We start from the raw sequence: 71,350 nt of genomic DNA on the forward strand, positions 1-71,350 counted from the left end.
TTTATAATAATTTATACAAATTACTTTATCAAGAAGTCTAGCTTAGTTGGTTGACTAAAATACATGAATTGTTATAAAACCTTCTTGTATCAAGTTCGATTCTTATAAATAAATAAATAAAAATTGTTTAACCAACTAAGTTAAACTCTTTTAATAATGAACACAAATATTTTTTATGATTTTCATAGGATTATTGTTTTTTTAATAGTATTGTTATCTTATTTAAACAAAATTGTTTTTTTAAAAAAATGTGATCTATAAAAAATATTATAAAAGTTTGACGTCAATTTCTTAACAAATCACGCATTTTAAACTAACTACACACCTCATTAAGGTACCAAATTAATTAATTAATTAAAATTGTTATCTATGTTATAACAATAATAGAAAAAGACAAAAAAAAAAAAAAAAACTCGCAATAACAGAATAAAAAGATTAAATATACTCTTTCATCAATAAATATTTTAGTATGTGAAATGAATATATATGTTTATTATATATAATATAACTAAAATTTATAATAAACTATGTGTAAAAAAATATTACATTTAAATATAAAAATTATATTTAAAATTAGTACACATAAATACTTTTAAAATATAAGTTATATTTTAAATTTATGATAAAAAAAATTTGTCCTTATAACAAAAAGAAATATATTTTACTTATTGATAATTTATTTTAAAATTATAATATATAGGTTTAAATATATTTTTAGTCCTTTAAAAGAATAAATTTATTTTTTATCTCTCAAATTTAAAACTATAATTTTTAAAAGTTTTGTTTTAATTCTTCAGGTTACTAATAATATATTTGAAAATGATAGATTGAGACAGTTATACAGTATCAACTAGGTTTAATGTATTGTTTTCATTAAAGGGACATCCATAGATAAATTTTATATAACAATATTTGATAGATTTTCTAAATTTTTAGTATTAAGGTTAAAACAAGATTTTTTAAAATTTCAGAGACTAAAAAGACTAGTTTTAAAATTAAGAGACTAAAAACATATTTAAGTCTAATATTTAATTAATAAATAATTATGATAAATAAAAATTAAATTAAATAAAAGTTTTAAAAAAATCTCCACAAACCTTCTCCTTGAAAAAAAAAATTCTTAAAAATACTCTCGTAGAAGATAAAGATTTATATTTAATATATAAAGGTTAATTTTCAATAATAATTTATTTTATAATGCGGAAATATAATAATGATTAGTAATTATTAAAATATTTTTATCCAAAATTTTCTTTTTATTTTGATATATTTGTTTTTATATTTTTAAATTATTTTGAGTAGTAAAAAATTAATTAATTAACAGTTATCAAGAATTCCACATAATGGCAATCAATTATAGTTTTACATCATGGAATGAGCTTGCAACTACTCAATCACATATAGCCTCCTTAAAATGAAAAAGAAAACAAAAGTGGTGGTAGACCTAGAAACAGCTTTATAGTATTAAAAGCTGGCATTTTCATAGAAAACCAAAAATTAAAGAAAGCTTCAAATCTTGCGTGCGAAACAAAACAACTGATGAGAATCAAACGTTGCATAGTCAAAAGCAGTAGTTGTGGATATGGGATCTGTCATCTGGTGGTGCTAAACGTTCCAGCTTCCGTTTCCTAAATCACCTACGATCCATGTGGGTAGTTATTGGAATTTCTTTAAATATCCCATGGACATGGTGGAGGAAGACCCAATGAAATCTAACCATTTTTTTAATATTTTATTTTTTGTCTATATTTTTTAGAATGTGAATTTAGAACAAATTTAATTTTACAAAATTAGTTTGTATGGTAATAATTATGTTTTATATATGCTTTTGGATTTTTTTTCAGTCCAATACTACTATTAGACTTGGTGTATGAATAAATAATGTATGGTCCTTTTAATAGATTTATGATAGATTTGTAGGACTTTATTTTTTCTTTAAATACACTTTCACATTTAATACTGCTGGACTAGTGTATGTATAAATAATGAATCATCATTTTTAATGAATTTAGGATAGATCTATAAGATTTAGGTTTTTTCTAATACATTTTTTTACTCCTAACACTATTGAACTTGATGTGTGTACAAATTGTAGATGACTATTTTGAATAAATTTAGAATTAATAACTCCCATATCATCTTAAAATATGAATTTAAATTTAACTTAACCTTACAAAACAAATTTGTAAAGTTAGAGTTATCTCCACTTATATTATCTATGGTTGCTTTTATCTTTAGTCAAATATAACATTATTAGATTTGATGCATAGATAAATGATAAGTAACTATTTTAAAATGATTTATGATAAACATGACTCTTTTTTTCTTTCTAATATACTCTTTCCCACACCTAGAATCATTGAATTTGAAGTACGTAGAAATGATGAATAACCTTTTTTTTAATAGATCTAATATCATCTTAGGATGTGAGTTTAAACTTAATTTAACCTTATGAAATCGAATTGTAAGGTGAGAGTTACTTTAAATTTATATAGTTTATATCGGTCTTATTTTTTATTAGTCAATAATATTGAGATTTAATTTTTTTAATGATATTATAAATATCCCATAATTATTCAAGTGAATAACGATAATTTTTTTTAAAAAAATAGTTAATAGAAATGTATAGTTAAATTAAAAATTATTAATTAAATTAAAACAATTTAGTTGATTAACAAAATATTTTTAAATGTGAAATATTTGAGCATTCATTGCATTGAAATGTTATTATCATTTATTTTGTTGTGTGTAATTTGCAATATGTACATGTAACAGGCGGTGGCAATCCTTATGTGGGTCCATTCATTGACCGAAAGTAAACACATTGAAGGGATGGATTTGGGTGTGGAAATCTGTTTCATTCTCATCATGATTTTTACCTAGAAAGTCTCAGTAGAAAGAATATTTCATTTGGCCCTTAATGCTCTTCTTTGATGGACACAAGTGTATGGTCCACAGCTTCAAAGAATCGAAAATGATACAGAGGAATGATTGTACACTTGGAAAAATGAGTGGAGAAATTTAACAAAGAGATTGGAAAGGGAGAGCATAATATGTACTATCCAACCATTTGAACCAGTTAGGTTTTGGTAAGTCTAATCTTCACAGTTTGCTTATCAATTTAATTGGGCTAGGGGACCACTCAAACTTCTTTAATTCTTCTGGCTCTTAAATTCTGACAGTAGAATTTCTACAAAACCTCACTTTCGTTTAGGAAAATTATGAAGGATATGCATAGCTAGCAATGCAAGCCTAAAATGCTAGCTAAATTGTGCATCACTTTCAGCTATATAGGCATAGGATAATGTGGCTATTAACTAATGTAGCTTGAGTTTTGAGTAAACTATCTACCAATTTTATGTTTGATTTTTCGTGTAAATGCGTGTTTGAGGAGGTAACGTTACTAATGTGATGTGATTTTCATTTCAACTAATGGATTAACCTATATCTAGAGATGAAAATGAGTTGGGTTATAGGCTAAAATTTAAAAGATTTAAATTTAACTTGTATTTTCTTTTAATTAGAAAAAATTGTTTAATGTATATAAAAGAATTTGATATTGTCATTTAGTTATAAAATTAGTATATATATATATATATAATAAATTTATTGACTTTTGAATTAAAAATTTAATAAATATGTATTTTCAATATAAAAATCTTACATTGTCAAACAATTAATGTAATTTTTAAGGATAATTATTCTAAAAATTACAATTATACTAATTTTTATTAATTAATAGGGTAAATTATTTTATACATAAAATTATAATATTTAAATTAACGTGAATTACCTACTCAAATTTTTTTTATATTATTTTTCAATCACAATACTTTGCACTACAAACTTGTGGTAACTTCTTTATGCACTCTTGCTAAAATTTAGTAGAAGTTATTTTCATGATGGTTAGTGATTTTTGCTTCTCTTTTAACATAATTTTCTTCTGGTTAATTTCTCCAAAGCCAAAATATAAACCAAAGCCACTCGAGGGGAAAATAGATTGAACTGGCAACTGATAGGAGCTTTCCCTTTGCAGCACTATGAAATCATCATCGCCACTTTTTTTTTTTTTTTTTCTCTTTCTCCATGAATTATAGTACGTTGCTTTAAGAAACTAATTAAGCTATACAACATATGTATTATGACCAATCATGTATTTATATATATGCAGTCCCTTTTTAACACAATTGTTAACTTTGGAGTAAAGCTACATATGCAAGTAAAAAAAGATTGCTTTTAGAAAGGAAAACAATTTATATATTATTAGAAAATTTTAAATTAATAAAGTAATTTGTATTTTTTTTTTAAGATATCACTAAAATTTTGTGGCCTTATTAAAATTAGTAAAGGGAAAGTAATTTTCTGTCACTGAATTTTGTTACTAATGCATTGATATTTAGTAGTGCAAATTAAATATTGTTAACTAATACATCGTTACTAATACTAAAATAAGTTGTTAACATGAATTAACTCTAATTTTTAATCTATTCATATTAGTAACATGTAACAAAATAATTGGTAAAAAAAATTATATAAACAAGTTAATAAGTTAGGTTGAAGATGATACAATTATTAGTCTTAAATTGATGATAACAAATATGACATAAAATTAGTTTTTATATAATAAACACAAATTTACGTTCCTATCTAACATGAGAATATTTTTAGGAACTCTCATTTTTAGAATTTTTTAAATTTTTTATTTTATTCAATTTTTATTTATTATGATTATTTATAAATTAAATTTTAATTTTTAAAATAAATTAATAATAAATAAAAATAATATTATAAATTATTTATCATAAATTTAAAATATAATTTATATGTTTAAAAATATCTATTTATATAAATTTTAAATATAATTTATATATTCAACCTTAATATTTATTTATATATAATTTGTTATAAATTTTAGATATATAATAAATATTTTACTTGTATATTACACAAACTAAAATACTAATTACTGCTTAATTAAGTATGTTTTAAGTTCTATAAATATCTACATTAACAAAAGAAACTATACAAAATTGTATATTTTTGTTAATGTAAGTAACACTAAAATATCATTATATTTATGGCTACCCTCCAACAAAAGTTAATTATATATAACTGTTAGGGCAAAATTGTCAAATTTTTAGAAGCAAGTCAAAGGACTCCTCAAAAGATGGTTCGATAGATCGAAGAAGAGCGATTATAAGCAATTTGGGGAAGTTACATACATTCGCGGGATTGGTGGGACGTTATGGATCATAAGGGATTGACGTATATTAACCCTTTTTCGAAATTAAAATTCAAGACCTCGGAGGAAATAGTCGAGAATTGAAAATGCAACATGAAGTTGTGGAAAGTTAAGAACGGTAGAGAGAGGTTACCCATGTCGCATAATGAGGAGCAGTTACATATACCACATCAAACCAAAGCAAAAGTAACTACTCATCCCTAACCTCTATAAATAAGCAAGGCCGATTCATTTCAGGAGGTCGGAAACATTGTACTTACGAAATCACACAACACTCTCTGCTCGCGCATATGGCTCCTGTGTACAAGACTGTTGAGTATGGTTTCTTGACCATTTTTCTTCTTTCTTTTTAGAATAAGTCCAGTTCAGTTTTAATATTTCATTCACTCATTATAATCTTTATTCATTGTAATTCTACCATTGTTAAAAATAAAGGATATGATTTCTGTAATCAATATATGTGTTGTTCATTCGATCCATCTTAATATCTATATGCACAAAACTTGTTTTGTGATAACTATTGATGACTCCTAGAAATTTTTGCATATTAATTCACATAAAATGGACTTCGACTAATATTGTATATGATTCCATGTGTCCTTTGTGTTTTACATGTATGAGACTCAATTCTAAAGATTTATTGTCGGTTAAGAGTATGAACTATTTGAATCTCATACTAGTATAGTTCTACTTAATTCTCTTGTCTAATTTTCATCATATTCATGACATGTACCTAAATTGAAAACTGCTAATTCGAATAAAAAGAATCTATAAACTAATTTTACTACAAACAATAACCAAATTCAATATCAATATATTAAAATTTTAAAATTCAAATATACTAGGAGAGAAAGGCACTTTAAACTCTAAGATGAATATGTCCCTACCTATAGATCCTTGCAATGTTAAAACAATACAAAGATTATAACGACGAAACAAAAATGAATATCTAAGCTTATATAATTTTTTTCATAAATATTTTCAAGAAAAATATGAAAAAAATTAAATAATATTTTAATAAATTAAAATTAACTTATGCATAAAGTAATTTATAAAAATTATTTTACATTAATATGTTCAAAAAGATTATTTCATATGAAAAAACTAGTTTTATTTTTCATTTTTAATTTCTTCTCTTATATAAACACTTCTAGAAAAGTTTATCTAAACAAAATTATAATTTCTCTTCTCATTTCAATTGGTGCTTTGTCCCTCGAAGACAACTATAAATAATATAATGATTGCTTAGAAAAAATTGCATTTTAAGAGAAAGATTTCACAAAATTCAATCTTAAAAGATTTACTTAAAAATATAAATTGTCTCATACTTGATAAACTATTTTGGCTATATAATTAGTCAATATGAGATCTCGAAATAATACCTCCTCCCATTAATTAATTGAGGATAAAACATTTTGAGCATGATCATATTTATTAGACTGAATATATACATTTAGTTCAATAACAACATAATAGTGTATAACTTGGTAAACTTAATAACAATAATTATATGATAAACTCAAATATTATCTTATAACATAGATTTGACATTAAATTAGCTTTACAAAATTAACTTTTAACATAAAGTTCATGAAAATTGCCCTCAATTATATATACACTATTTTGATTTTGTAGGATAGAATATCTGCATGTAACTCAATAACAACTTGATAACGAGTGATTTGATAGATTTAATAATAATTATAAAAATAAAACTCTAATATTATTTTATAAAATATAAATTTAAGTTTAATTTAATTTTATAAAATTTATTTGTAAAATGAGAGTTGTTCTTTTTATATATATATATATATATATAATATGTTGATTATATTATTATATGTGAAACAAAATTTAAAGCTTTTTTACTGTGTATTTTCGTCTCAAGTTATTTTAGATCATTGCTCTTACTTTAATATTATGTATTTTTTCCGTTTACGAAGTTTAACTTCTCATATTTTTTAAATGTAAAATAATTCATTCGTCTTATGCATATTGAATTTTAAATAAAAAAATTGTATATTAATATTAGAATTTAATGTAAATATACTGACCATATAATTGTTTTAACCATAATTTAATCATGAATTATTATTATTATTATATGTATATATAATAAAATTAAAGATTTTATAATAATTATTTTTAAAATTATAATTATAATTATAATAACTTTAGTAATTATTAATATAACAAATTGTACAAATAATATATATATATATAAAAATAAAATATTTGTATTATATGTATATTATATGAAATGATTATTTTTTCCACAAGGGGCTATTTATCGTTTATATCGGTTTGAATTATAGTTCATTTAATTTAATTTTTATTATTAAAGTGTAGAACAGGAATAGCATATTATTTTGAATAATTTATCTGTTTAACAGCATAATTTTGCATCTAAAAGTGGGAGCATAAGCATATCCATTAGGTCAAATAGCAACTCATTCAACCTTTTCTCTTCACATAGGTTGCCTTCTTTATTTTATCTTTCCAACCACAAATTGTTCTCATGTTGCAACTTTAAAACTCACCTACTGTTCAATTGATAAAGACGTTAATTACGATTTTATTAATTTAACTCTAATAATAAAATAAATATATTTTTATATACACTCCCAAAAAATAATATTTTATACGAATATATTGCTTCTGCATTATAAATTAAAATGCATAACTTAAAAGACGAAGCTCTCGCGTCTCTTAATTATTATTATTTTTATTAAAATATTCTCATTATTTTCTATCTATTAGATGTACATTTCAGATGTGATTCTTGTGACCGCCTTAAACATTTTTTTCAACTATTTTTGTTTTGTCTGCTTTTATTTATATACATATATATAATTTTATTAACAATAACATTATTATCTATAAGAGACTTCATTAAAAAGGTTAATTAAATTCTCTGGCAGAAATTAAACATGAATGAAAATAATGGATATATACTTGTATTGATAATAGGATTTAACTCCTCAAAAGTGAAGGGATAAATTTTAGAAGATAACATGTATTCACAATTGTTGATTTTAAGATTTGTAATAAAATCAAATTTTTATAAAATAAAATTAAAATTAATTATAATATTAATTATTGATTTTTTTAAATCAAAGTTATTATTACACTTTATTTTCTAAAGTGCAATTCTGTTATTTTAGAAGATTTATACCCCAATATAACCTGATTATTAAAAAAATATTATTAACAATTTATCACCTTCAATCTACTTTCTTTTATTTCTATTTCTAAATCAAATTTTAATATTTTTGAAAATTGTCTTTTATTAAAAATAACCTTTTATTACAATTTTATTTGTTCATTACAATTACAAAATATAATTTATATATTTAAAGATGTTTATTTATGATGAATTTTAATAATTAAGAAATTTACATATAAAAACTATTTTTTATTGTATATGTCATAAACATAAATATTTATCACATGAAATACACGTCTTAAAACACTACTTAAGTAAAAGTTAAGAAAATGTAATATTTTAAATTAGAATGATTTTTTTATATTATATATATGCCTTTGTAAAATAAATAAAATTAATATTAAACTAAATAATAATAATAATAATAATAATAATTTATATCTATATATAAAGGTCGCTCCTTCTTTTCGTGTATATGTAATTTTTGACATTTAACTCTTTAAAAAGTTGCACAATAATAATTAATAAAGGTCAGAAAAGTCTTTTAATATAATTTTTTTATTTAAATCTTTTGATAACCATTCACTACTTCCACTAATGTGTAAATAATAATAATAATAATAATAATAATAATAATTTATAAGTGAGTCTCAAATGTGAATTTTTATAACTTGACATTAGGTCTTTATTTGGTTAAATACTTTTAATAAAACAGAGATATTAAAATTTGCAAAAAGAAAAAGAAGAAAAATCTCTTTAAACTGGTTATTTATCTATAAGTTTATGATTTTGGATTGCTTAATCTTTTAAATTAAATTGACCAAATACTTAACTAGTTTACCTATTTTCTGTTGAATTGATGAGTCTTATGCATTCTTTCTTTCTTTTTTGAGTCTGTAACCTAAATTATCGGGCATTTGATAGCGTGATCAACTCAAGTACGATTCAAACATCGAGCCATAAGTGCCTCGACATGTACTTAGAACATTTATGCATCACATATAGCAATTAAATCAAACAATCTAATCTTTGATTTACTTTTTTAATTAATTAATCATAAAGGGCAGTTTTGTATTTGTAGGATGAAGATGTTCCTCCTCCCACTAGCTAGTAACTTATCACAAAACATGAGCAACTTATTTTGAGAAAAGGGAAAAAGTATTCTAAAGCTAAGGTAAAAGCGTAATATGTAGTTAGCATTATGGGGCAAGTGGGATCCACAAACTAAACAACTGGATGATAATTATATTCTCAACCTTCTAAAGTTAAAGATTTCTTTTCGTCTGGGCCACCTAATGACTTTATTATGAAAAAACTTCACTTCATATTTCATTCATGAAACAGTTTAAATTAGTGAAAACAAAATAAATATTCTGCAGCCAATCATGTAGTGCAATTATTTTAGAGACTGCCTTTTGTTCAATAGGCCAAAATTGTTGAGCGTTATAATAGAATTTGTGAGTAATTAAACTCCATCTATATAGAGTATTTTGATTGTGGAGTGGTAAAGTTACTGTATGCTTTATTTATTAATCACAATTGATGATGCAGAGACTAATGTTTGGGTCCAATTACTTGAATATATAGTTATGAAGGAGACAGTGGGAGGCATAGAGATTAGAGAAGATTAAAGAGAAGGACATAACTGTGCGGAAACACGTCCACTATGATCTACCTCTCATGGCTTCCTAAGCATATACGTAAAATTCCATCATTTCAACACCTTTGTTGGTCACTTTGTGTAGGTGGGACTAGTTTTGCCTGTGTGCTTGAGAACGCGTGTGAGACACAAGAGAAGCAAAAGGGAATGGACTTGTTAAGGGTCAACGAATTAGCATATTGCTTGTTAAGAAACAAGTAAAAGGGTTTGAAATTATTATATGAGAAGAAAGGACCCAATGATCAAGTTTTTTAGTGTATACCTTAGGTTAGCTAGGGTCTATGATGATATAACCTATTGCCCACTTCAGGATTCCCTCCCACTATTGTTATCTTTTTCACCCCCTAAAAAAGGGGGAGGCTTGATAATAATTTGGACTCTGGGGATGAACTAAGCATTTATGGTAATGCAAATTGGAAGGAATGGAATGCTACGGCTCCTAGGCTCTGTAAATGCGCCAACCCTTTTTCATTACGTGAATATACCTTTAGCTTCCTTTACCTCATATCATGCCACATGTCTTGGTGCATTCAGTTACCGCTTAGCTGGGTCAACTTGGATAGATCACACTCACTGCACTTCATTTTGACAACGATTCTTGGACATGTTGCCTTTTTTACGTGCCTCAAATTTTGACCTTAACTTGTCCCAGTCCCGGTCATAACTTGCAACTTTATATTTTAGAGTTTAGACCCATTAAAGATAGGACTTGTTTTCCACTTAAAATTTAACGGAGGAGCAACCAGCTGTTTCACTTTCAAGTGGGTATTAAGTGGGCTAGGATTGCACTGCTGCCACCACATAATGCACAGTTCAAGTATAGACCACATATAGAAAATGCACATATTCAAGTATATGTGCGGATATTAATGGATTTTGCTTGGGGTACATTGGTCAAGTGTCTTAGCCGACAGTACCACGGACCAATGAAAAAGACTTTAATTTTTCAGCCTAATTTTCATTTATTTTTTTCTTTTGGAGTGGAGCCCTACGACTGTTTTATATTCCAAAATTCAGAACTACTGTACCACAGAAGATAAAGGCAGCTTATCCGTCTCTTTGGTTTTGGTTTGGCAATGAGTACAAACATAACCATTTACTTGATGAATCTACGATTTCCTTTGCTCAGACAAGGCTTTCACATTTTATTTTTGAGCCAAATGTAGGCATAGGCCCACATTGTGGTGGATTGTTTAGTCTACTGACCGTGGCTTGGTGGCCTTTAAATATAAATGCGGCGGCGGCGGCGGGTTTAACAACTCACAGGTCACAGATACACCCGCATATAATTATGCTTTACGGCGAAAGTTCGATACTGAGCAGATGAAGCCAGAATTCAGGGGCTGGAAAGTGGTTCCAAGTGTCACAGCTGTCACTCAGATTTAAAAAAAAAAAAAGGATGAAAATGACAATGACTGTAACAGGAAAAGTGAGAAAAACCAAGATTTTAAGTGAATCTCTCATTTTTGTAATTATTAATAACAACAATTAAGAAATGAAATCATTTATTTTTCCTCAACTTCAATTTTCTACAAGCATGAAAAGGATTCATCTCGCCCAGGAACTAGAAATGTTACATCAGGGTGGTATTTACAACCAAAGACATGCTCCACAAACTCTAATTTGTGTCAAATCAATTTCCTCGAGCTTCTAACTAAGCTCCTGTTTCTATACATTCAGGAAAAAAAAAAAAAAAAAAGGGATACGCCAACTTGAAATCAGCTACACAGAATTTCCTGGTAATTTGGTGCCAAAAGAATCATTGAATGATTGAAACAACTTGTCTCGTCAGCATATCACATAGCACAAATCATTAATCCTTGCCCGAGAGATATTGGTAAAAGGAAAGACCCGGAAATTGCCATTCCCAATACAGGTCATTGTCAGCTGAGCATTGCTCACCATTGTCTGCAGTTATAGCACATAGCCAGCATTAGCATGAATGAAGCATTACTTTTCAGGGAATAACAGCTTCCAGTAAAATTAATAATAATATTGCATGCCCGGTGACTTTTTATCTTTAATTGGGGCACCGGTAAACAATAAATACAGTAGCTGGCTGGTTCATTGCCAAAAGTTCGAGTCAGCGCGTCTCTGTTTGTGAGTTGGCATTCCCTTTTGGTTTAATTCAATTTAACTTTTTTGCGGCGTGTGATTTGACTACCTAGCACTAGCGTCTAGCACTAATGCTAACAAACCAACAATTGACTTCTTTTCATTTAGTGAGAAATTGGCCAATAATGCAACATTTATCTTGGACTTCCATTTATCAGAATTCATATTGGTATTGGTACATTGTTCATAAGAAGTTGTAACAGAAAATTCATCCTAATTCATTATAGATATTTTGTTGGGAATTTTTAATTTGGGAAATGGAAGGAGTAAGCTGTATACCTCACAAGAGGTTTCTGTGTCTTTGCAGTGCCAGCTTGTAAAAGGGATACAGTCAACATATGGACACCATGTGCAATAACTGTTGATGTTGATTCCATGAAGAACCGCCACAAGACAACCAGCCAATCTGCGAATAGAAGTTTCTCATCTAAGATTTGACGTATGCCATCAAGCACGAGTTATAAAAGACAGCTAACCATGCAAATTAAATGAATAAAAACAAGAGGAAAAAACATTTTACAATAGGCCGAAGAGGACAAGAGAAACAATCCTGAGAACTGGTCTGTCCAGCTTTTGCTTCAACTTTAACTTGATGTAACTTTTGATACCATAATCAATGAGACCTCCTTTATTTGGAGCTACTGGTGGTCGGAGCGGAGGACTGAGTAAAAAAACAGATCCAAGAAGGAATCCTGATATAAAACCTCCAATGCTTGAAAAATTGTCTACGTAAGGCAGAAAACCAATGACGAAGTTGCACACAAAGACAAAGACTAATGTTGCTATTGCTGAAATCTGCACCCAACCAAGAAAATTATCAATAATCAAGCAAAACAGTGAGAAAAGATAAAGAAGAGGACGAAGATACACCTTATTGGAATGAAATTTCCAGTTCCAAACAATTTCGGAAAGCAATGTTCCTAGTAATCCAAATAAAGCCCCGGAAGCACCGACAGCAGGGATGTTTTGGAGAAAAAGAGAAGCCACCAATGCACCCACAAAAGCAGATAATGCATAGATTATACCAGTCCTCGCTGCAAACAGAAGGAAGCGTTCATAAATTTCAACATTATGAAAGCATTTCAAAATGTCATTTTTTAAATACAGTTTTAATTTCTATAATTGTTCTTAATTTTGGTTTTACAGGGTACAAATTTAAAACCTTTGATTTTAAGTCTCTGTAGTTTCAAAACTATTAATTAAAAATTGATTCCTTTATGGACTTAGACTAAAATCAAAATGTAACCATGATGATATTGACTGGGATGATCTATTCATAATTTAAAAAGTATAAGTACTTAAAATTAAACTTTTTAAAATATAAGAATTAAAACTAAAAACTAAGAAAATTATCAGAACTAGGAATTGCAATTGTGAGTTTAATTTTTTTTAGTTATATTTTTTATACCAACAACTAATCAAAAACTATCTTAAATATGAGTTTCAAAATAATTATTATAAAAGTGAATCATCTTTTCATAGGCATTTTATTCAAATTTCTAAAATATATTTAAGTTTTTTTTTGGCATTTCTTTGATCAAATCGATTTTTTTTATTTATCACGAACAACAAAAGAGTTTACGATACACTCACATACCTTGTTCAATCAATTGAACGAAACTCTCTTAATAATCAAATCAAAGTTTATAGAACTTGATTGCTAATAACCAATCAGGATTGACTACGGTGAAAGATACCTGTTCTATACCAAAAATTGTGATATAGTTTTCTTTTGATACGTGGAAAATTGCAAAAAATGCAGCTACAATCCCAGCAACTTAGCATTGGGAGTGATAAAACTTTGATCAAAATAGACATGTGAAATAGAAATGTGTAACCCTAATCAATAATAAAAAATAAAAATAAAAAACATTACCGGGACCAAACTCGTGCTCAAGGCGAACTCCGACGTAGATGACACTGCAGAGATTGAGGAGCAGGTGGAAGAGTCCAGCATGCAAAAATGGAAATGTGAAAAGACGCCACGTTTGGTGATGCTCCGTCAAAAGGCTCCGTCGAAGAGCTCCCATTTCATCCAACCTGCACTAGTGAAAAATCACCGCTATATTACAACACTCATCGCAAACCTATGAATAGGTGTTGAAACTTGAAAAACCTAAATTGAAGAGAGTAAGGTAGTGACTGACTTGGAGCGGGAAGGACCTAAGAGAGGATTCTCGGGGAGAGGCTGAAAGGAGAACCTTCCGAGGGATTGGAGAATGCAATCGCCGTGAGAATTGGTCCAGCAATCGTTGACGAGCATGGTGGCTATGAAAACTCCGATTTCGATTATTACGAACACCGACACCACCCAGGTGTCGCCTCGCCGCCGTCCTCTTCTTGATTTCATCAACGGAATCCTTTGATCTGGTGCCGGAGACAGCTTCACGTCGATGCTTTCCCAACTTTCTGCCATTGCCAAATTTCCAAGATTCTCTCTCCTCAGAGAGAAAACACTCCACTAGTTCGTTCAGTTTGGCGGGAAATACAATCTTTCTTGTCTCTGAGTAGTTATCTTTTACTTTCAATATATTTTTAATTGAACTATATACCAACCGGATCCGTGGCGCAATGGTAGCGCGTCTGACTCCAGATCAGAAGGTTGCGTGTTCGATTCACGTCGGGTTCAATCCCGATCCGGATTTCCTTTTTGTTTTTATTTTTCTTTCGAGTTATCTCCCATTCTCTTTTGGGCTTCTATAGTACCCGTTTCTTATTGGGCTTTATTACAATGACTTTTTTTTTTCTGTCTTACGGAGTACTATTTATTTCCCCTTCAAAATACAACAAAAATTCCGATATTTTATTAATAATTTTTTGGTAAATCGATGTTTTATTAATTTACCTATGCTATTATAAAAGTGTTTCCTATATAATCACAACTGTTTACAAAATTACAATTGCTTAATTAGATTTGAATAAAATATTAAAATAGTTTTTTTTAATTTGTAAAATAAGTATAAAGTTTTCCTAACGGGTAAGAGTTGTCTTTCCATGTTATATTTTTTTGAAAATAAAAATGTAGGGTATGACGAGCCTTCACAATAATTTATTAATATAAAATACGTGAATTTATATTTAAATATTTACATTTTAATAAAAAAATTTAAAAAGTTATTATTTTGGTAGATAAGTTTAAAATAGGCAAAAAATACTAATTTGGTCTTACTTTATTTTAAAATACTTCAATGTAAAACTTTTGTCCAAATTTCACTGGCGGTATTAACTCAATATCATGTGATTAGTAATTTCATGCCACGTGGATGCCTCGTCATTAAAAATCAATACACGTGGCTGTCAAGTGGATGCCTACATGGAATGACGACCCATACCTACATGGAATGACCCACGGTGAAAAGGTTATTCACCAACACCAAGTTACCGCACGGACAATCTTCTTCTTCAAGAACACCTTAGGGCTTCTCTTCTCCAAGGTCATTTTCTCCAAGGCTCCTCTTCTCCAAAGCTCCTCTTCTCCAAGTTCTTCTTGTCATGTGCTTCTCTTCTCGAAGTACGTCTTCTTCAACATGGGGTTTCTCATCGTTGCTATTTAGGAATATTTCTTCTCATTCCTTTGAGATTGAGTAGGTGATGGGTTTAGGCTATTTGTTTTGCATTTTAGGGTTTGTGGGTGTTTTGGTTTTAATGAAGCGAATGATCATCATTTTGTTAAATATGTTTGGTGGTGGTCTCCCTTTTTGCTTTGGTTGTGGTCCCAATATTTTTTTATATGTTTGGTTTTCTTTGGGTGTGGTGGTCCCCTTGTGTTGTATTTACTAAAGGTTTCCCCTCTTTGTAAAAAAAGGTTTTGATTTTTTATTCCTTTGCTTTAGTTATGGTCCCTTTTTCTGCAATTTTGTTTGTTGTGCATGTGCCCTTTCTGATTTTTATGTACATTTAATTATGTTAGTATGTAAAGTTTAATATATATTTGTTTATGTATTTTTTTAGGACTTGCTTAATATGGAAGATTATTTTGAGGTAGTTGTCCATCATGGAGGCCAATTTGTAAATAAAGGGGAGTTAGAGTATGTGGGTCATGATTCCACATGGAGTTGTGACCCATATGGATGGAGTTATTTTGAGATTGTTGATATTTTAAAGGACATGGGATATCTGATAGTGGATAAAATGTGGTATTTTGTGGCTGGGGAAGAGTTTGAAGATGGGTTGAAGTTGTTGCATGATGATAATGGTGCTATTGAAATGATAAACATAGCAAAGGAGTCTAGAAATGTTAGATTGTATGTTGAACATCCAACATCTCAAGCTAAAATTATAGAAAGCTTACATGTGGCTGATGACAATGGGCCTGTTGTGACAGATGAGAGTATGTTTGTGCCTATGCCTGTTGTGAATGATGAGAGTCAAACTGGGCCTGTTACATATATGAATTTGGATCTGAAGGACTACATACCAGATTACTACAAGAGGGCCACATATGAAGTTGTATATGCACCACTCATATATCCAATAAATCGACAACTATGGCCAGAAACATTGTGCACAGATATTCTTCCACCACCTTCGAAGAAGATGCTAGGACAGCCTAAGAAGAGAAGAAATTTGGAGCCTTGGGAATCAAAGAAGGATGATACTCAATTGAGGAGAAATGGATATCGAAGGAAGTGCAACTGGTGCCAAGGTTATGGACAAATCTACTTGCAAACAAAACCCACCACCAACTCAATCACAAATGCAACCATCCTAACCATTTGAACCATCACAACAAAGTCAACCAACTCCTTCAAACCAACCCCCAACAAAGTCAACCAACTCCTCCGAACCAACCTCCCCAACAAAGTCAACCAACTCCTCCAAACCAACCATCACAATAAAGGTAAGCATCCCAACAACCAATCAATACATCTCAATCCTCCCAACAAAGCCAACCAAAGAGGACTGAGGGAGAAATTGTTGCCTATGAAAGCATCACATTGGATACCATGATTAAATGTTGTGTGCTTTTAATGCACCGTAATGAATTTGTTATGTAAACTTAGTGTGTATATGGTGATATTACATTATGACAATGTTATGAAAATATTCTATGATAACAATATTCTGTTATGCCAATATTTTGTTTCAATGGTAACACTAATTTGTTAGAAATCTGATACTAATAAAAATCTGCTACCAATATTTTGTTATACTAATAAAAATTTGATACAACTAATTAATAATAACATATACAATTTTGATATAAACCAATCATATACAACCATTTGATGCTACCTGTTTTGACAATTTTGATACCAACCATGTCGTGAGAAGCACGCCCGTGATTTTCGCGGGCGTAAATTAGTTCAAATAACTACTAAGTAAAAGCGCGAGAATCACGCCCGTGAATCTCCCCAAACACAAAAAAGCCAATTAATGATACCTATTTTGACAATTTTGATACCAACCATGCCGCGAGAATCATGCTTGTTGATTTTCGACGGTGTGAATTAATTCAAATAACTACCAAGTAAAAGTGGGGGAATCACGCCTATGATTCTGAATTATGCTCATGAATCTCCCCAAACATAAAAAATCTGCTAAAATTGATACCAACCATGCTTGCGAGGATCACGCCCGTGATTTTTGAATCTCACCCGTGAATCTCCCCAGACACAAAAAAAAACCATAGGTTGCTCCTATAAATATAGAACCCGTGACTTTTAAACTTCATTCTCTCCCTCATAACATCTTCTCACATCCTTTTTTGTCAAACCCTAACCCATTAAACTCAAACCCTTACAATGGCCCCAAAGCGAACTCGTACATCTCATGGGTCCTCTTCTGCCAATCCCAAACCTGAGTTTGAAGACATGGAAGTACCCGTTGTTTCGCCTCTATAGTTTCGAGACAATGAGCAACGAAATAGGTATGAGACTTTGAGTACCTATTCAATAACTACAATAAGGTATCTTGATTTTCAATTTTTGTGTCAATTAGGAATACGTTCTGACATCAATTTTATGCTAACAAACATTGGGTGGAATATTGCGACCATCCATATGGATAAGGTTTATCAAAGGATTGTTCTTGATTTTCTTAGTTTTCTCCACACTAAAATATTGAGTTGGGCAAATTGTGGACCAGGATTGATTTCCATTAGACTTTTTAATATAGAGCATCATCTCACTTTGGAGCAATTCAATGGTATTTTTGGATTTCAAACCGGAGGGGAAATAAGAAACCCAAGATCATTTAATCCATACATGTTTTGGGGGGCTATAACAAGTCATGGACAATGGCTGGCTGGTAAATGCGATTCGTCTTCATTTCGCCACCCTGCCATTAGAATTGTGCACAAGTTTATTGCATCTACTGTTCTAGGTCATGGCGACTCAAAAGGTAAGGTATGCTTAATTGTTCTATTGTTTATATGGGCAATGATGAAAAGTAGGGATGACAAGATCAACTATGGTGCATATTTGGCTAAACAACTACAAAACATTTCAAACATTGGATTTGGTAATATTGTTGATAACTTCAATCACTAAACATTTAGACTATACCCCATTTTTGGACCAATTGTAGGATACATGAGCTCCTAGAAGCATTAATTTTAATACTTGTTATGCAACGCAGTGTATCACTAAGAACAATGATGACATATTTTATTTCATTGTTAGTCAAACTAGAGTGCATCACTTATTACCAAACTGACACTATACAGTCAAGGATGAAACCATATGGTGTTTCTCCTTGGAGTCACTGATTGATGAAACCTAACAACAACCTGTTCCTAAGGAGGTAAAACCTAAAGCAGAGGAAAGGGAGATATAGGACCAACATTTCACTACACAATTGCATGTATAGGTAGATAATGTTGATATCCTGTCAGTCATTCAATGTATGGATCATCGATTGCAAGAGATGGATGAACGCTAACAACACTATAATTATATGGTAGACAAGATGTATAATTGGCACCTTTAGCGTTATCTAGATGATTTTCCTCCTCAGTGATTTCTCTTAATCATATTGCTTCAACACAAGCAACTTCTGTTATCAGTCTTTGAACTTTCGTAGCATATGTATTTAACTCTTTCAACTTTCAGACCATATGTATTCAACTCTTTGAACATTTAGAGCTTAATATATATATATATATATATATATATATATATATATATATATATATATATATATATATATAATGATTATTGATTTGGTTCCACGTTGATATTTGGTGCGGTGATGGAGTTAACAGTGTAATGGACAAAAATATCCGCAAACTAGTTTTACTCTCAAAAACTAAAAATTAAATTTAAACACGAGTTAATGCTTCAATACAATCATTACTAATTGTTGATAAATTCAATTACAACTAAAGAAACATTACAAAAATATCCAAGCACAACATCCCCAAACTTGTCATTACATAGAGAACATCATATTTGCCTACTTCAAATAAAACACTCTTCCAAATTGAACAAGTTGTTACAAATTACATACATTAAGACCAAATTCAACAACAATAGAAAACCAACAAGAATTATCAACAACTTTATCTACCATCTTATTGACTTCAGAAAACTATGAAGATTGTTCATCTTTCTCCTTTGTCTAGCTATCAACAAATCCCTTTCATCCACATATTCCTTTAAAGACCACTTGAAAAAGTTGCATTCCTGTTGTTCAGCATCACCGAACTACAAAAATTTTTAACGAGTCACAAAATCCCCAAACCAGAAACTAGGGCAAAATAAAAATAATTAAAATAAATAACATACCTTATAATTTGGACAACTCCAAAATATTTTTCCAGCATTTGTAGACGTCATTGTTGTTCACAACACAACAACCTCCCCGTAATAGAAACCGGGAACAAAAGTCATACTACCATGACTTTTAGACCCACTTGAATTCATTGAGTTGATTGGCCATGAGTTGGATGACATCCGTGACATTTTCGTTGTAACACACTAAACCCTAAGTTCAAATCCTACAAATGGGAAGATGGGGATAAGAAAAAGAAAACTGTCAAGATGGGGACATGGGACAAACAACAAGAATAACGTGAAAATGAGATGAAGAGAAAGAAGAGGAAAAAAAAGAAAAGAAAAACAAGGGCATACAAGGGCATCCACGTAGACATCCAGTTGACATCCACATGGTCATAAGCTAACACTGTCAATGAAATTTGGACGAAAATACCACATTAAAGCATTATAAAATAAAATGAGACCAAATTGAACCCAAAAATAAAGTGGGACCAAATTGACCCCTAAAAATATTATAAGGGATATTTTTACCTTTAAAATATTAGTAACCAACTATTTTATGCTATTATACATCATTTATTATTATTATTATTATTATTATTATTATTATTATTATTATTATTATTATTATTACTTTTGACCTCAATAATTGTCTCGTTTCTTTAATTATACGAGTAAGGATAAATGTTATGAATTGAATTTTCTAAATATATATTAAAATAATGTTGCAACATTTAAATTATGAAATCAATTATGAAGGAAAGTTTGAAACAACTTGTATGAAACTTACTTGAGTATATATTTATTTATCTGTACTTATAAGCAGTGTTTTAAAACCCGGACCGACCCGGCCGTCGGAACGGTCGGACCGGGAACCGGTGGTCCAGCCGGTCCGAATCTGAAGTTGGATCGGTTATGCAGTCGACCCGTTTCAAACCGGATTGAACCGGTTAATTTTCCGGTTCAACCGGTGAACTGGTGGGTCAAACCGGTTCAACCACTTTTTTTTTTTTTATAAATTTTTTTAAGGGACCATAAATCACAAAAATAATAATGAAAATTGAATCTCTTAATGAAAAAGTAAGGAGTCTTATTAAATATAACAATGACTACTTGTTCTAATATATTTGTTTGCAATATATACAACTTAAATAACTTTTATAGTATATTATTAATTTTAAATTATATATTTAATAATTCAATATCTATGTAAATATTACATATATTATTTTGTGATATTAATTGCAAGCATATTATATATGTACATATTATTTATATTTTTAATTTGTATTAATATACCGTTTAACATGTAATTTTTTTATGTATTTTTTTACAAAATAAAAATAAAAATAATTTTAAATAAGATAGAAAAATTTGAATTTAAATAAGATATGAATTTATTAAAATTTATAAGTATAAATATATTTAATATGAATATTTTTTAATAAAAATAAATAAAAATCGAGTCATGCGGTTCAACCAGTGACCCACCGGTTCAACCTTTGACCCACTGACCCAATATCTTAACCGGTTCGATGACCAGTCCGGTTTTTAAAACTATGCTTATAAGTTAAAATTTAAAAAGTGTGTGCTACCTAGTGTGTATAGAGAGACAAGTAGTGTGTGCTAATTATGTTAAGAATTGTGTATATAGAGTATATAGATATGCATTAATAGATAATAAAGCAATTGAAAGTGACAAACTGGCATATATTTTAGTTGAAACATCCAAGTAGGAAGACATTCATTGTCATCAAGTTGGTTACATACATTTATTCACTAAGGTGGGTACATGTGATTATACATTTAAATTGGAGTAATAGAGGAAGTTAGATATATATAAATGAAAGTGTTGTTGAAAGGAATTAAAATCCACTCCTGTCGTCCGTTATCGTAATCATAATAACGTAGACTAACAGTGTAAGTAAACAAACTAGATAATTTTTTTTATCTATAAACTAGATGATTTATTAGCCCACAAACCACTCTATAATTTGATGATTTGATCACCTCAGCAAATAATTAAACCACGCATTTTCATCCAACTAATTTGATTCACCTATTGACTGTATTTGGTAATATATACTAATTTACAAGTTTGTTAAAAAGTTTGTAAACTAAGAGTTGACAGCTGAAAAACTAGCCATTTATAAATTAGTATCTTATTGAATCCAAAATATTTAGTAATATTAGCTGATAAATGTAAAATAAAGTAAAATATTTTTATAAAAAATAAAATAATGTCATGATAAATAAAATAATTTCTAAATTAAAATAAATACAAAATAACAATAATATATATATATATATAAATTATAAACTATTTTATTGAAATAAATTTCAAATTTATAAAATAATTCTGTAAAACTTTCATATGTTTATTTTTTTTATCTATAAATATGATCTATTATATTTTAAATTGATAATAAGAATTAATCTGCTTGGAGATGAAGCCTACTTTTATTTTGATTTCACTTGCAAACAGAGATAATTATAAGATTGGGTTTGATTCCTTTTGTGATTGTTAATAAATTAAATTGGCTTTTTATTGTTAGGCACCGAATATTATTAATGTTGGGAGGAATAACCATAGTCCATAAGTCCCACGGGCCACGGCAATGGCACAATTATAAGATGCACCACGTTCTGTGAACGTTTCACCTTCACTCTGTTTGGTGAGTTATTCCAACTCCGAACTTTTCTGGATGAAAATCACGCACCCCTTTTGGGAGCTAGGGTTTTGGGCTATATTTGTGTTTTGATGTGGATTGAGTTCATAATTTATTTTTCTGCTTCATCTTACTAGTATACCAAAATGATACATATCAATTTCCTTATTTGATTCCACTCATTTTAAGATTTTTGGATAATGGGAAATGTGTGATAAACGATGGGTTTGCATGCAATTTATGATATGATGCACGTGTTTCTGATAAGTGACTTGTGAATGTAGAAAAATTTGATTTTGATGGATGCGGCAAAGGGATTGGAGGCTCCGGGGGAGACCCTTGAAGCGCAAGTCAAAGCCTTTTTCGATTCAGCTCCTCCTCTGCAGAACAGTGATGAAATAACTCAAAAGTTGAATCAGTTCATTCAACGCAATTCTTCTCCATCATCAGGTAAGCTGCCTCCTGCAGCATGCTTTTTTGCATTTCTCGTTTTGTGTGGTTTCTCTAAATGGTGTGTGATGGATTTTGGTTAAGCGAGGAGAGTTGTTTGTGTGACTTCTGGTGGCACCACTGCCCCATTAGAACAACGGTGTGTTCGTTATGTTGACAATTTCAGTTCAGGTCACAGAGGAGCCACTTCCACTGAGTATGTTGCACTTGTTGTTAAGTAAAGATTCTGTAAATTTTTATTTTGATTCTCTTGTGAAGAGTAGATTGGTCGTTGTGTTGTAGGTATTTTCTGAAGGCTGGATATGCTGTTATCTTTCTGTACCGGAGGTGAGTTTCTGCTCCTGCAATGTAGCCTTGTCTTGTGTTTTATTTATGTGTTGATAAACAATAAATAATTTGTGCAGGAGAAGTTTCCAGCCATTTTGTAGATCCCTACCCGATGATCCTTTACTTGAATGCTTCAAGCCCACTAATGAGTCAAACATTCAAGGTTTTAAGTTTCCGTTTTCCTCTTTTCTCACACCATAAGATAGATAAAATTATGAGTCATTGAAGGCTTACTTAAATTTACCTATATAATTTCCTTATAAAACATGCGTTGATTGTTTTGTTTTTCCTAGTCCTCTGATGTAGGCTACTCGAAGATTTATATTTTCATTGGCTATTGTTAATTAACATGCCTACTTCATTTCTTTCTTGTATTGCTATTTATACAAAAAAAAAAAAAAAACTGCAGTTATCTTGATTTTGATGAATTCTGTTATACTTCAGTTTGCGAGGCTTATTCTGAAGCAGTGAAGAGGGCTATTGTGGATCATCATACTGTATGATATGTAGATTGGATTTTGTGCTTTACATCTATCTTCTATTTTTTTTCTGTGATTTCATAATGTCTCTTTTAATTAATTCTGCATTAGCTTTAGATTATTTGGATATAATTACGGCCTCACTGGGGCTTTATTTCTACTGCAGGCAGTGGCAGGGGGTCTCTTGTTGAAACTTCCTTTCAGCACCATATTTGAGTATCTCCAGGTTAGCCCTAGTCGATGCTTGTAAGTTGTAAGTATTCATTTGACGCAACAAATGCTGAAATCTCCCATATTGCATATGCTATCATTCTGTCTGTCTGCGTGTTTACCAGCAATTAACCATGGAGGTGGATAGAATTATCGTGTCTTCTGATTTTCAAGTGATTACAAGATAGAGAGCCACTTCCTTTTTTTGTAACTTCTTGTATGTGTTTAATCAGTAGATTTGTCAGTTCTGATTAGTCATTATTAAATTTCCTTTTGTTTCTGCAGATGTTGCAAATGATTGCTATGTCAATGAGATGTATTGGTCCACGTGCAATGTTCTATCTGGCTGCTGCAGTGTCTGACTATTATGTTCCTTGGAAGGACATGGTATAAATATGCTATGCCTATGTTAGTTCTTCATTCCATGAAAGTTTTAATGCCGTATTGACTATAATCTTGGTTTCAATGATTGTGTAATTGGCTAAGGTCAAGAATATATCACTTTGAAGAATTCTCCACTACTGCTTGCATCAATATATAATCTTAATCTTTGCCGGAGTGAGACATTAGTTAGAGAATTTGCCTGTAGCCTCATGTGTAAAGAATGTCACATACTCTGCTAGTCTTGCTTCTATGTCAGTAAGGCATGGAGTTTGTGATGGTCATGTTCTTCAGTAGTAGTACAACATTTAAAGCATTAACTTGCAATACCCTAGATCTGGAAGCATCTTCTAGATGCTATTGGATTCTTTTACATGTACCAAAAGTGTGTGGAACATTAAAACTCCTGTGGCTTTAGATTAATATCTTAGAGATGTTAAATGGGCTGACATACATTTTTGGAAAAATCAAAAGTTTAGTATGGTTGATTATTAACATAAAAGTTGCACTATAATGCTATGTCGAAGTGATAACATTTCAATGAAAAGATTTATTCAACCTGGCAATGTCATGATAAATATATTAATCCTGCAGGTAGAGCACAAAATTCAGTCAGGATCTCACCTCTTGGATGTGAAACTAGTTCAAGTACCAAAAATGTTGTCGGTGCTCAGGCAAGATTGGGCTCCTCTGGCTTTCTGCATATCTTTCAAGGTATTGAGGGTATTTGGAAGAAAAAAAAATAAGGGTCAAAAATCATTTTTTTTTCTTTTGAAAAACAGTTCTGCTAATTTTCAAGTACAAAGTATTGCATCTAATAATATATTTGGAACTTGAAAAGCTTTGCTTTTGACTTTAAACCTCCCATTCTTAATTCGATAGGCAGTGGTTAGCAAAACAGTAAAAAAAAAAAAAAAGCTATATGGACATATATACCATTTTGACATACTAAATTGCCGTAATTACTGCTGACATAGCAAAAACGTCTGGATTTGGTAAGTTGAGAGTTTTGCTCAAAAAACATGAGTGAAAATGAGTTTAGTGTATCCGCAAGTGTGCTTTCAGAAGTTATAGAAAATACGCTAACATAATTGGTGCCTATTTTCTAAGGATTTGTAGAAATGAAAATAAACAGTTGGGGATCTGAAATAGCATCCCTTATGAGAATATCAAAATACCTATTGATAGTGATCAGGTATTCAAGTTAGAGAGGTTATTTGGTTGTTTATTGACAATAGACATCCAAACATTGAAATGGCGTAATGACAAATAGTAACTGGGTTGACTAAGATTTACCTTTCCTCCTTGACTGACAGTTAGAGACAGATTCAAACATTCTTCTAAATAAGGCTGGTGGGGCTCTTGAAAAGTACAAGATGCATGCAGTTGTTGCAAATGAACTCAACACTCGCAAGGAGCAAGTGGTGGTTGTAACTAGTGCTGAGAAGGTTACCGTTCAGTGTGATAAGAGTCGGTCTGATAATGATGTAGAGAATCCCCTGATTAAACTTCTTTCGGAGAAACATGCCACTTACATTGAGGATTCCGGTAGATGAGTCTAGGGAATGACTTTGGCTTCTCCCGTTTCAGTTCCGGACACTACCACACATTGCATCAATAAGTCATGATCATGAATAAAAAGGAGAATTAGACAGTATGAATACAGGAGCTAAAGAAGAAAAGTAACGTGGCAGAAGACGACAGTTCTAACCATACCATTGACAGACTTCGGCTATATACGAACTTTGTATTTTACTTCGTGTGATTCTTCTCATTGTTAATTGGGCTACCCCTTTTGTCATATTAATTTATAATTTATACCATTATATAAAAAATGATATCTCTTTCACTAACAACTTTGATGTCCATTTTTATATGAACCATTTTACTCTCTTTTATTTTACTTATAAATCTAAATTACTTTTCTCTCAATGTCTTTTTCATCTTAATTTTTTATCCTCTTTAAACAAATATTTTTTAATTTATTTAAAAAATAGAGAAGCACATAATGCCTCCTTTTCTCTAGTTATGGATAAATCTATACCAACATATAAAACATATAAAAGGGATATCTCTCTTTATAATCGATTTTGGTTTTCACTCTTAATTGGATCATACACTCTTTAATTGTTTAGGAAAAGTTAGAAAGTCAAGAGGTTTTTAATGTTTTTTTCTCACACGATTAGTAATCTCACTCTCTTTCAATAACTACCCATTTATTATTTTTTGTTTTTATTTTATTTTATTTTCAAAATTTTAAATGATCAAAAACTTCCCTTCACTCTATTGATAACTAACCATTTCATCATTATTTTTTTATTATTTTGTTTTCAACTTTTTAAAAAAAGATTATGAAGCACGGATTGTCTCTTCTCCTATTAGTTATAGATAAAGGTCATAGGCCATTTTTGCATACACATTTTACTTCCATTTTTATCCTTAATCTACTATTTCATAAATTATAAATCACTTGCACCTTTCAAATAATTAACTCACTCTGATATTTCTTTTTAGTTTTATTTTTTTTTTTAAATGAAAGACACTTTCAAATAACTACCTTTTGTTTTTTTTAATAATTGAGACATGAAATACTTTTTTTCGCAATTAATAATGTCGAAGTTGTGATGTATTTCATGAAACTTTGGTACAATATTTTGGTTTTAATGGTGTAGTACTTATTACCATCCTATCATGTTTGGCCCAGCAACCATAGACATGATTATGATTAATTACATATATAGATATGGTTAATTTCATTTCGTAAATGATTAAAAATGAATAAATATAATTTTATATAATTATCGATGTGATTACTATTAAATACTTGTAAAGTACTACTATACATGATTGTAACCTTATATTATAATTAATCATATGTTAATAATTGTATATAATCATGTTTAATTATGATTAATCACTTAAAATAAAATTAATTTTTCAGATAATTAACCAAGTCAATAATATCATAATATTATTAATCACTTGATATTTGACATTTTAACTCTTCACTTTAGCATATTTTAAAAGTAAAGTTATATTTTTCAATTGTAACTTCATATTCAAATCAAATATCAAATCTTAGTTTTATAATTTTATGTTCAAGTCGAATATCAAATCTTAGTTCTTTGTTGAACTACTTGTGATAACATATTTCATTTACATGGATGTTGCTGGATATTTATCTCAGGCATCTCCAAATTTTTCATCTCTTTATTATAGAGAGCTATAACTGAAACACTAACTTCTCATTCGAGACAGGAAATAAATAACAAAATATATGTACATCTATTTTTTGTATAATAATGATTAAAAAATAATTAGATTCGCTGAGACACTATGGTATTTGACCAAATATTAGTATTAGGATGTGGAAACAGAGCCCCATGTTGACTACAGTGCGTCATCACTATCTGAATCATTATCAAGCTCGAGACCTTCTGCTGCCAATAGCTGGCTGATTACCTTCTTCTTTTCTTCCTCGGACTTTCTTCGCATCAAATCTCTTTTCTTAAGTACAAGTGTGTGCCTTTTAAGGGTATTGGAGTAATATTCAGCCGAAGCCTTCTTTTCTCTTGCCAGGATCCTCCTTGTTTCATCTGGATCAATCTGAGATTTTGTAAAGTAATTCCAATCAGATGCAAGAAAAAAAGTGAAACATGGCTAAAGGAAAAGATGAAATATGTGATGCTGATTCTTTCCAACATCCATTCTTGGGTGAAAAACAACTAAGTGTGATGTTTATCTATGAAGATAGGATAATGTATTTTTTGCAATTTAGTCAAACTTGGAAGTGACAATAACTACTCTAGAAAGAAAACCAGTTTGTCAGGATGATTGTGGTTGGAAGAAAATATGACAAAACTCTATGACATACTCTTCTTGGCACAACCATTCAAGCGTCTACAGTAAGATGGTAACATCTTCAAGCTATCTCAATACCTTCGAACGAGAAAGTTGACGCACACGAAGGTTTAACTCGCGCTGTTGCTGCTCAGCCCAAGCAGCAATTGCCATGTCACCCCGCTGATCGAAAGCTTTTCGCTTTTTAATAAGCCACTCCATCCATGCCTGAGATGCCTGAAGGAAACAAAGCATCACACTGATCAAGAGCAAGTAAACGTGTTCTACTTGCAGCAGAAGAAAGTATCCGTTATTATCCATGTTAAAAGTTTACACAGCAAGGCTTAGGGGCACTTCTGTTTTAGGATCTAACACTGACAATAAAGTGGAAAGCAAACCATGCAAAATGTATTCTCTGTACAAAAGATGATATAGTAATTATTTGCTTAAGTTCTTCAGTTTGCCATGCTTATAGAATGGATAGTAAATCCTAGTAGAGAACAAGTACGGGCAGTCAACCACTGATAATCAAACAGCATAAAAATATTACCTTCATAGGGTTGACCCGGTTATCCATATCATACTTTCTTCGGCTCTCCCCATCTATAAGCAATTCATAAGCAGCTTGAATCTTGATGAACCTAGCTTCTGCTGTTTCACCTTCCTCAAGGGTTCCTCTACCATCATAGACTTCAATAGTAATGTAAAAGTTATTATGTATCGACTATTGAGAGGTCATATTCATATTCATCTTTAGTCAACAATACCAAAACAGAAAAACTGTATCACAACTAAGTTGTATGGCACAATGTTGGAGAAACACTCACAAGTCAAAAGCCATAACCGCTTCACAAGTCACACGATCCAGCAGACTAGCATTTAAAACATGATGTAAAACCTCAAAATGCTAACTTAGAAGTAGTTCAATTGCATGGCTTTATCTCCCACAACCAGCGTAACTAAATAACTACATATCAAGTTGACAGATACAATTAAAGAAAACAAGTAGCTAAGATGAAGATACATACCATCCGGGTGATAAAATTTGGCTAAGCGTCTGTAAGCATTCTTTATCTGCTCCTCATCAGCATCTCCTTCCAATTCTGTTGTTCAGTGTAGACAATTGAAGTCAAAACAAGTATGCCTAGGAATTTTCCATCTCTATTCACTTCCTACAAAAAAGGACATTCATTTCTTCTCTTTCTAAGCAATATTCAGTTTCAGCGTTACCCATCATTTCATCACTTTCTAAGATTTCTTTTTTTATCTAAAGTCGGTTCTTTTTTTCCCCCCATTTTCTCATCAACGAGAGTTGTCAGGGAAAAGGAACAAACTTGAAAGTAAAAATTACCAAGAGTTTCATATGGGGATTTCTGTTCAGCCCAATTTGACGCCTTGGCCACAGTTCTCCTCTGATTTGCGCGAAACCAGGGACTGGAGCCCCAATAACCGATTGTAGAATACAGAGACGGCGATGGCAAACGCGACTTGCAATTAGGGTTCCGAAACGAAACCCTAGAACGAAATTGGTGTCTGCAACTAATGAAAGAGAATACCGTCTGAGGTCTACATAGGGTTCTCAGATTGCTCATAGTTTCCCTCTGTTTTTTGAAGCTCTTCTACACTCGATGCCAATTCGAGTTAACACGACCACGAAATCCTTTCTTTTTGGTCGTGGAAGACGTGAACGGAAAGAAGAGGTTCTGGGCCCCTCAACGATAACTAACACCCATGAATCTGACAGAATCTTTAATTTTTTTTTTTCTCCAAGAGGAAATTCTGATTTTCTTCTCTCAATTTTTGATGAATGAGAGCCGCGAATCTTTTGTGTTTAATTTTTTCCCGGGAAATTTGTGGACAGTTTGGCTTCTTTTCTTGTATCATGACAATTACTGATTGGTGTTATATAGAACTTCATATCGAGAATTTGTAATTTTTGCATTGATCAATTGGTTATAGAGTTTTGTGTGTCAAATCATCTTTCTCTCTTTTTGTGAGCAGAGACAATTTTTTTTTTGGCATAAGATAATTTTTTTAAAAACTTTTATATATATTTTTGTCATTATAATAATAGTTCATATTCCATAACTCACCAGAATTAATATGCATTTATGGAAAGTGAGTTATGTGATTATGAGATGAAATTTTAATTGATCAAATATTATTTTAATAATAAAAAAATTAATTCTGAAAACATCAACCGATAGTATCTAGACAGCTTAACTATGCCATTGAATTGAAATGATTTTTTTTCTTCTCTTTTGTGATCACAGAAAACCCAAGTAATCTATATATAAAAGAGAATTCAATTAAAATACATTAACAGTATCTAATCACAAATCGTTAAACCTGGTTAGTTTCTTGTCTTTTATTATAACTATTTTACAGGTCATTCAAGCCCAATTTCTTATTTATTGACAGTAAAATTTTTAGGACTATTCAATTCAATAGTTTATGAAAAATAAACCTTATAAATACATAGGGCTCTAGCTTAGTTGAGTTACTGTAAATCTTTCAGTAGTGAACTCAATTTTAATGGAAAAGAAAATGATAAACCTATAAAGTAAAGTAAAATAATAGACATTTTAGTCGAAAGATACTAAAGTTTTTCATAATAATAGTACTAAAGATGATACACTATTTATGTACAAGCACACTCGCAAAGAGCTGCAAATGACATATTTTGCTTCATGGTGGTGGTAGTAGTAGTACACGGCATTAACTCACATTCATACTCATATATTCATATCCGAAACTCGATTAACTGTTGTGTAAAGCACATAACAGATGATCCAGTTGAAGCTGAAGTAGCAAATCTTAGGTGATTTGTGGAGTCCTGAGGAGGCTAAGTTATGGAAGTTCAGATGGACGAGCAGCCCAAAGAGAACAAAGAGTGCGAAGACGGTGAAAGTATTCCCCAAGAGCCAGCAAGCCCCTAGCAGCTTGCTGTGCTGACAGGACACGTGACATGTGCAGCAGAGTTTGTTGCCTAAGATGATCTGCCTGTGGACAAGAGAATGCATTTCATTGTTAACAATGTATTGTCATTGTTGTTACAAACTACCAAATATTGCATTTTGCAAGTACACTAATCTAGAAGGGCATGATCTAGCTGAGGTGTTCAGGGGTTGAAATTTGAGAAAATGTAATAATGTGCCAAAATAAATAATGTAATACTGAATATCGATGATATAAAAGTAACTTACACAGAATGTATAGTGATCCTGATTATCAGGATTGGTCTAGTCAAACTTTAAAAGGATTTCAATCTTTCAGTGGATAGCTCTAGGCCACTCTTCTTTGAATTAACTATCAGATAAAATTTAGATACATTTTATTAGATGCTTTTGGTGTTGTTCTTTGATTAATATTAAAATTTTACTTCGCTAGCCTATGCTAATTTTTAATGCAAACGTTCATAATACATCATTGAAATAAAACTCAAATTTTGATCGAAAAATAACATTTAAAGAATTATGTCTAAGTTTTATCTTTAACTAAATTTCTCAAATGAGGACTAATTTATACTGTCTAAAATAAAATAAAATGGCATGCAATTAATTCTATTGTAATTTGCAAAAGAACTTTTCTTGACTGTATAGACTACACTGGATGGTCCAAGGTTCTCATATGGGAATAAGAACAAATCCTGAATCCCAAATATCTTGTGTTATGTTACCTGGTTTACAAAACCCTCTAGTGCCTCAAATTTCTCCATAGCAAGAGCCATCTGAAGTCCCAAGTTTCCTGCACCCAATGGATCAACTGCCATGTCATTGACCAAACTCTGCTGAAGTTTTTCCAGTCCTTGTGAAAGAGCATCTTCAGCTTGCTGAGATGATAGGCGGATGTTGTTAATTCTATTAATTTGTTCCTCAGTCAAAAACTCAAGTTGTGGGACGATGATCTGTGAGAAAAGTCTAAGTGATTGGTTTTATCGAGTTCAAATATATGTAAGAAAATTAAAATGTACCATGACATTGACATGAAAAGTACGAGTCTTGTCATGAAGAAATCCAAGCAACAAATCTGATGAAAAGATGCTATTTGTTGTGTTTAATAGATAGACTATATTTTTGTTCTAAACATCAAAGTGACAACATAACAACTGAACTCTTGTTATGAAATTTTAACTGAAATTCAAGTAGATAGTAGCTTGAGAAAAATGAAAATTGATATAGAACTCATTCTTCAAAATCAATGAAAAGGGTAAGCAGATTTAGAATCTATTCAAATTTAAGTTTAGAAGCATTTTTGAAAGTCTCTTTATTAGAAAATATTATTTATTTTCAGTAAAGAAACTCTCAAATGCGTTTCTAACTTATGTCTAAATAGATTCTAGTGTATGTTACATACATTTAGAAGCTGTGATGGACGGGACCCTCCAATCCAAAGGAAAATGCGCTCCACTGATGCTTTCCACACACCAGAGATTAAGTAGAGAACATCAGCCTTTGCAGCATCTGCTTTCATTCGGAAAAGACTTGAGTAATGGTTTAAGACACTCTGAACCAGTGCATGAAGCTGTGCATCAGGTGCTTGCGTTTGAAATGCATGTCTAAGTTCTTCATTCCGCCTTTGTTGCTCTTCAACCCATTGTCCATATTCAAATTCAAAAGCAACAATTGCTGTTTCATATAACCGAAGGACCACTTAGCAGAATGTAACAAGCAATAAGCACAATGCTTCATACACAAAGGGAAAATGTTACTAGAGTGGAAAAGGGTTAACACCCTCAACAACGATAATTATGATAACATGTGGTCATTAAAATTGTTCGAATCATGAAACGGAACACTTCTCCTTTTGAAGCATGGTAAGAACACTTGATAGAATCACAAAATGCATATAGCAATTTTAGATGCAGGGATTTCTATTTAGAAGTTAAAGAAATAAAGTTGTAAATAATTTGTTGGTAGAAATGTGAACATATACAAATCAACAAATTTTGTCACTTGGAAAAGGTAAAACATAATGAAACAAAAGAACTATAGAATCCATAAGGGGATGTCAAATGCAGGATCATCAATGGAAGGGGCATTATACTCATTCTTCACCTTTAGTCTGACATGTCAAGAAAAATAGCACCCCATATGCACATGAAATCTGAAGGACTTGCACCAAGACATGAAATTCATGAAAGATTATAATTGCATTAAAGCAATGACGAATCATGATCAGCTCAAGCCCTCCTTGATAAATTTTTCGGGATCTTCCTTTCAACTCTCTGATTTATAAAAGGGCTAGGAAGAAATGAAGCACCTTCCAATGGAGGGGTCTAAAACTATAGTTAAGCAAGCATGACATTATTAAAATGGAAAAGAAATTTTCATTGATTAATAATGATGTATTTCTATCAAATTCACTGAGACCTGCCTGCTGCAAAAGCAATTTGACACAGTTAAATGAAATGTAGATTCATTACAGGTTTAATCACTTAGATGCCTAGTATATTGCTTACTGCATAAGACAAGAAAAATATTAATTTACATATCATATAGAAACATAAAATAAAAAATAAAAAAATAAAAACTTAGTTCAAGTTCTTCGATTACAAGGAGAGAAGAACAAATGGGAAGAAGAAGAAGAGGAAGGCATTTTAAGAAAGATTATAACTACAAAAAGAATCACAAACCTGGGTTTATTGTTTCTGATGATGACCCTATATAGCCGGCATCTAACGTAGTGCCCATGTACAGACCCTGCAAGTGGATATTTTGGTATATACTTCAACATGACAGATAGAGGAATATAAACTCACAAATTCACAATAAAAAGCAAAATTGAATGTGATGATTTGAGTTTTGGTTTGGTTCACCTGCTTTCTTGCTTTCTCAATTTCCAGTTCCAATTGCAATAGTTTCAAGCGGCTTGATTCTAATTGCTTAACATAAACCTATGTATAACAAAAGTACAAATCAGAAGACAGATACTATTACTGACTACCTTCTTGTAATTTCATTCATCCTACCTTTTTTCGCAGCCTACTTTTCCTAGCGGCCTCTCGATTCTGAGCTAGGCGTCTTAACATCTACACATGAATAGCCATAACATAATGTCAGACACAAACAAGTAGCCAACAACAAAATCATTCATGTTTGAGAGAAACCTTTCAAAGAGCCTATTTAAATATAAACTAAAAGTGTTTTTGAGAGTTTCTCTATTGAAAAAGTTTTTTTTTTTTTTCATTCTAAATTTGTATTCAAATTGACTCAAGTTCATACTTCATACTTCTTAATACTAACAATAATTTACAATGAAACAAGAGATAAGAAACACAGTCCAATGGCTATATATGCATAGATGAGACATGTCCTGAAGAAATTTCATCACCTTATTAACATCTTTATTAGTAGTCTCTTGATCGGCTCCAGAAGGCTCTCTTGATTCTTGAGGAATATACTCAGACTGGAGATTGAAATTCAAAAATACTGTTAAAGACTTATAGTCTAGTTTAGTTTCCTCATTAAATTAAGTTGATCTACCAAAAAAAAAAAATTTCTTACCTTATTCTCCATACTAGTGTCAACCATTAAAATTGGGGAAGCAATTGAATTCAGGCCACCATTAACTTTAAAGCTGTCCCCCCACATGCTAACTTGCTGAAATGGCTCGTATATGTCCATTTTCATTTATCTCTTGCAACGGCCAAATGATAAAACAAGAGTTCTCTACATAATAATAATATTAAAAAATATTAATTTGATGCTACTTATCACCAAACAAGAGACTTGCTGCTATCTTAAATTAAATCACAATGATAAGGTCGAAGTCTGAAAAGCGATAACCAACAGGGGTAGTCCTAATTCTGATTCCAATTTCTCCCTAAAATAATAAAGAAAAGGAATATAGAGTAGTAGTATCAGCTGTTTGCACTTTGCAGCAACATATACAACACTAAAGTATTTGTTCCAGCAGCCGAAAATGGAAAAAGATCAACAGAGACAACCACATAAAAAGGTAATTAAAACAAAGTCCAACTCAAATAATGAATAATCAAAACCATCATACTCATTTTGTCAAAGGAAATTTAACGTCATGCATGACTTGAAATTTTTTCTAGAAACAAACAGAAATCATCCAAAGTACTAGTGTTTGACCCACTTGAGTCCAATTAAGCTTCTGCTCAAAACGACAATGAATCGATATTGGAAGCAAACGAAACGCTAATACTGCAACAGATGGAAGAGCACCAACCTATACTATAGCTAGCTTGGTAGAATCTGCAAGCTTGGAATTTGGTCAGTCCACGAAAGACCCTCAGTTGATGCTCAGAATTGAAAATATATATATATAGATAGATAGAGATACATCTGAAAACTCACTGGCTAAGTTGTCTGATTAATATCATTATTAATCTCCCATATGCAAACAAATTATAAAAGCAATGCTGGGCCTAAGATAACAAAATGAAATTTAAAAGCTACAGTAAATAAAACTAATCGCAACTTTTACTTTTTCTTCAAACTCTTTTGAACCGTCTACTTGCTAACTTCGTTGTAGGAACACACTGAGTGCGACAGCATTAAAAAATCCCGTACTGCATTTAAAATAAATTAATGTTATTTCTGGTCTATTCTTTCAATGTTGTTGTTTGTTTTTCCACATCAGTTATTTTATCTCATGTTTTTATTTTTTTTCTATTTTAAAAATTGTGAAAACATAATGTGAAAATAACGTTACTCTACAAAATATAAAAAGGTTACATAGAAGATAGTACTTTATTAGCTCACAAGTCCAGCTTTTCTTAACATGGTTGTGTTCATTCCTTGTTCATTGCCTACGACTTTACGTGTAGAGTTAGTGTTTGGAAAAAGATTTTGGACACCCAAGATGTATCTCCATTTTGGGTGTCCAAGAAACATCAACCTTAGAGCTTGCATGTATATATGTATAATTCTATGGAGGCAAAGCTAAGAAATTCAGGTGTCTAAAATTTCGTATGGCTGGCGAATTTTGATTATAGCAAGAGTCTAGAGAAATCTTAATATTCTACGTAGAAATTAGGAAAGTTGGATTTTAAAGGGCGTCTCTTAAATGCAATACACACAATGTTTATTTTTAATTAGTTAAGAATAAGGGTAGAATCTTGGATATATTTATGCATATTGGTTTTCTGGTTTTGATGGTGGGTATATTCTACAATATTCTTGTGATAAAGACGTGATTCGTGAATGCCCTTGCGAAACATGTAATTGGTGTGGTTGTTGGTTTGAGAATAATTATATGATTCCTTATACGAGAGAGAGAGAGAGAGAGAGTATTGGGAAAATATAGTATACTGCTTTTATATATTAAAAAATAAGCATATGTTGCACTCAGTTGCTGTACTAATTAAACGTAAAAGTCATAACAATGGGGAGTTGGTAACTCATTATTAATGCGATCAACTTTCTGCTCAAAAGTACAAACATTGAGAAGTTGGATGCGATACGGTTTGAGATGACTGACTTTGACTTTGTATGCTGTGTATGATTGAATTGTTGTATGATTGAATTGTTGTAACACTTAAATACTTTGTTGAGAGAAGAATTGGTAAGTGTATATCTGACACTATTAATGAGATATAAGGGTGGCAATGTGGCATGAGATGCTCAGAGAATATTAGACCTGAACATATATAATTATTAAATTTAATCATTCATATATTATCGAATAAATTTTTTTATATTAATAATCTATCATATCTTTTAAATTATTTTATTTTATTAAATAAGTAAATAACATAATATTATTAAAAAGATACGATTGTGAGTGTAAAAAAAATTTATATATAAGTAATTAACTTATTATTATATGTGATTTTTTAACTTCAAGAAAAAAACCTATTTTATCAAATAAAATAAAAAAGGGAGCTTATAAAGAGTTGAAGTAATAAGTTAATTTTTTTTAATGGTATGCTTAATTAGGAGGAAACTAGTAGAAAAAAAGTGTAGAAAATATGAGAAAATTGAAAAATTGAACGTGTTTGATAAGAAAAAACTGAAGACAACTATGGTAATTTTTTGTGGACTCCACTTAAAAAAAAAACATTTTCCACAAAAATGAAGAAAAGTGTGTGGAATTTGATTCCAATTATGTTAGTCTTTTTTTATATAGTATTTTTGAGTTACCTTTCTCTTGATTTATATAAATATTATTTATATTAAATATTAATTTTATTCTATTTCTCACATAATTCTACTTTATTAACAGTTACAATTTTTTTATCTATTTTTTTATCAAATTAATTCTCACTTTTCTCTTTCATTCCCTTCTATTGTTTCATGTCTCCCAAACAAAAACAATATTCAAATATTCAAATAAGAGTCTTTATTGAGTGTCAAAAAATATTTTACATAAACTCTTCCTTTATACCAATATGCATATTCTCATATGTGACTTTCGATTTTGAGAGATCTGTATATACTTTTTGTGCCACTTTTTTTTCTTTCTCTTTTTATAATATTAGTATAATTTATTTTTTTTTTAGTTTTGTTTTAACCTTTTAGTCTTCATGATATGGTCTTTTTTTATTGAAATATGTGCTAATCAATTTGTCATTATCATTGTTGTAAAAACCAGAACAAACTAGTGAGTCAGAGCAATTCGACTGAAAATTGATCTTTAATCGATTTGGTTCGGCCAAAAAATTATTCTACATTGAATTAATAAATTTTTTTGGGTAGAATTGATCCAAAACTGATAATAAAAAAAATAAAAAAAAAAGATCAAATTGGTTTGAACCGACCTAGTTAAAAGTATTTTTATTTTTCAAATTTAATTTAAAATATTTTTAATAAAAATTATATTCAATAAAAAAAACTTATTTTTAATACTTGTCTCGTAAATAATATATATTAATTTACAATTTTTAATATATTTATTTTATATTTTATATTATATTAATTTAATATTTTTTATTTTAGATGTGAACTTATTATTATTAGTGAATATTGTTGTATTTTATTAAAACTAAACTTTAAATATTATATTATATATAATTTAAAATTTTATATATATATTAAATATTAAGAATTTATAAACAATATTTTATTTTAATATTTAGCATTATAAAATTATAATATTATATTAATTTAATATTATTTCTTTATTGATTATAATAATTACTATTATTTTATTAATATCAATTTATGATTCAACCAGGATTGAACTATTAACATTGAATTAGTGTCTAACTTGAATGATCGGTTCTATCGAATACTATTAAATTTTATATAATTGAACAAATTTTTATGATATTAATTAAATTATTTATAGAAATTATAATTTAACGATAAAAAATATATATTGAAATTAAAAATAAATAAATTGCTAATTTGAATAAAAAAAAATCAACTTAATGAAATTCACTAAAAACAAATATATAACCCAAACGGTAAATTCTTAGACTTGTGGATTTGTAAAGATGTTAAATTAAGAAAACTCCATATCCTTAACTTTTTGTATCAAAAGAAAAAACATATAGTAAAGTAGTAGACTAAAGCAAAATGCCGACATGAGTTAGCTCAATTGGCTCTTCTGACATGTGTATTATATATACAGATTATGTCTGAATCCATTATAAATTATCTGCCACCGGAGGGTTCCTTAATTAAGAGTGAAACATATTGATCAAATTTAGAATATATCTATCCACTGCATATAATGGTATGTATAAGCAATGAACCTTATCCTGTTTGTTTGGGAAAAGAAAAGTTATTGTTAGCTAAATAGGGTTGTTTAACAAAAAGCAAGTATGTATCACACACCTTACACCTCAACCTCGATAATAATGAAGTCGTATATAAATATAATAGCCTAGTGTTCAAATTGCCCCTTCCAACCTCATAGGGAAAGGTATGACACTACATAAACGACATCCTCACATGCTTTTATAAAGGAGAAGATAAACCACGATTTTCCAAAAGCAAGCAGTTTCCTTCTTCCTCCCTTTTCCCCCCCTTGCTTTTCCTCCTTTTTCATCACAAAAAAAAAAAAAGCGATTAGAGTGAGTTCAACTTTAACCATTAACCAATAATTTCCCTTGGCTTCGACTATGATATCAATTATCAACACCGTATTTCATCGCCATTTCATGTGGATTTTTATTTTTTTTTTTCTACTAACCTAGGCCACCTTTTCTTATTCTGCTACCAAAAGTCCTGCATGCTTAGACAACCATCAAAAGGTTTTAATTTGTGTGACCTTGCCTTTAATGCTGACACTCACAAATATATATACGTGTTATCACATTATTACAAAAGTTAAACAAGAATGTAAATCAACTAGTAAGGATATTTTATAATTTACATATATGCATGGACAATGTGAATTTGCTACGTACGTACAGTGCATTGATTCACCATGAACCATATTATACGTGGGTTCACGATAGCTAGCGCCTATTCACCGTTATAAGCACTTTTCAAAGTAGCTTAAGAACTCATAGTTGATGAGTGTACCGTCCGGGCCGAATTCCGACCCGCCTCCCTGGTCGGCGGAAGAACGAACAAACCCCATAAGGAGTAATTTTTCCCGGGCTCAATATAGGCCTAGTCGGTCGGTACCCGACTGGACCTGGGGAACTCGACCCCTCTATCGTTCACAAGGGCTGAGAGGGTCACCCGGTAGAGACCCGACCGGTCTTTGGACGTAGACCCAATCCATCAGAGCCCGACTGGGCCCTCGGCATGGACCCGATCGGTCGGGAACCGTGGGTAGTTGTTCCCTTTGTTCCCGCGCCCTCGAGATAATAACGGTTAGGAAAATCCCGCTATCATCGGGGCCCAAGAGGCCCACTAACGACATGCTATAAAAATCAAAACCCTAGAGTTAAGGCGGCAGATTACACTTTTGAATGCTCTGGCTTTGCGGTTTGACCTGGAAAAAACCCTAGTTCATCCCGTGGCTGGAACATTTTGGCGCCCACCGTGGGGCTACGGTAAAACTCTTCCTACGCCCCAAGTCCCAGAGAAGAATCGGCGATCTACCATGGCAAGAGGCGGCAACAACAACAATAGCGCACAACCTCCAACGATGGAGGAGATGATGGCCATGATCAATGGCTTAAGGGAAGAGAATGCGCGTTCTAGGGAGAGAGAGGAAGCCATTCAACGTGAGAATGAGGCGATCAGGAGGCGAGCGGATGAGATGGAGGCCAGGTTAGAAGCTAGCGCCAGGACGGTAGAGGAGGATGTCATGCTGGAAGTCCCCAGGGATTTTTGACCTTTTTCGGAAGCTATAGAGGTCGAGGCCATCCCTAGGGATCATCGCATACCTCAAGTGGAGCCCTTTGACGGAACTCAAGACCCTAATCAGCATTTGATGGACTTCCGTGCTCAAATGCTGATCTGTGGAGGAAGCATGGAGGCGCGATGCAAATTGTTCATGGGCACACTTAAGAAGGCAGCGCTTGACTGGTTCAGCGGACTCCCGAACCGATCAATCACAGACTTTGACGTCTTTAGCCGGCTCTTCATGGCACAATTCACCGCTAACAAGAAGAAACCGCCGATCACGTTAGACCTGTTCGACCTCAGGCAGCAACGCGAGGAGTCGCTGAAAGACTTCCTGCAAAGGTTCAACGAGGTTGCGCTGAAGATAGCGTCGTTGGACGAGAGGATGGCGGTCATTGCATTTCAGAAAGGTTTGAGATCGGGAGCTTTCGACATCGCACTCGAAAGAGCGAACTATCAAACGATGTCGGAGGTGAGGGCTTTCGCCTTGAGCCACATCAAAACGGAGGAGAATCAGATTATTAAAAGGGCAGTGGAGGACCGAGAAGCAGGGGGCAGCAATAAGGAGGGAAACAAGCATCTTCGACCGCGCTCAGACTGGAGCAAACGGCGTGACCGATACAACATGAAGGAGGGCAGTTACAGGCAGGCCGAACAAAGTGGTCGGGCAAGGGGCGAATGGACACGCAACAATGAGGAAGAGAGGTTCACCCCACTTACTGTTCCCATGCGACAGATACTCCGCGATGTCAACAGCGTATCGTTGTTCAAATTTTCGGCGGCGACGGAGCGTCAGTTGGGGCCCTCGAAAACCGACTGGTGTGAGTTTCATAGGGCTCATGGACATTCTACAGAAAATTGCTTCGTCCTAGGAAGACAGATCGAACCCTGATCAAGGAGGGATGACTGAGGGAGTTTGTGGCGAGAAAGCAAGAAGGAAGCTCGTCCGATAGGCGGTCTAGGCGCACACATGATGACGCCAAGAGGGATAGGCGTAGAGAGAAAACTCCTCCTAGAGACTCGCCAACAAAGGTCTCGGAAACTCATCAGCAGCCCATCCATGGAGATTTCAACACCATAGTAGGAGGTTTTGCCGGCGGGGGACCTACTTCTGCGGCCCGAAAGAGGTACACTCGGTCGGTGTTGACGGTCTCGGAATTCAGGCGACCGTCTCAGCCTGAGATTTCGTTCTCAGATTCGGATTACGAAGGAGTAGCGCCTCATGAGGATGATCCCATCGTCGTGTCGGTGATTGTCATGGGGTACAATGTGAAACTTGTGTTGATTGACCAAGGAAGTTCCGCAGACATTTTATTCTGGGAAACCTTTAAGGGGATGAAAATTCCTAACGACTGACTAATTCCGTATGCAGGGGCTCTAGTGGGTTTTGCAGGGGATCAAGTCATTGCAAGGGGATATGCCGATTTGGAGACGACCTTTGGCCAAGGAGCCTAGATGAAGACGGTGGCTGTTCGGTATTTGGTGGTCGATGCTCAGTCGTCGTATAGCATACTGATCGGAAGGCCGACTTTGAACAAGCTAGGAGCGATCGTTTCCACTCCCCATCTGAAGGTAAAGTACCCGTTGCCAAGTGGTGCTGTGGGGGTTCTCAGGGTAGACTAGGAGGTTGCTCGAAAGTGCTACGGGGATAGTTTAAAGACGCGAAGACGAATGTACACTACGCAGGTAGAGAAGGAGATTCATTCTGTCGAACTGGATCCTAGGATGGGACAGTTTGACCACCGACCCGCCCCAGCAGAAGACGTCAAGGAAGTGGAGGTAATGGAAGGAAGAAACGTAAAGATAGGTACTTCGTTGACTCCAGAAGACGAGGAGAAATTGGTGAGGGTTCTAAAGGATAATGTGTTAGCATTCGCGTGGCATTCCAGCGACATGCCTGGGATCGATCCCAATTTCCTGTGTCACAAGTTGTCCATTGACCCTGGCGCAAAGGCAGTAATTCAGAAGAGAAGGAAATTTGGCGAGGAAAAGCGAAGGGCTATCGCGGAAGAGACGCAGAAACTACTGATGGCAGGACATGTTCGAAAAATCCAATACCCGACCTGGTTGGCAAACGTGGTCATGGTGCGCAAGAGCAACGGGAAATGGAGAATGTGTACGGACTTCACTGACCTTAATAAGGCTTGCCCAAAAGACTCGTACCCGTTGCCGAATATAGACTGCCTGGTGGATGGGGCATCGGGATACGAGTTACTAAGCTTCATGGATGCCTATTCGGGGTACAACCAGATTCGAATGCATCCTACAGATGAAGACAAGACCGCCTTCATAGCCGATCAAGCCAATTTCTGCTACAGGGTTATGCCGTTCGGTTTGAAGAACGCAGGGGCGACCTACCAGCGACTGATGGACAAAATCCTTGTGAATCAGCTCGGTCGGAATGTGGAGGCTTATGTTGACGACATGGTGGTGAAATCGGAAAGCGTCAGTCGGCACTTTGGCGACTTGCAGGAATTGTTCGACACCATCGACAAATACCAGCTGAAACTGAATCCTGAGAAGTGCTCCTTCGGCGTCCAGGCGGGAAAGTTCCTCGATTTCCTGCTGACTCACCGCGGCATTGAAGCGAACCCGGACAAGTGCTCGGCGATCATCGACATGAGGAGCCCCTCTACAGTAAAGGAGGTACAACAATTAACGGGAAGGATGGCCTCACTCTCCCGATTTATATCAAGAGCGGCGGACAAAGCCCTGCCTCTTTTTCAATGTTTAAGGAAGAACGACCGGTTCGCTTGGACGACCGAGTGTGAAGAGGCTTTCTCCGAGCTCAAGAAGTCGTTGGCATCTCCGCCGATCCTGACAAGACCACGACTAGACATGCCCTTGTTGGTATACATCTCGGCATCCGATCGTGCTGTCAGTTCAGTTCTGGTGCAAGAGCGTGAAGCTTCCCAAGTTCCTATTTACTTTGTAAGTAGGGTCTTGCAGGGAGCAGAGACAAGGTATCAGAGAATCGAGAAACTGGCCCTCGCGATACTGATCACTGCGAGGAAATTGAGGCACTACTTCCAGAGTTACGAGGTGATAATTCGTACTGATCATCCGATTCGGCAAGTCTTGCAAAAACCCGATCTGGCTGGTAGAATGATGAAATGGTCGGTCGAACTCTCAGAATTCTCCATTAAGTATGAGCCGAGAGGAGCGATCAAAGCCCAGGTATTGGCCGACTTCCTGACGGAGTTAACCCCTCCGGTCGAGGAGGACACGGTCGGTGAAACCCAATGGATTTTATCGGTTGACGGTGCGTCAAACATAGGAGGAAGTGGAGCTGGAATCGTCTTGGAAGGCCCGGGCGGAATCCTGCTAGAACAGTCACTACGATTTGAATTCAGGGCAAGCAACAACCAAGCCGAGTACGAGGCGTTATTGGCAGGGATGAGTTTGGCCAAGGAGATGGGGGCGACGATTTTGTCAGCCAGAAGTGATTCCCAATTAGTCATCGGACAAGTGGCGGGAACTTTCCAAACCAAGGATCCTCAATTGGCCAAGTACTTGGAAAGGGTCAAACTGTTATCGGAAAATTTCCGAACATTCACACTTAGCCACGTGCCGAGGGAGCAAAATTTGAGAGCAGATCTCCTCTCCAAGTTAGCCAGCACGAAGAAGCCAGGAGCCACTCGGTCGGTCATCCAAGAAACTTTAGCTCAGCCGAGTATAAATGAGCCACTGGGGAGTGTTCTTTTCATCCAAGAGGAACTCAACTCGTGGATGGGACCTTATATCGCGTACCTGACTCGGGGGAAATTACCAGAGGATAAAAGGGAAGCATCGTTGATACAAAGAGAGTCTGCCAGGTTTGTGGTCATTGGCGAGAGACTTTACCGAAGGGGCTACAGCTCTCCTCTTCTAAGATGTCTGACCATGCCACAAGCAGAGAGAGTAATGGACGAGATTCACAGTGGAATGTGCGGAAGCCATATCGGAGGCCGAGCTCTAGTGTATAAAGTTGCCCGAGCAGGATATTTCTGGCCATCCCTAAAGAACGATTGCGTCAATTGGGTCCAGAAATGCGACGGATGCCAAAGACATGCCCCTTTGATCCATTCCCCGGCCGAACGACTGCATTCAATTCTGTCTCCATGGCCTTTCCACAAGTGGGGGATTGATATTCTCGGGCCGTTTCCGATTGCGGTAAGGCAACTGAAATTCTCGATAGTGGCGGTCGATTACATCAGTAAATGGATCGAGGCGGAACCAGTTGCGACCATCTCAGCAGAAAAAGTAAGAAATTTTCTTTGGAAGAATGTGGTGTGCAGGTACGGAGTCCCTCAAATGCTCGTTTCCGATAATGGGACCCAGTTTGCAAGTACAAGGGTTCATGATTTCTGCAAAGAGGTTGGTATCCGAATGGCGTTCACGTCCGTCGAGCACCCACAGTCTAATGGCCAGGCAGAGTCGGCCAACAAAGTAATCCTCTCAGGTCTCAAGAAACGTGTACAAGAGTCAGGCGCGTCATGGGTGGAGGAACTTCCCCGAGTACTATGGTCGTACCACACGACTGTCCACTCGACGACTCAAGATACTCCCTTCAATCTGGTATACGGAACCGACGCCATGATCCCGATAGAAATCGTGGAACCATCAGTCCGCACTACGGCTTTTTCGGCGGAGGAGTCTGACCAAGGCAGACAAGTCGATTTAGATTTAATCCAAGAGACCAGAGAAAAAGCAAGAATAAATCAAATAGCGGCCCAGAGAAGAGCAGCCTTCAAGTACAACACAAAGGTGAATCCGAGAGACTTCATTGTAGGCGACCTAGTTTTGAGGCGTGCTCAGCCAACGCAAATGAGGAACAAGCTATCAGCCAAGTGGGTGGGCCCCTACAAAGTGGACGATGTGGTCGGCAAAGATGCGTACCGATTGAGGACCTTGGACGGAGGAATGATACCGAGGACATGGAACGCTGCGAATTTGCGTTTTTATTATAGCTAATCTTTTTGTATTAGGTGCACTCTTTTCCTAACTCAGTATTTTGTCCCCGTAAAAATAAGAGGGGTTTTTGCTGAGAAGGTTTTTAACGAGGCACCATTTTTTCAATTCTAATAATAAATATTGTCTCATTCTTTCATACCATGGCTTGTTAACCTTTATTGTTTTGAAGAACCAAGAACTCGTCACTGATCGGTAAAAGACTGACTGGCACGAGTATAACTAACTCGAAGAACTCGTCACCGATCAGTAGAAAATCCGACTGGCGCGAGTATAACTAAATCAAAGAACTCGTCACTGATCGGTAAAAGACCGACTGGCGCGAGTATAACTAACTCGAAGAACTCGTCACTGATCGGTAAAAAATCCGACTGGCGCGAGTATAACTAAATCAAAGAACTCGTCACTGATCGGTAGAAAATCCGACTGGCGCGAGTATAACTAAATCAAAGAACTCGTCACTGATCGGTAGAATATCCGACTGGCGCGAGTATAACTAAATCGAAGAACTCGTGAATGTCGGCGAAAGTCCGGCCGGGCGAGTATAAATAACTCTTAAACTCGTAATTGTCGGCGAAAGTCCGGCTGGGCGAGTATATCACTCCCAAGGTGAAAAGTTGGAGTTAAAGATGCTTCATTCTATTCTAACCGAGATTCAGACGAACTGACGCTTCTAAACGTTAGATATTTTCTTAATGATTAAGCTAAAAATTTACTATCATCCCTATCGGCGATCAAATGACCAGTCGTACCAAGGTCAACTTTGTAACTTAGAAATCTTCTTGTTTAATGATGATTCGGAATAGAGCCGATCACGTGGTTCCTTATATTTTTAACTTAGAAATTTTATTGTTTAATCTTCAATCGGAATTGGGCCGATCACGTGGTTCCTTATATTTTTATTTTGAAATTTTCTTGTTTAATCTTCATTCGGAATAGAGCCGATCACGTGGTTCCTTATATTTTTACTTAAAAATTTTCTTGTTTAATCTTCATTCGGAATAGAGCCGATCACGTGGTTCCTTATATTTTTACTTAGAAATTTTATTGCTCAATCTTCATTCGGAATAGAGCCGATCACGTGGTTCCTTATGTTTTTACTTAGAAATTTTCTTGTTTAATCTTCATTCGGAATTGGGCCGATCACGTGGTTCCTTATATTTTTTACTTTTAAATTTTATTGCTCAATCTTCATTCGGAAATGAGCCGATCACGTGGTTCCTTATATTTTTACTTAGAAATTTTCTTGCTCATTCTTTTTTCGGAATAGAGCCGATCACGTGGTTCCTTATGTTTTTACTTAGAGATTTTCTTGTTTAATCTTCATTCGGAATTGGGCCGATCACGTGGTTCCTTATATTTTTTACTTTGAAATTTTATTGCTCAATCTTCATTCGGAAATGAGCCGATCACGTGGTTCCTTATATTTTTACTTAGAAATTTTCTTGCTCATTCTTTTTTCGGAATAGAGCCGATCACGTGGTTCCTTATGTTTTTACTTAGAAATTTTCTTGTTTAATCTTCATTCGGAATAGAGCCGATCACGTGGTTCCTTATATTTTTACTAAGAAATTTTATTGCTCAATCTTCATTCGGAATAGAGCCGATCACGTGGTTCCTTATGTTTTTACTTAGAAATTTTCTTGTTTAATCTTCATTCGGAAATGAGCCGATCACGTGGTTCCTTATATTCGGAATGAGCCGATCACGTGGTTCCTTATATTTTAACTTAGAAATTTTATTGCTCATTCGGAAATGAGCCGATCACGTGGTTCCTTATATTTTTATTTAGAAATTTTATTGCTCATTCTTCATTCGGAATGGGGCCGATCACGTGGTTCCTTATATTTTAACTTAGAAATTTTATTGTTTAATCTTCAATCGGAATTGGGCCGATCACGTGGTTCCTTATATTTTAACTTAGAAATTTTCTTGCTCATTCTTTATTCGGAATAGAGCCGATCACGTGGTTCTTATATTTTTTAACTTAGAAATTTTATTGCTCAATCTTCATTCGGAAATGAGCCGATCACGAGGTTCCTTATATTTTTACTTAAAAATTTTCTTGTTCAATGATCTTCGTGTTCAGTTTGCATTCGGAATTGGGACGATCATGTGATTCATTTATTTTTAACTTAGAAAATTTTATTGTGTAAACAAGGTTCACTTCCATGATAAACAGAAAAGAGGCGCATTCCATAAAGTACTATAAAGTCGAAAGAGCAAAATAATAAAGGGACAAGCTCGCAACTTGCAAGCAACATCAATCTTCCTCGGGAGGGTCCACAAGTTTCCCGTCGACGATCTCCTTAAAATAACCCACCCCCTCGATATTAAAATCGGGGTGGAGAAACTTGACTTGTGTAGTCGCAACATCAAAACCTTGAACGAACTTGCCAAGTGAGTCTATCCTGGCGGCTTCAAGATCTTTCTGGAGTTGCTCCACTTCATCCTTTGACAGGGACAGGTCGTTCTCGAAGACCTTAGCAGCATCGGAGTACTTGTCCCGGGCCAGACGAGTCTCGACCAGCTCTTCCTCCATCGCCTTCTTCTCTACCAACCAAGCCTCTCGTTCTGCCTCAAAGGTGCGGCGACCCTCTAATAACTTATCACGCTCAGTGGATACCCACCTAAGGTCCGACTTGCTTTTGCCGAGGCTCTCCTCGAGAGACAAAATCCGCTTCCCCTGTAACTTTGTCTCCTTCACAAGTTCACGGATTTTGTCTTCATTTATAAGTGAGAGCGCCGAGAGGCGATTAGTCAGCGACTCGACCCCCTTAGCGATGGAGAAAGCACTCATCTTCTCCAAGTCAACACGGTCCCCCTCAAGCAGATCGGTCCCACGAATATGGGCGCTATGGTTGAATTTCTCGTCCCAAAACGAAGCTACCTCGCCGCGCCCAGGGCTGTGAGCCACCGGATCCCAGTTATCTCCAAGGCATGCGCTGATAGTCCTCTCGACCGACTGGACCTCCGTATCGCCCTTATCTCCTTCGGAAGCCACAACTGTGTCCAAGTTCACCACCGAGATTGGCTTGTCGGATTCGCGGCGACGTTTGTGCAAGGACTCGCCCACGTTTCTCACCAACCCCACAGGGTTCTCGGCCACCACGACTCTCCCGGCTGCCGATTCATCAACACCAACAGTTTGGGACGCCTTTTGTTGCTTCCAAAGCTTCATCATTTCACGAGTCCCCATACTTGCCATTCTCTCTACAAAAAATGTAACCAACAATTAGCGGTCAAAATTAGCGCAAATACAAGAAAAACGGCGTAAACAGTTAAAAACAAACGCAATACCTATATATATTTTCAACTCTTGAGGCCTATTCTCTAGATCTAGAAGTTTCGCGGTATTGAAAAGTGTTTTCAAGTCTTCAAGTTTTTTTATGTCCTTTCGGTCATCCTCCGGGAGTGACTCGGGACTCAGCCCACCAAAGGAGGTCAGTCGCTTGTTCCAAAACAGAGGGTATCCCTCAAGTAAATTCTCGTGCCCTGGTAGACACCGAATGCGAAAAAAGGACTTCTTAAAGTCCTTATAAGACGACTGAAACAAGGATAACAACCCACGATCGGACACGCTACCCACTGACACCCAACTGCTCCGTTTACTGATACGGGCCTCAAAGAAATAAAAGAATTTATTTGGGGTCGGGGTGAAGCCGAGAGCAGAACATAAAATTTCAAACCCCCTAACAAAGGCCCAACTATTTGGATGGAATTGGGTTGGGGCTACATTCAAGGCCCTTAACACCCCCTTCTCGCAATCACTAAGGGGCCACCTAACTCTCAATTTGGCTATTAGGGTAACATAACAGAAGGTGAAGCGTTCAGAGGCTGAACTTACGCAAACAGGTTCTTTATCCACGCAAGGCTCACAAACTAAGATGTTTTCAGAAACCCCACTCACTACATGCTCACTGTTGAAACTCTCCATCGCCGCCCAAGAATTGATACAAGATTCACATTTTAATACATCTTCCTTAACCCAGTTATAAACCTCCTTATAATTTACGAGCTCCATAGTTCAAGGCTTATATGGTGAAGGAACTACAACGACAGACAAAGAAACTACTAAACACAATAAATATTGGGGCGTACCTACAAAGATCTCAAAATAAAACGCCTCAGAACCACCGCAAACCACCGTGAAGAAGCGGAGGAAAAGAGAAAGCGTTGGCCGGAGCAGGACAAAAAGAGAGAAAACGGAGGAGGAGCAAAAGGGTAAAAATGAATAACGGGGGAGGAATATTTATAGAGACGAAGGGTCGCGCGGGGGAAACGACGCACGCGAAACGATACGACCCCTGTCCCGTGGGACCCCCAACACTCACGCCCCTAGTGACACGTGGCGTCATAATAATGTCTTTTTTCGCGAAACGCGCCATAATAAATGCACCCCTCTGCAAAGGTAAGGTGAAGGGACAGTCCCTCAAAACGTACCGCACCTGACATCTTCAAGCGTCACCTGTGAAGGGTCCCAACCCTACTCAAAACTCTTTCGCCTAATCGGCTCCGCGCCGATAGGGAAACCTAACCCCACAACGAAACCCTAATTGGATCCGAAAGAGCGTTTCATTCAGCCTTTCCCCCTAATTGGGCTCAAGGCTGGAAGGCAAGTGTACCGTCCGGGTGAGAATCTGACTAGACTTCCTATTCGGAAAATATTCGACTTGATTATCCTACCACAAGCCTCTTCACCTTACAGGCTCAAGGCTGGAAGGCAAGTGTACCGTCCGGGCGAGAATCCGACTAGACTTCCTATTCAGAAAATATCCGATTTGAGTATCTGACCACAAGCCTCTTTGCCTTACAGGCTCAAGGCTGGGAGGCAAGTGTACCGTCCGGGCCGAATTCTGACCCGCCTCCCTGGTCGGCGGAAGAACGAACAAACCCCATAAGGAGTAATTCTTCCCGGGCTCAATATAGGCCTAGTCGGTCGGTACCCGACTGGACCTGGGGAACTCGACCCCTCTATCGTTCACAAGGGCTGAGAGGGTCACCCGGTAGAGACCCGACCGGTCTTTGGACGTAGACCCAATCCATCAGAGCCCGACTGGGCCCTCGGCATGGACCCGATCGGTCGGGAACCGTGGGTAGTTGTTCCCTTTGTTCCCGCGCCCTCGAGATAATAACGGTTAGGAAAATCCCGCTATCATCGGGGCCCAAGAGGCCCACTAACGACATGCTATAAAACTCAAAACCCTAGAGTTGAGGCGGCAGATTACACTTTTGAATGCTCTGGCTTTGCGGTTTGACCTGGAGAAAACCCTAGTTCATCCCGTGGCTGGAACAATGAGTAAAGTCACTTTCTTGGTGCAAATCATCTAATCATTCATTCTGGGATAGTGTTCAAACAAATTAGCTTAATCCTTCAAAATTAGCTTAAGAACTCATAGTTGATGAGCAAAATATCTTTCTTGGTGCAAATCATCTGACAATTCATTCTGGGATCGTGTTCAAACAAATTAGCTTAATCCTTCGACTAAAATATTCACACGACAATATAACGTACGAAGAACTCCAAATAATAACTAAGATACACCTTAAAAAAAATTATCGTATAATAACGTAACATTTGACACTAAAAAATATTTTTATTTATATTATAAATATAATATATGTTGATATATTATTAAAAAATATAAGTATATATATATATATATATATTATAATGATATATAATATATGTTATTGAATATTATTCAAAATTAATACTAAAATTATATATAAATATATATCAAATAAATTTATACTTATATATTTTATATTTATAATAATATTTTTTGAAAGTCTGTATATAACATTTCTGATAATGATATATAATATTATTGTCTTATTTTTTGTTGTATTTGACACAAACCAATTAAATAATTTATATATTTTAAAATAATTTTATTATGAATTTTAATTATAATATAATTATATATTTAAAAATTAATTTTTATTATAAATTTTAATTAATATAAAATAAATATTTTTTATGTTCACGTATTAAAATACTAATTATAAGGTTATAAAAAAAGTAATAGTTATAACTCTAATTTCTTTTAAAAATTAAAATGTAATAAAAAAAATGTGTATAGACACATATAAAGTTACCGTGTTAGTGTTTAGAACCTTTCTAGACAAATATTCCTAGTGTGGTGTATATAATATTGTATGATGGGTAAGTAGCTGACACAAGGAAAAGGAAGGATTGCATCAAACACTCTTTAAAGATAGAAAAAAGATTAAAAAGGAAAAGTAATAACTTCTTTTCAAGTGGTATTGCATGCATGATACATTTTCATGTGATAACCGGTCTTATGATGTAAAGTGCACAGTGGATTAATTTCGACAAAAATAAATATAATTATGCAATTTCTCATGAAAAATAAAGTGTAATTATAAGAAAAATTAGTATATGATACCTTTTTAATTTTTATAATAATTAATTTAAATATCATATACAATGATAATTTTTATTGATGGAAAATTTTAAAACTAAACTAATCGCATTTCGATAGTCAGTTTTCAAAAATTTTAAAGATAAGAAGTATATACGCTAAAGTATCAACCAATTAGAAATTGGCATGTATTAATGTATAAAATTTTGATTTTAATTTAAAAAATATAATTTATAATGAAAATGATAATTAATGCCCTTAAGTCATTAATTAAGAAATTAAAATTGAAAAAAAAAATCAACAAGAATGCAATACTGTAATTTCCATCATTTCCGACGCAACTTCCCAACAACATAATTTTCCATTTTGTATTTATTAATCGGTGGCATTGATTAGGACATTGGTTAATTAACAAGATTTATCTTTAATTAGATCTCTGTAGATATGATTAAGTAACTCTCTGTAGATATTTATTAAAATTGTTTTTATCATCAAAAGGTTACAAACTTGTAAGTTGATTAATTTCCTATAATTAATAATATTATACATATCCTTGCTAATTAACGCCAAATGGTTACTGGAGCACTTCAAAAAATTCTCCACTATGAGAAGGCAATCCTAGTGGGTCAGGTTTTTAAGGTTACTTGGCCAATTTATTTAGGAACAAAATAATTTCTTTGTGACGAAGCTAAACCTGATGACTGGAAAAATCGTTGCGCATGCTTATATATGTACATGACAAAAGCCACGCTGTACTCCAAACTATCTACTAACTTTACATGAAAACAAGTCAACGTCCCTTCACACTCTGCTTGTGTGTTCTTTTTTTATTTTTTCAAAATTCTTTTATATATGATCTTCCCTTTTAAAATATATTAATTCCCTTTTTAAGAATTGTTCAAAATATGAAGAAAAAATAGTTTTTTTATAAGTTCTTTTGTTCATAATATATACGAGTAATACCAAATGTTTTGTTTGAATTATATTATATGATTAGATTAATGGGTGGAGAACATAAAACTAGGTAGGTCGTTCTGCAGAACTTTTACTTTGCTATGCCTGTGACTGTCTGTGTGACACTTTATTTTATCCATTCTTCTCTTCTCTCGACGTGTGGCATCTCCTTTTCTTACTATCCCCACTTACTGAGGTGTCCGAGCATTACTTTAAGAGAATCTCAAAACTCGGATAACTTATAAAATAAGTAAATGTTAAACACAAAAGTTACTTGGGGCTTTTGACTCAATTGGTAATAAGATTGTGAATAATTTATTCAAAATGCTAATCAAAAACAAATTATTGGGTTGGAAATTGGATTGGTTTGAACACGTGTGTTGCTAGCCAACATATATATGTGTCACACTATATCATATCATAGAAACAAATTATGCAAAAATGAGTGATGCAAAAGAAAGGTGTAATGCATGTTCTATTGTCTATTGCCACATGGCGTGACAGTAAGGGAGGTTGTGATTCAGGTATCCTAGAATAAAACACAAGATCAATAAGATGCTACGGTCAAATTAATTATTTTTTATTAGAATAAATTGGTTTTCTAAAAGCTTTTAACAATGGTGAAAGTGACCGCTTAACTGCTGACTCAGATGTAGTTGCACTAGCAATTAGTAAATGTTAGTTAAATGGATTAAGTTATAGTTTTAAGATATATGAAGGTTAAGCCTTGAAGTTCCCGATTATCAAAAAAATTAAAATAAAAATCTTGAAGTTCCCAAGTAAAGTACTCCCTCCCGAGTTATATATATATATATATTTTTTTTTTATCAAAGAAAAGGACAAAATTAGAAGGGAAGAAGAAAAAAAAAATTTAACTACTAAAGTACAAAATTCTTATAACATTCATTAGGATAAAAATAGATCGTTGTTTAAATCTTTCGACATGACTATTTTGATTTTCTTCTTTCTTGTTTTTTCATCTTTCTTAAATAGTAGACATTCTGATTTATAGTGTTCTACCTTGTTAAATTCATAGCATTTTACTATATTTTTTAAGGTTTCACCAATTAGAGAATCTTTTTTGAATGAGATTTTTTTCATTCTTTTTCTCTTTCTAAGCAATCTTTAAACTATTCTAGTTAGAAATGCTAACTTATCATCTTCTGAGTCTTCCTCAGTTTTCAATGTTTAGGATTTTTGGTTGGCCTTGAGAGCTACGGTTTTCCCTTCAAGTGGGAGTTTTTCTTATAGTTTCTACTTCATGAACTTTGAGTGATTTAATCTGCTCATTCATTTAAAGCATCTTCAAGTCTTTGGCTTCTTGGATAGTTGTACTTTTTGGTCTCCATATTTTTGGTAGACTTTTCAAGATCTTATTTAGCTTCTAATTTGTGGTATGCTTTGCTCCTAAATCATTTAGCTCATTCATTATAACAGTGGGCCTGTTATTCACGTTATTTATGGATTTCTATTCCTATGTTTTAAACATTTTAAATTAATGAGTCTAAATATTTACTTTGGAATCATTTACCTGATTTGTCCCTTCATATGCTATTTTGAGTTTTCTTTCAAGATTTCCTTTGTTGTGGTGCATTCTCTCACCTTATCATACTCAAATTTGTTGAGTGCACCCGTGAGACACAATTTGGATTTAGCATTTAACAAGCATTTGAGTTTTTCTTCAACATTCTATTATTGTTTTGGCTTTGTTATAACAACTCTTGTTTCCAAAGTTTTCTTTGGTGCATATGGTCATTCTTCTACTATTTCAAGTAGATTTATATCCTATGAGTCTAGGAATAACTTCATTCTATCTCTTAAGTAGTAATAGTCTTTTCCATCAAAGCTTAAAGGTCTATTTGTTGAAGCACCTTCTGGAATGAACATTGTTGGGTGTTGAACAACCATTTACTTCTTTGGAATATTTCTCCTTCATTGTTAAGTGAGCTCAACTCTAGGAGTCAAGCTATAATACCAATTAAAGTAAATGTTAGCTAACAAAAAGGGGGTTGAATTGTTGTGTTTCTTAAAAATCAAGTCTTTTTAAAATTCTGATACTCAGAAGCAAGTGCTTCTAAATGTTTTTACCAACTTAGTTTTACCCAAGTGCATCTAAATCAAGTCTTTCTTTATAAATTCCTTTAATAGATTTTTATACAACGGTTGAATATGCAACACAAATATAATTAATAATAAACAGTTGAAGCAACTAAAGAAAATAGGGTAAGAAAGATTACAAGTAGAGATTTATACTTGTTCACCTAACTTTGGGCTGCATCCAGTTCTCAGACACACAGTGAGATATTTCACTATGATCAACAACATATGCTCTAATTACAAACATTGGCCACCTACTGGATTTTCCCTACACAAATCAGCCACCTGTTGTTTGTATAGAACCATTTGCTACATGCTAAATAACTCTTTCAACACCTGTTGAGAACCTCACTCTTATAGCCTCCTACTATGAGAAACCTTAACCAATTGGTTGAAAAAACTTTTCCACCTTACTGACCCTCTACACACTAGGTCTGGGTAGGACAGGCTAATACAATTTCAGGTTTTGAATTCTATCAATTGCTAAGATTTTAGTACATTCTCCTTGATTAGGAGCTTCCACTAAGGAATTATTCTCACTTTTTTCTATTACAAGTATGGTTACAAGCATGGAATATGAGATCATTGAAAATAGAGTATGAAGTAAGGATTACAACTATGAAGGCTTGTACTTTAATGATTCTCTTTTATCTTGCTTACTTCAAACGATTCCCTTAGTCTTCCTTTTATGAACTCCAAAATAGGTCCATTGGAGTTGGCTTGACTTTTAAGCAGTTCTAACGTCATCTTATATTTTTATTCTGGTGTTGTCAACATATCCTTTAGAAGCAGTTTGTTTCTTAAGCTTCCTTCTAGGTGTGCTTCTAAGTAACTTTCTGAATAAGGTCTTTAGTATTAGTCTTTTGAGAAGCTAAGTTTGAACTAAGACTTGCTACTTTTGAAGCTTCCTTGTAAGTGTGTTTTTGTGTAACCTTTTGAATAGGATCTTCAGTACCAGTCTTCTAGAAAGTTGAGTTTGAACTAAGACTTGTTGCTTGGGAGGCTCTGCTAAGGAGACTAATGTATAGGACACTTCAAGGTATCTTCGTTGAGAGAATATGTCCAACTTGAATCTCCTTGAAACATCAAACTTGTGCACACACAGATAGCTATGACCAAGGTGTTTTCCATCAGCTAAAAAACATGTTTATGATTTTAAGAGTTCTTCTAAGTTGGAACACTTATAATATTTCTGAGTACATAACAAACAAAAACTAAAACACTTGAGCAAAATTGTTAGTATTCTTTATGAACACTCTTTTATGATAAAAACACAAAACTAAGGATTTGTCATTATTAAAACATTCATTAATGAAAATATTAAACAATTCACTCTAAGCAACGGTAAACAAAGACTACCCTTGCAACACCATGTCAACTTGCTTTAAGCAAGTGAATTACCGCTCTAAGCCTTTGCATGTCACTCTAAGCGATCACAATTCACTCTGAGCGGACCAAGTCAGAGCGCATACCTAACTTGATCGCACTTATTTGCTTTCAGCAAATAAACCTAGAAGACATTCATAATTTTCCAAAATAAGAACAAGAAAAATCACTATGTCATTCAAATCCAACACTTTATATTCACACATGGAGTTTAGAAATCAATTGCATGCAACATCGAATTTCATATATATGCAACATTCTCAACTCATTTCCAATCAAAAACAACACACGCAACCATCAAAGTATCAAGATCATTCATTTTCACTCAACTCATGCAAGAGAGCATCAAAACCCCATTTCAACATGCAACCCACTCCAAAATTAATCCACACAACTACAAATCTCAAAGATTCTTACAACATGTAACTTATAATCCAACTAACAACTAAACAACTCCATTAAACAAGAATTTCAACTCCCCTTACATCGTAAAGGAGTGAAATTGGGGATGGACTCCAAGCTAGAAGAAGATGATGATGATGAAGAAGAAGAAGAAGAAGAAGAAGAAGAAGAAGAAGAAGAAGAAGAAGAAGAAGAAGAAGAAGAAGAAGAAGAAGAAGAAGAAGAAGAAGAAGAAGAAGAAGAAGAAGAAGAAGAAGAAGAAGAAGTTAAAACTTAAAGCTTCCCTCTCTAGGGTTCTCTCTCTAAGATTTATAAAGAATGGAACTTATCAAACTCCATTTTAAATAAAACCTCATATACTTGTTTATTCAAAGTCAAACTAAACCTTTGTTTAGAGAAACTCTTAACTAAACAAAACTTATGAGAAATTAGTTGACTCCAAATTTTCTCAATACTAAACAACTTAAAAACCATAACACATAATATAAAACAACTCTAAAAGACTAATAGTTTAACAAAACACATGTATAAAAAAAACCTTATAAAGAAACTTTAAAATCCTAAAATAAAGAAAATATAAAAAAAGACTAAAAATCCTAATTACTATCCTAATTTTCACATGATAAGATGATCAGAGAAAATAGACACAAGATACGATATCATATCATATCTACATATGTATCGTAGATGTTAGTAATAATCTCTCCCTATTAGAAATTCATAAAGTTTATTGGGCTCCAGGTAATATCGTATTATTGGAATGAGTCCATCAACGATCTTATTTCCAATTACTTATTTTTATATCACTAGTCGTACAATTTATCTATTTTTAAAAAATAATGATAAAATTAAATTTATATTTATTACAAAATTCAAAATATACTTATAGGCATCATCAGTAAAAGATTCAAATTTATAAATTTTATTTATTTCTTTTATCTATTATTATTAAAGTTTAGTATTGTCGGTGTCCTAAATTATTCATCATAAAAATTTTAAAATAATTTAAACCAATTTCGCAAGATGCTAGTAGAATAGTAGGAGTGGATATATATATATATATATATATATATATATATATATATATATATATATATATATATATATATATATATATATATATATATATATATATATATATATATATATATATATTACGTTAACGTAAAATCAATTGAATCGAATATCCCAATCAACTTATAATAAAATATAAAAATATTCAATGAACCTTTATCTTCAATTCCATTTTTATTTTTTCTATATTTAATTTTGTGATAAAGATGTATATTTTCTTTTAATTCTTAAGTTTTTAAACTCGATGACATGACTTCAAATGGATTAGGTCTGGTAGATACATACAAATGAGGTAAATCTAAAGGGATTCAAATAAACAATCATTTTTCATTGTTGATATTCAAAAAGTTCAAACTTAATCCTATCTAATCAGCGATCACCGTTGCCAGGTAGTAGAAGCAAACTTATTTTTAATTACAAATCTCATGCCAAAACTCGAATTACCACGTATTAGTTCGGCCACTAGCATGTGTTTGTTTGCACTTTCAGTAAGTGTGTCTAGTAAGATTTTTACATCAATAACAAGGGAAAACACGAGTAACAATATTTTGTTTTATTCTATCTGGATGCAGATCTAAATTTATTTTGTCACACGTAGAAGCATACACTTAAATTTTTTAAGCAAATCATGTTTATGCGGATCTACTTTTGTTGGTTGTTATTTGTTAATAATTTTTCTGCTAAACATGATTTGCCTCGTTGTTTGGCAGAATCTGAGTAGAATGCTGAAGTTGTGGATCGCTTGTGTTATGATGTCCTCATTATTTTCTGAGAATGAAAGAGAACAAAAAGTTGAAAGAAAATACATTACATGTTTGCATTTGTTTTTAATATAACTTTATATAAATGGACAATATTAAAAAACAAGTTAATCACTGAAAAAAATTACATATTTGCATCATTAAATAGCTATTCAAGTGGTAGTTGTTTTGTTTTTTAATTTTTAAGAGGGGTGGTTGGTTGATTCCAAATTTAGTCAACTAAGAAAATTATTCATTAAACATGTTTTTTTTGAAACGACCAAATTAATTACTGCGTGTTAGGGTTGCTTTTATATATATTTAAGGATTCAAGCAATGTTACCTAGTCTTAAAACTGTTTAATGCCAAATTAGACTTGGACTGTAACAAAATTCAAAACCTTTGATCAAACTTAGAGCAATTAGTTCAGTTTATATAATTCAAAAACTACAAATTATCTTTCTTTTGTCCCCCAAAATTTTTAATATTATTGGAGGAGACAAAAATGGTAATTTTTTTTAAATAAAAAAAAAAACCTTGTTGGAGAAAAATACTCTGAAAATGCTATCAAAACCAATAATTTATTTACTCGTGTTTGATTGACTCATAGATAGATTTTGGGTGTTACATTGCATTATTATTTAATGCAAAGTTTTCGGTGCAAGAAAATGAGGAGAAATTTGTTTTGATATGGTTTGGGTGGAATATATAAGGAAAAAATTGGGCGCAGCCGCCCCGTGAACTTCCCGCTTCTCCCTTTTGTGAACCTGACTTACGGTTTCAGCTTTGAACAGTAACAGTCTAACATTTATTGAATTCAATACAAGCACTGCAGTCAACCACTCTCTTCAAACGCATCCATAAACTTTGTTCTTCCATTCCCTTCCGATCTGCAACCGTAAGTTCTTCCTTCTCGTTTCCGCCATATGCTATGATAGATTCCTTCATATGCCTATGCTATGCTTTCGTCCTCCGTAAGTAATTACTCCTGGATACGATATGTATTGTTAGGGAATGGCTTTTCCGTTAGATTTCCCGATGCTCACAATATCGATCAGGAATACGGTAATTGTGTTTGCTGTGTTTGATCTGATAATGAATCGGAATTGTTTTACTTGTTGTGACTATCCAACACTTTCAACATCTGTTACGATCTAAAACTAGAGGAGTCCTAATGTATTCAATTGAATTCGTAACTTTGGATGTATTTTTCAATTTGTTATTCGTCTAGTGGATGAATATGATTTGATTACGGTATTTTTTATTTATTTATTTAACTAGTCATTAGATTACGCTAGACTGTAATTAATTTATGTATACGCTGTCTGATTTGTCTCGCAGGTCTATTTGATTAGAGTGTAGCATATCATATGAACTCTAGCTTGCTTTAACCATGGAAAATAAACAGTTAGCGAAAACGAATGGAGCAACTTCTCAAGCTGTTGAGAACGTGCGAGTAGATGATTTGGCAATTGATCAGGATAAACAATCAAAGGAGGTGAAACCTGAGAATATTGTTCATGATGGTCCTGAGTTTGACGATAAGCTAGATGATATATCAGATGAGATAAATGATGTGGAGGATGTAAGGTCTAAGAGAGAAGATGAGAGTAGAGATTTGCTATCTGGAACTCAACTAGAAAAGTTAGAAACCAAATCTGAAACTGAAGTTAGTACTGATAAGCAAGAGGATTCTGGTGATAAGATGGGTGCGGGTGCGGGTGCGGGTGGAGATTTAGAGCCTAAAAATAAAGAAACCAATCTAGATAATAAATCTGGACAAAGTGAGTTGGCTAAAGAGGTGGATGATAGGGAATCAACGCAGATGTTTGATAAATCAGATGAAATTCCAAGCGAGGACCACAATTTGGAGCCTGTATTTGATGGAACAGAGGTTCCAGGGATGGAAGCTAACCGGAGCACATCTGGCCGCAGGTCGGATGTAGATCCGGACTCTCCAGGTGTGGTTGAGAAGGCAGTGGCTCTCAAGAATTTTGTTAAGGAGAAGGGTGCAGTGGCAGTCTCCACCATGATGCGTCGCCTTTCTGGAAAAAGAGATGAAGTTGTTGATGATGAAGGTAAGGATGTTTCAGACATCACTGGAGTTGGTGAAACCAAAGTGGTGTCTGAGAAGGCAGTGGAGAAATTTGACTGGAATCCCTTAAATTACATCAAGAAGTCATCTGACGTTGGTGTGGGAAACAAAACTGATCAGAGGGACTCAATATCCATGAAAGGGAGGGTTATACTGTACACAAAACTAGGTTGCCAAGAATCTAAAGAGATTAGACTATTTTTGCGTATAAAAAGGCTTAGATATGTTGAAATCAATATTGATGTGTACCCCAGTAGAAAGACGGAGCTGGAGAAGATTTCTGGATCTACTTCTGTACCCAAGGTTTTTTTCAATGAAATACTTATTGGAGGCTTGAGTGAGTTGAAGACCCTAGATGAGTCTGGCAGGCTTGATGAGAAGGTTGACTTTCTTATTGCTGAAGCACCATTATTTGAAGCCCCATCTCCACCTCTCTCTGGAGAGGATGATGTGCCCAGTAGTGGACCAGTTGATGAAATGGCAATCATTGTCCGCAAAATGAAAGAATCTATTGCAGTGAAGGATCGATTGTACAAAATGCGCAGGTTCACTAACTGTTTTCTTGGCTCAGAAGCTATCGACTTCTTATCAGAAGATCAATATTTGGAAAGGCCAGAGGTAAGCTAGGTCTCAAGTCTCAAAAGTGGGTCTAATGCCCGTACAGAACCCATTTATGTTCAAATTTTATGTCATTGTTACCTTTCTAATTGTTGTCTGGTGTTTTAGGCTGTTGAGTTTGCACGAAAGCTTGCTGAAAAACTCTTCATTCGACATATTCTGGAGTGAGTCCTAGTACTCTTATTTGGTGTTTCCGCTTTCCATTGTTTGAATTATGTTTTGCTAGTTGTTACAGATTTGATAATCCTTCCCGGTTTTCAATGATTTTTGTTTTGCTTTAGTGAGAATCTATTTGAGGATGGAAATCACTTGTATCGGTTTTTGGATGATGATCCAATTGTGGTGTCACAATGTCACAACATTCCTAGAGGCATAATTACCTTGAAGCCTAAGCCTTTAGCTGAAATTGCATCAAGGCTGAGGTTTCTGTCCCGTGCGATGTTTGAAGCCTATGCTTATGAAGATGGACGTTCTGTTGATTATGCAAGTATACATGGAAGTGAGGAGTTCGCAAGGTTCTTTTAACTTTTTCTGTCTTTTGCCTTCCGTTAGAACATACACGTGTCATGCAATGTTTGATAATACATTCAGTTATTTCTAGATTTTCCACTGTTATTTATACAATACAATTATCGTTTTAGGTATTTGAGAATAGTCGAAGAGCTACAAAGAGTGGAAATATCGGACTCGTCTAGAGAGGAGAAGCTTGCATTCTTTATTAATCTCTATAATATGATGGCCATCCATGCAATCATAATATTGGGCCATCCAGATGGAGCACTGGAAAGAAGGAAATTGTTTGGAGAGTTCAAATACGTTATTGGTGGATCAACCTACTCGCTTTCAGCTATTCAAAATGGCATATTGAGGGGAAACCAGCGACCACCATATAACCTTAAGAAGCCATTTGGTGCAAAAGATAAACGCTCGGCAGTAAGCTATTAATACTTATTACATTAGTTAGTGTTAACAATTTAGTTCTTTTTATTTTGTTGTCAATATATTAAATTTGTTGATAAAATTTTCGATATATTTTTTAGTTTAATTAGTTTGCATTCCACTTTCTGTAAACTAATCATAGGAAGTTCATTTAATAGATTTCTTTTTTGTTCGGGAAAAGATAAACGCTCGGCGGTAAGCTATTAATACTTACATTAGTTAGTGTTAACAATTTAGTTCTTTTTATTTTGTTGTCAATATATTAAATTTGTTGATAATGCTTTCGATATATTTTTGAGTTTAACTAGTTTGCATTCCATTTTCTGTCGATGTTATTAAATAATGGTTATAACCTCGTTATAACATAATAGCGTAAAGGTCTCTAATCAAATTGCCATTTGTCATCCGTTATTTGGCGTTTTATGGTGGCGTCCGCCATATCCGCCATGGCCGCCGTGCCCTAAAGATTTATAAAGGTCATGCGGATATAGGACTTTTTTATTAAAAAAAAAACATTTTAGAGTTTCTGACTCGAGCTCGGTCCATTTTAAAGAAATTAATTTGCCTGTATTTGGAAAAACTTGTGCTGTTTGGTATATATGTTTTCATCATGATATTACTTGAATAGCATGCATGCTTACTTTGGTGCTCTAATTTGTCAGGTGGCGCTTCCTTATCCTGAGCCTCTTATTCATTTTGCTTTGGTTCATGGTACCCGATCAGGACCTGCACTTCGGTGCTACTCGCCTGGAAATATTGACGAACAGTTATTGGATGCAGCCCGTAATTTTTTGAGAAATGGAGGCGTTGTAATTGATTTGACTGCAAAGGCTGTAAATGCTACTAAGATCCTTAAATGGTATGTTCTTTCTTCCGAGGACTCTGAATATAATTAATGTGATATGTGGTATATTTAAGCAAAGAACGACTCGTCAAAAATTTCCAATATATATACTAGGCACTAGCACATTTTATTCACGGTGAGAAAGCAAACCTTTAAAATTCTATTCTTGTCTGAATGGTTCAAACAAAAAGTATTTCACCATTTAATTTTTGAAGTTTGACTGGAGGCTAATGTCACTTGAACTTGTAAATACATGAAGGATCTTGCAGAAATACAAATGAACAATATGTTGGTGAAAATCAATTCTGATGTTCAATATTGTTCTGTATCTAAAACTTAAATATGTACACGCGTTTACTTATCAATGAAAAAAGTTGTTTTATTTTGGCGATATTAAATTGTGAAAATAGTTATTTCTGCTTGTTCGTTCTCAGGTACAGTATAGATTTTGGCAAGAACGAGGTAGAGGTGATAAAGCATGTTTCAAACTACTTAGATCCAGCTGACTCGGAAGTATTGTTGGACCTGCTTGCTACTTCCGACTTGAAGGTGTCATATCAGCCTTATGACTGGGGCTTGAACTGCTAGCTTGGGCTTCCGCAGTTCTGTAAATGTTACTTGGATTAATACTTTTTTTTTTTTTCTATTATACAAATTACCACCAAGGTAATCAATGTCGTATGATAACATTTCCCTCGTCTATAGAAAGGTACCCGAGGATTAAGGAGACAAAAATAGGGCCGGGGAAAATACGTTTCCATTACTTCCTGTTCTGCTTGCGCTGTCTTTATACAACTACCTGTGCTTTTTATTGTTTTTTTTGTGCTTTCTATTTGCGCGAAGAGCTTGAACTAGTAATGCCTTTTTTAGGTGGCCTTTTTTAAAATTATTTTAACGGTTGGATTTAAATGAATGGGTAAAATGTTTCGAGTCCCTTCATTTTCAATACAAACTAGTTTGTTTCTATATTTTGAAAATGATGATTTTGATCCTCAATAATAAATTGTCTCTGGAATTTAGAATGCTAGGCCGAGAGAAAATTCACCAATTATATTATTAAAAATGAAGAGCAAATTATCGTTTTAAAATATAGACTAAAACCAAATTTGTCCAAAAATTGAAAGGTCCGACATTTTATCCAAAATGGATTTACTCGTACGACACTTCACACTATATAGTTACGAGTTAATTATGTTTGAATTCAGAAATAATGTCCAACATATTACCTATCTTTATTATTCGTTTATTGTCTTTTTATACTTCAGAAATTAGAAAGGGCTTCAAAGGAGTGAAATTCAAGGAGAGGGTGTCTTTTAAAATCTGAAAAACACGGCAATAACCTTAACGAGGACATAGTAAAAGATCAGAGCTCTTTCTCCTTCCCTTTACAACAATAACTGCATTTCTCCTCTACTATTTGTTTCAAGTGGAAAAAATTGGGCAATGATTTTGTTGCCATTAGTTATAAGTGAGAATGTGCACAGCCCTGTCTGCTGATCCCATAATCACAAAGGGGATATCAAACAAAAGAAGCTTGAAGCTAGCCCTGTAAGTTTAAATTACATTAAAACTGAACGGAAGCGCAGATCATGCCAAAACAGTGTAATTCCAGCCGTCAAATATATTGTCCAATACATGTAAAAATGCTCCTGTAGGTGGCTAAATGATATTCATCATTGCTTGAGCAGACAGTGCCTGCTATGACACCAACACATCCATAACAGTGGTGTCCTTCATGCCCTGTTGTTACTACCAAAATTGGGCTTTGCAAATAAAAAATAAATAAATAAATAAAAACTTGGGGTTGCTTCAAGAATGCAGCATGAACTCGATGATAAAATGGCCAGAGAATCATAACTGTTCAAGTTCTGTAGCTTTCCATTTTTTTATTTGATAGCAAGTTAGAAGCCAGACAAAGTTAACTTGCAAGATAAATATAGTAGAAGTTGTTAAGCTACTACACTCTGGCCTATACTGCCCCTCAAGGATGATAAGCTGGACTTAAAATCAAAAGGGGCAGCAGCCTAGTTTTGCTCCGACATATCCACCAGGTTTCTTCTTAGTCATACTGTCTTCTCTAGAATAATACACCAGTTGGATTTATCAAAAAACTGATCAACAATTCTAGCATTGTTTATTCCAGTTGTCAATCTGTAAAAAGATATGACAATAAGTTAGAAAACAGAACTCGTGCTTCCTGCATATAAGCATGTCAAGTCATCTAATACATAGTTCTGCATTATACTCTTTCTCAAATTTGAAATGTTTATTTTGAAACATAGAGACAAGGGACTAATACATGAAAAGGTCATCATAAATTTGCCATGCACCTACAGATCCAGTTGACTAATTAAAGTGGTAAAAAAGTGGTAAAGAAGACACATGATGGCATGACACTGCCCACTTCAATCTCTTTTTTGTTACTTATAAAGACCATGGCCTGTATTTTCAAAAAATATCATGACTTCTACCTTAACTATTCCTCTAACAAATAGCAACTCAATTTCATAAGGGGGAAATCAAATTTCCATTTGACAAGAATCAAGCAGCAATTTTATGTTTTAAGTTTGAACCTTGAACAGCTTTTACTAAATTTATCGTCTCCATCCCATCTTACTTTGCATGCATTATCCATATTTCTAGATTCAGATATAAAGTATGCTAACATAGCACAATTAACATTCAAGATCAAGGTTACCAAACGTGACAATATCTAAGCCATGGTATGTTACCTTTCAAGCTCGCCTTCACTAAAAACATGATAATATCGATTATACACCACAGCACCTTTTTTGTCATCTTTAATAGCCAGACCAGCAGCAAGAGCATCAGCAGAGGCACCGCTGATTTCAGCACGATGATAAGGTAAATGCCAGGGAACAAAGTATTCTTGTTGATTCTTTATATTTTTTTCTTCCTCCAAATCTCTTGATACATTTGGCTCATTGCAAACATTCATGTGCTCGCCAGATCTGCTCTCCTCACTTTCTGGAATACTTTCTAATGACACAGATGAGGGGGCCCGAGCACGAGGACTTCCTGGTCCTACCCACTCATCAACATACTTCTCATTCAATGGAGTCCATTTGGAAATCAGCGTTGCATCCTCTTGCTCTACAGCCCAAACTGTAATCAGAACAAGGCCACCCTTTTTAACAACTCTGACCAATTCTTCTATGGCCTTTATCCTTCTATTTTCAGTGCTTAAATGATGCAACACAGCTATAGATATCGCTGCATCACCATAACCAGTTCTGTAAGGGAGATTCACAGCATCTGCAACCAAAACTTCGTGTCCTCTATCCGAACAGATTTTAATCAAGGAAGAACTTATATCACATCCTATAAAAAAGCAATCATCATTCAAACCCAAGTACTTTCCATTCCCACACCCCGCATCCAGGACAAGAGATCCCAAAGGCAAAGACGACAAAAATGCTGCAACCTTCGGCCACTTTGCGAACCGGGTGGAACTGAAATGTGGAGCAATGGCATTATAAACGTGATGTACGAACTTCTTTTCAATTTCAGGGGTGGATTTTACACTCATAGATGAAGTGGCACCGTTCCCACTGACAGATAAAGAATCTGTGATGCAGGGTTCCCTAGAATCCACTTTCGAATTGGTTTCTTTCATTGAACTAAATGCTGAATGACAGACACAACCACTAATGGTACTGGTCAAACCAAGGGTTTCTCTATGTGGATAGAGAAATCTACTTGATTTTAGAACACTATGAAGCATTAACCTGCGAGTGTGGCAAAGAGCACCTGCATAAAATAACAAGCAAGTTTTTGCAAATGATATCTCTTATTTATGCATAAAATCTATAAACCCAATAGTGACATTCACATTCATACACAAAAATGAATACCCAAAAATAACATATGGAAATATGAGCACTTGTAATGAAATGACCAAATGAGATGTGAAAAGAGTTAGGTCAGAATCTGCAAAACCCAAAGAAAACCGGGGCTTAAAAGTTCAAACTTTTAGAGGCGAATCTACTCAGAGAGACGAAAAGCAAATAATTTCATACCAGTTACCGGCGGGGGTTGTGAATAGAGAAGAAAATCGCTTGTCACGAAATAGAGATGGAGAGAGAATCGTGAAAATCGTCGGTGCCTGTGTTGTATTTGAGAGAATGCTAATCGCGAGTTCTTTGTTGAAAACCTTGTTTGTCCAACTCAGTTAGGTCATTAGGACTGTCTTTCTTTGCTTAAATATTAAGCAAATATGCATTAAACGAACCAATGAACCAATAACTTCAACTTTTTGATAGGGTTTAAGAAAATGTATTAAATGTGACCTTCTTTTTTTATTTTTTTTAAGGTGATGACAACAATATTATATATAAGTAGAGAAGTAAATATTAATTATTTTTATTTTGTATTTAAATTATTTAAAATTATTAAAAATAAATTAGAAGCTATTTCTAGTTATCACCGCTTGATATGGCAATGCACTTGCCACAGATCTGCTCATCGAGAGTAACGAGGTGTTTTTTTTTTTTTTTTTTTGACAATGACTATTTACTATTAGAAAATAAAATTAATACATTAAAAAAAAATTATCATCAAATAAACGTAAATCGTTCAATTTAATTATTCGTATATAACGATATATTTTACTTTTCTATCGGTCAATCATATGAAAATCACTTTTTGTTGTTGGTCTATCTATTAATCATATAAGTCATATATTCATGGTAGATTTTGCTTTTTTTAAAAGTTAATTTATTTTTTTCTTATTAATTATTGAAGTTTATTTTAATTAACAAAATTTTTATTATTAAATAAATATAAATCGTTCAATTTAATTATTCATATATAACGATATGTTTTACTTTTCCACGGGTGAATTATATGAAAATCACTTTTTGTTTTGTTGGTCTATCCATGAACCATACAAGTCATAAGTCCATGGTAGATTTTGCTTTTTTTTAAAAGTTAAGTTGTTTTTTCCTTGTTAATTATTGAAGTTTATTTTAATTAGCAAAAACATTAAATATTTTTGGATATATTTCTTATATTTATTATTAAAATTTATGTATATTTTACTAACTACAAAAAATGTGTAATTTGTAACGATTATTTTGACAGTTTCTGGGAGTTGAAAACCTCCGCAAATAGTATTACCAGCGTCATTAATAAACACCAAAGCTACAGTTGCCAAAAATGGTTTATAGCGTATATTTTGTAAATGTTGGTTCTGGGTGTCAGAAAATTCAATCATTTTGTGGCCGTTTCAAAACCCCCACAAAATGCATTTTAATATTACTTGTTTTGCAATTTCTGAGAGTTTAAAACCACCACAAAATTCATCTAAATTTTTCCTGATTTAGCACTTCGGGTGGTTTTAAACCACCACAAAATTTTATTTTATTTTTTACTTTTCTCATATTTTCTGTTAAACCACATAACATAATTTTTTTATTTACTTGTAGTTAAATATTATTTTTTGAAAATAAAAAACATTATTAAAACAACTTTTTACTGTCATAACCATTGGGTAAAGGAAAAAAAATAGATGTGTTATAAGATTTGACGTATGTTAAATAGCAAAATGGGTATTAATAGTTAAATCAATCATAACATGATATATTAACACACGTTATCATTAACAAAAAAAATTTAATCTCAAAGACTAATTTATATAACAAAATATTAATAAAAAAAATTAAAATCAATGATTAGTCTGGTCAATCAATGATGCCTATTAGTTGGGCAAAAACATTTACCTATGTTCAACATTGTCAAATGAATGAAGTGCATCTTAAGCAAATTGAAAGAGTACAAACAACGATATGCGTTTGCAAGACCAGGTATATAATATATGTGTCAACAATAACGATGAAAGAACTTACATCAGTATCATCAGATTCTCCATCTCCAGCAGCACCAAAGCTATCAATATTCACAAGAATTTATATGCGTAGATTAGCTTTGAAAAATGAAGGATTTGGAGGGGCTTTATAGCTTGCATTTGGTGCTGCGGAGCATTATAAGAATATAGTCTTTTGAATTTAGTCTTTGAGTCAAGAAGGACTTCAGGTTTCTCAACTGCAAATAAAAAATATATTTCTTTAATAAAAAAATCTTAAAAACACTTATAAACTTACAAACTAATAGTATCTGCTATTACCTTCACTAATAGTAAATGCGAAAAATAGTCTCAAAATATATCTTTGGAATAAACTAGGCCTTTTGACATATATTTCATCCTTCTTAAACTCCTTCAAAACCATCGTAAACTATTAGTAACAATTAAAATATGATGATGAATTTGTCCAGAAGTGTCCAAAAATTAGTTATGGACTAAGGAAACCTAGAAATGATGATTTTATACCACAAACAAGGAGGCCCATTAAATGTCTTATAGATTGGGAATGTTAAAGAACTAAAACAAACTTTCATCCCTATAAATGATAAACATTATCTTGTCATGTACACTTTTGCAGACATGCAAATACATTTTGCTTCCTATGTTCAAATGAGAAATTTCTAAAACCAAAATACTTGTTCCATGTGACCTTGAGGAAAGTAATAAACTCGCTCCCCTTCACGTGGAAGAGTGACAAGGGGACCAGCACTGGCATGCCACAATTACTTGCATAAATCATCATTGGCTGCCCCTATAAAATGAAACATGACAAAATATGAAGTGAATAATAACTTAAAAGTGCATGTGAAATCTACATTAAAAACAAAAAACCTCCTAATGTTGATAACTTAATCTCACCAAACAAAAAAGCAGCTACATGTGCCAAAACATCTGCAAAATTTAAGATATATTCCCCAGCAACACAGCAAATAGCTAATATAGATGGGAGAAAGACACCATGCTTTTATTTCTAAGAATAAGAAATGTTACATTCTGCTAACCAACTATTGAGTGGGTTTAGAAGGTTCTAGATGATATAATTATAATCCAAGCTCTAGATTCTATACTTTTAAGAGCTAGCAGCATGTATATTTTTTACAGAATCTATTATTACCTCACATAAAAAATGCATGCATATTTAACAGGTACTAGCAATAACAATCTCTAAATTGGGTCTCAGCTAGAGACTTCAAGTACAAGTGAAAGCAGGGTCAAAATTTACAACAACAAAAATCATACGAGTCGGCAATAGTGAAAGCCACAGGCAGCAGCAATCCAAGCTGAGTAAGCATGTGATAGATACCCATATATTCTTGTGTAGTTTCATGAATTACCTTCCTAACACGATGCTTTTAATTGTCCAACAATCATCGCTCAGGTCATTTATTACAACTATGTTTTATTCCCTCCCTCTCCACAAAAAAAAAAAGAGAGAGCAATACAAGATTAGTAGCGATAAACGCTGTCAGAAAGGATTGCGTGAAACTTGCATCACCAGATTTGTGATTTGAAGTAGTAAATGCCATTGAGAGAAGCGCGCAAATAAAGTCCAAGGGAGTAGAGAATGTAGGATAAGTTGGAGTCCAACTTGTGTTCTGCTCCAGGAGAAAATATAAATGCCATCAGTTTAGGTACCAATTGAGTAAAGAGGTTTGTGACCTAACCTAAACGAAGCAAACAAAGTTGAATTGTTTGTGAATTGCAAAAACTAGGTGTAATTCATCTTTTTAAGAAAAAAAATAGATCATCTCAAAATATAGAAGGCATTTACAAGCTGTCTACTGCAAAATTTCCTGGTAAGCAATAAATTAACAGACATGAAACAACATAAAGTCATCTCAGAGAGATCAATTTACCAGAATTAAAATTGGAGTGCAGCTACGGGAAGAAATGATAAATGAACTGGCACGATGCCAAATTTGCTGCATAATAGGTGAATATTGCTATCTTGTTCGAACGTATACAACAATTGAAGCTTGAAGATCACGATCAACCTTGAAGTGAGCATTAAAAAATCTTTTTTCCTGTTGTTGAATCCCAATGTTAGAAAATAGAGGACAAATTGCCGGTATTAAGCATCAGAAAACCATTTAATAATTAACTTAGGGAAGTCTTATTAATTACCTCTCTATAATCGAATGAAATTAAAAGGTTCCTCAATTTTTGTTCTTCTGAATCAAATAAAACAATGTGGTTGGGCAGAGACATGTTTTTTCATAACAACACTGTATTTTCATAACAATAAATCACAAAATGGTGGGAACTTTGAGGAAAGGAGTGGTCCAATGTTATCCTGTATGTAAAAGTCATACAGAATTTATAAGGTTAGTTCTAATGGGCACTTGGAATGGAGCCAAGGATAGTGTTACAGATATTGTACAGATATTGTTGGATACATATATTACATATATTATCCTCACTATCAATTAGGGATATGATTAGATTAGTTTCCATAATATAAGAGATTCATATCTCTATCATTTATTGTATTCACTCTATAAAT

General features: G+C 33.4%; 6 protein-coding genes, 1 long non-coding RNA gene and 1 other non-coding gene across 13 annotated transcripts; 4 read left to right on the forward strand and 4 right to left on the reverse strand.

Annotated features, from left to right (window-relative positions):
* The first annotated feature begins 5,232 nt into the window (after positions 1-5,232).
* On the forward strand, positions 5,233-11,474 carry LOC145959070 (uncharacterized). The gene is made up of 2 exons (XR_014434684.1): positions 5,233-5,558; positions 9,996-11,474. It is a non-coding gene; the product is annotated as an uncharacterized LOC145959070 (long non-coding RNA).
* A 119-nt stretch (positions 11,475-11,593) lies between these two features.
* KOM (Rhomboid-related intramembrane serine protease family protein) lies at positions 11,594-15,209 on the reverse strand. The gene is made up of 6 exons (XM_020357974.3): positions 14,331-15,209; positions 14,060-14,223; positions 13,054-13,217; positions 12,704-12,978; positions 12,463-12,589; positions 11,594-11,976 (listed from the first exon to the last, which is right to left on the reverse strand). The coding sequence occupies exons 1-6, from the start codon at positions 14,597-14,599 to the stop codon at positions 11,857-11,859; spliced, it is 1,119 nt and encodes a 372-aa protein (XP_020213563.1). The 5' UTR covers positions 14,600-15,209; the 3' UTR covers positions 11,594-11,856.
* TRNAW-CCA (transfer RNA tryptophan (anticodon CCA)) lies at positions 14,741-14,812 on the forward strand. Its single transcript has one exon. It is a non-coding gene; the product is annotated as a tRNA-Trp (tRNA).
* Positions 15,210-22,423: 7,214 nt separating the features above from the next.
* LOC109798121 (phosphopantothenate--cysteine ligase 2) lies at positions 22,424-26,273 on the forward strand. Its single transcript, XM_020358338.3, has 10 exons — positions 22,424-22,576; positions 22,855-23,020; positions 23,105-23,216; positions 23,303-23,347; positions 23,425-23,510; positions 23,792-23,844; positions 23,993-24,052; positions 24,322-24,423; positions 25,012-25,131; positions 25,734-26,273. Exons 2-10 carry the CDS (start codon positions 22,870-22,872, stop codon positions 25,971-25,973), a joined length of 969 nt encoding a protein of 322 aa, XP_020213927.1. The 5' UTR covers positions 22,424-22,576; positions 22,855-22,869; the 3' UTR covers positions 25,974-26,273.
* Positions 26,274-27,643: 1,370 nt separating this feature from the next.
* Positions 27,644-30,127, reverse strand: LOC109797093 (Chaperone DnaJ-domain superfamily protein). Its single transcript, XM_020357008.3, has 5 exons — positions 29,609-30,127; positions 29,286-29,360; positions 28,808-28,947; positions 28,357-28,494; positions 27,644-28,023 (listed from the first exon to the last, which is right to left on the reverse strand). The coding sequence occupies exons 1-5, from the start codon at positions 29,847-29,849 to the stop codon at positions 27,808-27,810; spliced, it is 810 nt and encodes a 269-aa protein (XP_020212597.1). The 5' UTR covers positions 29,850-30,127; the 3' UTR covers positions 27,644-27,807.
* A 713-nt stretch (positions 30,128-30,840) lies between these two features.
* Positions 30,841-35,623, reverse strand: LOC109797038 (transcription factor TGA3). 3 transcript variants are annotated; one of them, XR_014434685.1, is made up of 10 exons: positions 35,455-35,623; positions 34,764-34,928; positions 34,591-34,665; positions 34,229-34,288; positions 34,076-34,153; positions 33,893-33,959; positions 32,614-32,885; positions 31,937-32,164; positions 31,464-31,566; positions 31,123-31,260 (listed from the first exon to the last, which is right to left on the reverse strand). XR_014434685.1 is itself a non-coding variant. In XM_020356928.3 (9 exons), exons 2-9 carry the CDS (start codon positions 34,887-34,889, stop codon positions 31,108-31,110), a joined length of 1,059 nt encoding a protein of 352 aa, XP_020212517.1. In that variant the 5' UTR covers positions 34,890-34,928; positions 35,455-35,615; the 3' UTR covers positions 30,841-31,107. The 3 variants fall into 3 exon arrangements, 2 of the variants coding, with proteins under 2 accessions (XP_020212517.1, XP_029126618.1); XM_020356928.3 differs by lacking the exon at positions 31,464-31,566 and having other exon boundaries at positions 30,841-31,260; positions 35,455-35,615; XM_029270785.2 differs by lacking the exon at positions 31,464-31,566 and having other exon boundaries at positions 30,841-31,260; positions 35,362-35,612.
* A 23,519-nt stretch (positions 35,624-59,142) lies between these two features.
* On the forward strand, positions 59,143-63,779 carry LOC109797380 (electron carrier/ protein disulfide oxidoreductase). Of its 3 annotated transcripts, none has more exons than XM_083077106.1 (7): positions 59,143-59,441; positions 59,809-61,180; positions 61,289-61,344; positions 61,462-61,695; positions 61,822-62,113; positions 62,782-62,978; positions 63,398-63,779. In XM_083077106.1, exons 2-7 carry the CDS (start codon positions 59,861-59,863, stop codon positions 63,549-63,551), a joined length of 2,253 nt encoding a protein of 750 aa, XP_082933232.1. In that variant the 5' UTR covers positions 59,143-59,441; positions 59,809-59,860; the 3' UTR covers positions 63,552-63,779. The 3 variants fall into 3 exon arrangements, with proteins under 3 accessions (XP_082933232.1, XP_020212990.1, XP_082933233.1); XM_020357401.3 differs by having other exon boundaries at positions 59,144-59,365; XM_083077107.1 differs by having other exon boundaries at positions 59,418-59,532.
* Positions 63,780-64,504: 725 nt separating this feature from the next.
* Positions 64,505-67,199, reverse strand: LOC109796724 (S-adenosyl-L-methionine-dependent methyltransferases superfamily protein). 2 transcript variants are annotated; one of them, XM_020356484.3, is made up of 3 exons: positions 67,004-67,199; positions 65,696-66,712; positions 64,505-65,114 (listed from the first exon to the last, which is right to left on the reverse strand). In XM_020356484.3, exons 2-3 carry the CDS (start codon positions 66,706-66,708, stop codon positions 65,027-65,029), a joined length of 1,101 nt encoding a protein of 366 aa, XP_020212073.1. In that variant the 5' UTR covers positions 66,709-66,712; positions 67,004-67,199; the 3' UTR covers positions 64,505-65,026. The 2 variants fall into 2 exon arrangements, with proteins under 2 accessions (XP_020212073.1, XP_020212072.1); XM_020356483.3 differs by having other exon boundaries at positions 65,696-66,734; positions 67,004-67,196.
* Positions 67,200-71,350: the final 4,151 nt, after the last annotated feature.

Source organism: Cajanus cajan, chromosome 6 (assembly GCF_000230855.2).
Source record: "Cajanus cajan strain Asha chromosome 6, NIPB_CcT2T_4, whole genome shotgun sequence".
Classification (NCBI taxonomy): Eukaryota; Viridiplantae; Streptophyta; class Magnoliopsida; order Fabales; family Fabaceae; genus Cajanus; species Cajanus cajan.

Coding starts and splice junctions, on each gene's coding strand:
- KOM (XM_020357974.3), bottom strand. CDS start 14,599: ATGGCAGAAAGTTGGGAAAGCATCGACGTGAAGCTGTCTCCGGCACCA. Junction 14,224..14,330: donor TTAGGTCCTTCCCGCTCCAA/GTCAGTCACTAC, acceptor TCACTAGTGCAG/GTTGGATGAAATGGGAGCTC. Junction 12,590..12,703: donor CTTGTCCTCTTCGGCCTATT/GTAAAATGTTTT, acceptor TTCTATTCGCAG/ATTGGCTGGTTGTCTTGTGG.
- LOC109798121 (XM_020358338.3), top strand. CDS start 22,870: ATGGATGCGGCAAAGGGATTGGAGGCTCCGGGGGAGACCCTTGAAGCG. Junction 23,511..23,791: donor TAATGAGTCAAACATTCAAG/GTTTTAAGTTTC, acceptor GTTATACTTCAG/TTTGCGAGGCTTATTCTGAA. Junction 24,053..24,321: donor CCATATTTGAGTATCTCCAG/GTTAGCCCTAGT, acceptor TTGTTTCTGCAG/ATGTTGCAAATGATTGCTAT.
- LOC109797093 (XM_020357008.3), bottom strand. CDS start 29,849: ATGAGCAATCTGAGAACCCTATGTAGACCTCAGACGGTATTCTCTTTC. Junction 29,361..29,608: donor ATCCCCATATGAAACTCTTG/GTAATTTTTACT, acceptor ACTGAACAACAG/AATTGGAAGGAGATGCTGAT. Junction 28,024..28,356: donor GTCAACTTTCTCGTTCGAAG/GTATTGAGATAG, acceptor ACAAAATCTCAG/ATTGATCCAGATGAAACAAG.
- LOC109797038 (XM_020356928.3), bottom strand. CDS start 34,889: ATGAAAATGGACATATACGAGCCATTTCAGCAAGTTAGCATGTGGGGG. Junction 34,666..34,763: donor ACACTAGTATGGAGAATAAG/GTAAGAAATTTT, acceptor TTCAATCTCCAG/TCTGAGTATATTCCTCAAGA. Junction 32,165..32,613: donor GTCCATCACAGCTTCTAAAT/GTATGTAACATA, acceptor CTTTTCTCACAG/ATCATCGTCCCACAACTTGA.
- LOC109797380 (XM_083077106.1), top strand. CDS start 59,861: ATGGAAAATAAACAGTTAGCGAAAACGAATGGAGCAACTTCTCAAGCT. Junction 61,696..61,821: donor GGAAGTGAGGAGTTCGCAAG/GTTCTTTTAACT, acceptor TTATCGTTTTAG/GTATTTGAGAATAGTCGAAG. Junction 62,979..63,397: donor GCTACTAAGATCCTTAAATG/GTATGTTCTTTC, acceptor GTTCGTTCTCAG/GTACAGTATAGATTTTGGCA.
- LOC109796724 (XM_020356484.3), bottom strand. CDS start 66,708: ATGCTTCATAGTGTTCTAAAATCAAGTAGATTTCTCTATCCACATAGA. Junction 65,115..65,695: donor AGTGAAGGCGAGCTTGAAAG/GTAACATACCAT, acceptor ATCTTTTTACAG/ATTGACAACTGGAATAAACA.